This window comes from Panthera uncia, chromosome C2, assembly GCF_023721935.1.
Source record: "Panthera uncia isolate 11264 chromosome C2, Puncia_PCG_1.0, whole genome shotgun sequence".
NCBI lineage: Eukaryota > Metazoa > Chordata > Mammalia > Carnivora > Felidae > Panthera > Panthera uncia.
The window spans coordinates 145,852,441-145,924,529 of record NC_064810.1 but is presented as its reverse complement, the minus strand read 5'-3'; the positions used below and the strand labels follow the sequence as shown (position 1 = coordinate 145,924,529).

General features: G+C 44.3%; 1 protein-coding gene and 1 long non-coding RNA gene across 4 annotated transcripts; both read right to left on the bottom strand.

Moving 5' to 3' along the window:
• Positions 1-1,444: 1,444 nt before the first annotated feature.
• Positions 1,445-16,086, bottom strand: LOC125921398 (uncharacterized). The gene is made up of 3 exons (XR_007457411.1): positions 16,034-16,086; positions 6,625-6,746; positions 1,445-2,604 (listed from the first exon to the last, which is right to left on the bottom strand). It is a non-coding gene; the product is annotated as an uncharacterized LOC125921398 (long non-coding RNA).
• An 11,948-nt stretch (positions 16,087-28,034) lies between these two features.
• LYZL4 (lysozyme like 4) lies at positions 28,035-43,483 on the bottom strand. Of its 3 annotated transcripts, none has more exons than XM_049628944.1 (5): positions 43,270-43,483; positions 38,917-39,108; positions 38,647-38,796; positions 35,025-35,103; positions 28,035-28,293 (listed from the first exon to the last, which is right to left on the bottom strand). In XM_049628944.1, exons 2-5 carry the CDS (start codon positions 39,053-39,055, stop codon positions 28,224-28,226), a joined length of 438 nt encoding a protein of 145 aa, XP_049484901.1. In that variant the 5' UTR covers positions 39,056-39,108; positions 43,270-43,483; the 3' UTR covers positions 28,035-28,223. The 3 variants fall into 3 exon arrangements, with proteins under 3 accessions (XP_049484901.1, XP_049484904.1, XP_049484903.1); XM_049628947.1 differs by having other exon boundaries at positions 38,917-39,015; XM_049628946.1 differs by having other exon boundaries at positions 43,370-43,480.
• Positions 43,484-72,089: the final 28,606 nt, after the last annotated feature.

Here is a 72,089-nt window from a genome sequence, read left to right as displayed (position 1 = left end):
CACAGGACTTGCTCTGGCCAAGGGAATATTATTCAGCATTACTGAAAAGGAGCAGAGACCTTGAATGTTCTTCTGTGGTTTGGCTTGCTCTTCCACCCTCTGCTGCAGAAGGACAAGCCTCAGGTAGCCACTGGCCCAAGGAGAATGAGGAGACATGTGTTGCACACCCGAATTTATCTATAGCCTGAAAGGGAGCCAACCCAGCCGATCCTCAGACCCATGAACAAGAAAAATAAAAGGTTTGCGGTTGTCAGTCACTGAGCTTTGAGGACTATTTGTTAAGCAGCTTTACTGCAGCAAAACCTGACTATTATGCTGTTTATTATTCCCTATCACTATTTCCTTCTAGATTTCCTGGTTCCTGTATTTTCTGAGGTCTGGTTGGTCAGCTTTCCCTTCAATTCTACGAGCTTTAGCATATCCTTCTAATAAAGTCTTCTCTTTGCTAACATTAGTTGGAATTGATTTCTGTGGCTTGGAATTCAGAACCCTGACTGCTAGGGCTCATCTACCGATTCCCTGCTGAATTGCATGCTCCTTGGTCTGAATTCAGAAGCTTTCTCATATGATCTGAACAGTCTATTCCAGTCTTTCTTCCTATATCCTTTTCTTTTCAGATAACCTCTGCTGCATCCAACTGAAACAACTTGTGCCCTGGGCAATGTCTGGGGGACTTTGCATACATTTGCCTTGCCTAGAATATTCTCTTCCCATCTCCAGCCGCTGAAGTCCTGTGCTCCTTTCAAGGCTCCACTCAAATATCATCTCCTCTATGAAGCTTTCCCTGGTTCTCCTGGGAGAGTCTCTCCCCTCTGCAATACTGCAAGCAATGACCTCTCCTCGGATGGAGCTTACCTTCTTTGACAGAGCTGCTATGCTTTATTCCCCACCAGAGGCGGACTCACTGAGGCCATCTCTCAGGATAAGCAGAGAGAGTCCAGGTTCTTTTCCTTCACACTCATTCCTGCTAGTCGCTTTCCATGGTGTTTCCTGACACTTGGGGTTATGGCCTTGTATTATCTATTTTTGTACCCATGACGCCAAGTTCAGGGCCTAGGACAAAGGTATGCTTGAAAGTACTGTTGATTGTTTGAATGCAGATATGAACCAATGCTCATCTTTTCTAGAATCTCACACCAGAGTAAGCACAAAATAGCAATATATTTTTGGCCAATGATGTGTTTCCTTTGATCCCACGATGGGACCTGACTATCATCTTATTTACCTTATCTGAAGATGAAGTTGTATCTGGAGTGAGCCACAGGCCAAACATTATGGGAAAACATCCAAATGGAGCACCCAACACTTAAAATTCACTCAGCCTGCTACAGTTGGTGGGACCATCATAGATTTAGTACATGTAACCCATGAAACTGAGGTCCAGTGCAAGGAAGTAAGAAACCAAACTTTACACAGACTATAAAGGGAAGCTTGAGAATTGGAAGCCAGATCCCCAGGTTGTTAGTCCTCTACTTTGTACTAGGAGTAGTAGACCAGAGAGGGTCCAAGCTGGGTTTTTCCATTTTTCATAGGTCTTCCTACACAGTCTGTTGATGGGGAGGGCATCACCATCACTGTACCAACCTCCACAGACACAAAGGCTGCTCTTCTGTGCCCGGAAGGATTCTTAAAATAATAGTGCTGCCTGCCTCTGTGGGCTGAAGCCAGCTGTCTTGGTACACTCAGTTCCTGAATTACAATTTCCTGTTCTTTACATGTGGCGATAATTGGTGTCACAGTAAGTGGTCAGCCATTCCTCCTTCTGTCTTTGTGGCCAAGGCTTGATTGCAGGAAAGAGATCCAGGATGGAAGGAGCCAGGTGAGTGTCATATGATAGGGCAGGCAGAACTTTTGGAGCCAGAAAGATCTGAGTTCAAATCCTGTCTCTGCCACTGGCTGGCTCTGTGGCCTCCATTTTCTCATTTGTAAAGTGGGGGTTAAAACAGCACCCATCTCAGGGATCTAATGTGAAATAAATATTGTGTCTGACATAATAATGTGGTTAGTGAGTAGTATTTTACTCTGTAGGATAAGAAAGAAGGCTGTCTTAGGCTAGACTGCCCCAAAGCATATCCTGAGTCAAGTTTATTTGGGAGGTTATCCTGGAAAACGTCAGTATGAGAGCAGGAATGTGTCAGAAAAGGGATGGTAGTGACAGTGGGTGCTTTGATGGGTCAGTGACCCCTGTGAGCAATTGGAGTTCAGCCCCACCAGGGACCTCTGGGACATGGGGTGGAACACGCTTCAGAGTTGTCTCTCCTTCAGAGAATGAGGAAGTTGGAGTTTTATTCACCCCAATTCCCATCCATCATTAGTGGAGGGCTGCTGGAGGGTGAGGCTTAACCCCCTGGCATAGCTTGCTCCGGGAACCAGCTCAGTGGGCTTAAGTAGCTAGAGAAAGCCTTCTTCAGGCAGCAAGTTGCAGCTACGGGAAACTGGACATCATGGGGTCCACGAGCAAGGGAATGGTCAAGGTGAGGCCTCCACAGCATCTGCGACAAGGGCCCAAAGCTCATCAGGAGAAGCCACATCTGTCACATCAGGTCTGAGCTTGGGCTAGAACGAGGGTGGCAAACCTAAAGTCAGGAGCTGGTGCAGGTAGCCCTGGGGGGTGGGGAGTGAATCAGAAATGACGTTAGGAGTTCTAGACTTTTGCCATCAACTGTTCTGGAGGCCCAAACCCTGCATTCCTGGGTGCTGGTTACACTGTGAGACTGTGAGGCAAGTCAGATTTCTCTCTGTTAGCATGGGCAACTAGGGACTACATTGAGAGACTTTCTCACTCTTTTCAAAACATAAGGGCCCCTGTTTCCCACATTTACCCTCCTCCACTCCCACAGTAGGACTGAAGCTTAAGACTTCGTACTGAGTGCTGGATAAGAGTGTGTGTGTGCGTGCGCGTGAGTGCAAGTCCTGAAAGGGCTATCTAGAAGATGGCCACTTGGCTCATCAAATGCAGTGGTTTCAACCTGGGCTGAGCTGAATAGCACAACAAGAGACAGGCAGCATGGAAGGGGTGGAAAACAGAATGAAGGAGCCCTGTGCATGAGAAACGAGCTGAATTCTGTGTGAATCCTCCCAAGGCACAGCCTGCTTTAAAAGCCACTGGATAGAAGTATCTGGAGATGCCTTATGCTGTTAGTCAAGTGCCAGAAATTCCCACCAGGTTTGGGTTTGAATGGATTATTTGAGTTCCCTGAATGCTTTTCTGATAGAATTACAAAAAGGCACTAGGGTTTGTGATTTCCAGTGTAACTATGTTGAAATGAGAAGGAAGCATCAAAGCGCCTTGCCAACGTTGTGGAAAAATCGCCCATGAACAAAACTTTCAGCAGCCAATTTCCATTGTAGCTTTCTCTGGAGTTTATAAATGTATGTACCGATAACAATTGTCATGATTATCGATGGTATTGATCACCACTGCTGTTTTAGTGAGAGCCTTCTATCTGCCGTCTATCTAGATTTTCATATCTTATTGCATTGAACCTCACAAGAATTCAGATAGAAGGAAATAGAGGCACCAAAAGGTTGATGGATCTGCTCAAGGTTGCACAGCAGGTAAGTGGTAGGGCTGGGATTCAGCACCAGATTTCTCCGGTTTCAAAGCCTCCTCTTTCAAGTCTTCACTCCATGTATGAGGTGAGGTATTTGGAAACTGATTTCCTTCTGGTGATAAAATGTTATTCTTGTGTAAGCACTGAGATCATTTCTTGACGTCTTCATCTATTCTTCGTCATAATCTGAATTTGCAGACCTCCCCACAGCCGCATGGCCTCCATGGTTTTGACTCAGCTTCCAGGTTTGGTGATGTCTCCATGCCAGCTGTCAAGGCTGCAAATTTACAGACCAGATCCAGCATCCAGATTTGTTTAGACTGGCCTACACGGTGTTGCAAAGGAATCTGAAGTTACGCTTACAACTTGGGAGATTTGATATCAAAATCAGGACTTCCAGCTCTTTTGGGAAAATCAAAATATCTATAAGAGTGATGGCAGCTCCCTCTTCAGTTCACTACCATCCCCATCTGTCCCTACTGCCTCCCTGTCACGGGTGTCAAGTGATAGGGCCACACTGCACCACACTTAGCACTGTTTTGTGGGCTTATTTAGAGAAAATTAGATTTTTCTAATTCCTTTACCCTGCCGATTGTTTTCTCACTTTCCTGGACTCTAAAGGCATTTGCATTTTTGACACTTGAAAATCAACTTCCCCGAATACAGTTCTTTGGAGACCCTGGGAAATCCATCCTGGGTTTTATCCCGTCTTCTCTTCTGTGCTCCTATCCAGCTGAATGGCACAAAGACACCAACTCACCTTCAAACAAGCCTTTTCAAATTATGGCTCTAACCTTTGGTATTGCTTCTCCAGCCTCCGCTTCCTTGTCTGGAAAATGACTCCAGGTCACTTCATCTGGATAGTCAACCAAAAGCCAAGCCAAATGGCTAGTCCACCCAAAACCCTGGGAGCCAGCCCACCAAATGAGTAATTCACTACATCATTTGATCCTTTGTAGTCTGTTTTCATTGGCCAGTTCATCTTGTCTCCATAACAGGATTTTATGGAATATTTAAATATTGTCTCCCCCAGCTCTCTGCTGCTGCAGCTGGAGACTGAGGTGCCAAGATGGAGTAGGGAGGGGGAGGTTGACAGGGAGAGAGGCCACAAAAGAAAGTCAGGCTGGAGGAGGTGGGGGCATAAGGAGAATACATTCATGAGACTGTGTTCTTTACTATAAAGACTCATAAATACATTCTCTTTATGAATAAGAAAACATAAATGAAGAATATGCTCATAAAAATTCTCCTTATTAAAGAATATATTACACTTTCCTCTCCCTCCACTTCCCCTCTCTCCACCCTTAAGCTCCAGCAGCAGCAGAGGAAATGGAAGCAAGGACACATTGAATGTTCTATGTAAATGCTGTTACAAGGACAAAATGAAAACTGGTCAATTAAAACTAAATAATTCAACAAAAACAAGTAAATCTATCAAAGCTGCCATTCAGCCAATTGGGAAATAGACTAGTACTTTTCTTGTAGGTACTTGGGAAGATTAAATGAGCTAATGATGCTGTTGCCTGTAGCACAGCACCCAACAAACAGCAGCTATCATCATGCTGATCCAGATGGTTGCCACCACTCAGCCTGTCACCCAGATGTACCACCTGAGTCAACTTTAACTTCCCCTCCTGCCCACCTTCAAATCCAGTCAAAACCCAGATTCCATCTTGCATGGTGACTAACCGAGCCCCGGGTGTGGAAGGGAAGGAATTAAGGATGTCTTGAGAGTTAAACCAGGAACTGGTTCGTGATGGAGTGAACAGGAGTGTAGAGGCCCGAGAACAAGCTCCAGGCCCAAAAAGGGATCAACCCCTCGAGGGAGAAAGGGTCCCTCGATGAAGGTTGATGAACCAGGGAAGCCTGAACAAGGAGGCGTAGAGGTTGTATACTGGCAGGGCCTGCCCATCCTCTGCCCAGGAAAGGCTGAAGCCAGTAGAAGGTCACGTTCTGGAGGGGCGTGTGGGTGGCTCAGTCGGTGAAGCATCCGACTCTTGGTTTCGGCTCAGGTCATGATCTTACAGTTTGTGGGTTCAAGCCCCACGTTGGGCTCCACACTGACAGTGCAGGGCCTGCTTGGGATTCTCTCTCTCTCTCTCTCTCTCTCTCTCTCTCTCTCCCCCCCCCCCACTGTTTCTCTCTCTCCCTCTGTTTCTCTCTCTCTCTGCTCCCCCTGTGTGCTCTCACTCTCTCTCTCAAAATTAAATGAATAAACTTAAAAAAAAGAAGGTCACATTCTGGTTTCCTGTTCACCCAGCCACCATCAGGTAACTTGGCTTCCTGAGGAGCGATGCCCCTAGGGACAGAATGTGCTCGTCCTGCTGGTGCGAACCTTCAGTCTGCTTGAAAGTAGCAAATTCTCTTTCTGGTTTGTTCTCATCTCTCGTTCCTCGTTGGCAATGTTTATTCAGGCGTCTAATAACTTCTGGACTTCAAAGATTGAATTTCTGAGCTTACATGACTGAGGCAGTGATTCATTCTCCAAGATCAATGTCCCCTGGTGGGGGGCCTTTCTGCGAGGCCAGTGCCCAGACCCCACGGTAGCTGGGGGCTCTTCTCACGGGCAGCCTCAACCACCTCACCAAGACAGCAGCCTGGAGCAGAAGGGAAGATGCGGACTGCTGCGGAAGAGAGTCAGGTTTGAGTGTCCTCATGAGGCGGCAGCAAATTTTGTTCTTGAGCAGGACTTATAGCCTTTCCTAATATTGCTGGAGAGGAAGGGGGAAAGTTCCTCCCCACATTAGCCTGAAAATCTAATTGAGGAGAATTCCGTTGCCTAGACAATGGCATATTAAATTGTTCAGCAAAAGCAAGAATTTATAAAAAATTGTCCCTGATCTATAGAACTAGGGAACATAATAAATCTCCCAGGAATTTTAGCCACGCTTAGGATAGATCATCCTCGGAAATTGCATTAGCATGCAGATGAGATGGGCAGAGGGCTGCAGGCTCCTGAAGCAAGAGAACAGTACTCCAGAGCAGGCTGGCCTTTTGTGGTAATGAGCATGTGTCCAAAGTACATTCAAGAGAAGGAAACAGGTGAAGGGAGAGGGTACTGATGACCTACTTTGTGCAGGCACAGGGCTGGTAACCTTCACTATGTATCATCTGTTTGAACCATCGCCGCGTGCCCACAGAGCAGAGCATTTGCTGTTTTTCTGTTTTTTAAATCTCCATTCTGATGAGTGTCTTAGGGTGGCAAACGAGAGAGAAGCTTAATTAAAAAGCAGTCGCTACTAGGTAAATACTGCCGGATCCCACAGAACAAAAAAAAAAAAAAAAAAAGGAAAAGCTAACCCAAGGCTGGAGGAAAGGCAGAAGCCAACAGCAGGTCTGTGGACTCGGCAGCAGGTTTGCTGACCGTCCCTCTGCATTACCATGACTCAGCAACCTAAGGTCTAGGCCCTTCAGTTCAAGGACAGAGAATGTGCTGGATGGAGCAAGATTGGGTTCTCCCCTGGACCTGTCAGAGCTAGCCAAGGGGTCAGGGACACGCAGTATAGACAAAACCAATGAGGACTCATCCATGTTCCTAGAGGTGCAGTGTTGGCAAAATGCCCAATGTCCCAGCAGAAGGTGCTAGGGTATGTGCAAAATCAGCATCCCTGCCTTCCTAGGCTTCTCCCAGGCATCTCTCATCCAGGAGCCTGCATATTCATCAGGGCACTCATTTGGGGGCAGCAGAGAACTTAGCCTCTGAGATGTAGAAGGGCATGACTATTTGATCCCCAGTGGCCTCAGGGCGTCAGCAACAAGTGTCTCTGTTCTGTTGTCACTCTGCTTTCAGGTGGTCAGTCCGGCTTGTCTGGAGCTTATCTCTTCCTGGAGTCATTTACTAAAGTCTGTAGAGGATCTCCAACTTCTGAAATACTCTGATATTTTGCTGGTCTGCCCCTAAGTGCTTCGCCACTGGCCACATGATCTGGCCCCAAGTGGACAGGGAGAGGTATTTTAATGGACTATATTTGCCCCCGAGTGTAAAAGCCCTGCCAGTATCCCCTGCTGGGATCAGGGGGTCCTCGCTTCTTCCCATGCCACCTCAATTCAGCTGCTTCCACATGGGAAGCTCTGGTATGTTGCAGCCCATTCCCAAACCCCACTTCTGTATGAATCAGAATGAGAGAAGCCAGATTCAGAAATACACTAAATACTTTACATACGTAATCTCACTTAATTCTCAGAACAACCTGGTGAGAGGGGACTATTTTCTATTCCTCTCCTCATTTGACAAGTGAGAAAATTTAAGTGCAGAGAGATGTCACAACCAGCCCAAAAGTCACACCTAGCAAATGGCAAAGGCAGGACTTGGATCCAGACAACTGGAGTCCAGATCTAAGTGCTTCATCTCTGTGCTCCTGCTTCTGGTTGTAAGGAACAGAAAAGAAAGTAAAAAAAAAAAAAAAAAAAAGCCAAGTAGAGCTGTAGCTGGTTATTCCACTCATCTATTGCTGCTTAGGTAGCCATTCCAAACGGAATGGCTTACACTAATGGCGGTCATTTATTTTTCTCACAAATCTGCAATTCGGGTTCAGCAGGGACGGCTTGTCTCTGCTGCTCATGGAATCAACTGGGACAGCTGGGCTGAGGCAGGAAGCTCTGCTTCCCATGTGGTTCAGTCATGTTGCAAGTAGGATGGCTCTCGTTGGTGGTTTCTCTCCACATGGGCCTTTCTATGGGCAGCTTGGGCTTCCCCTCAACATGGGGGCTTGGTTACAAAAGCAAGCGCCTCTTGAGAAAGAGTGTAAGCTGCCAGTTTCTTAAGGTCTGAGGATGGAAAATGGCATAATGTAACTTCCACTTATGTTAATAGTCACGCGATAACTAATTAACAGACACCCCCTCCCCACCTCTTAAGAAGAAGGTCAAAGAATTTGGGGGCCATATTTTAAATCTACCGTATTTGCTTAAGCAGCGGGTGAAGTGTATTGGAAGTAGTCATGGCATCTCACGGATTCCAGAAGAAGGGCAGGAACCAACAAAAAACCCAGATGCGTCAGCACTAAGAGCAATTTCCATAGATGTTTCCAGAACTGTGCCATCAAAGTGACTCAGTCTACCTGTCCTCTAGCTTCTGTGCTTCTCACTGCAAAATCCCAAACTCTTCAAAAAGTAATCAGAGTATCACACTGGGGTCAGGTGCCGACCCTGGATTCATCACTTGTGGCCAAAGGCCTAAGCCTGCACTTCAGACATACTTTTCCAAAGGAGGGAAATGTTTAATGCCCTGTTTTACAGGTGGGTAAACTGGAGTTCAATGAGTGTAAGTCATTTACCTGTGAGTTGTAGTGAAGTCCCACTGAGCCCTGCTAAGCTTAAATTGGGTGGGCCCTATGACTTGCAGACATAAGAGAGAAAAATAAATACCTACTGTTAGAGTCCACTGACATCTGGATAGTTTGTTATATGGCATTATGGTGGCAAGAGATTACGACCAATGTTGGATCTTTCCAGCTCTTTAAACTATCCCTTGACCATCTTTATAAATGCCTACTTCAAGACCTAGACAAAATCTTGAGTTTGTCTTTCTCAGATTTCAGTACTTCAATCCACATGAACTCACTTAAAGAAAGTTTTTTTTAATGAGTTAACTAAACCAAGAGATTATTTAAGAATTTCAGAATAATGAGAAAGGGATGAGGTGGGCCATTTTCTTTGCTGGCGGTATAGAACAATCAAAGCCAACTGGCTTAAAATTGGCGTATGATTCTGAACTTTAAAAGAAGCTGGAAAAAATGAAAGCCAACATTGAAGAAAGAATGCATCTGGAAGAAGCCAGAATTTATTGCTGGGATAATAAATTAGAAATTTCTGGAAGGAAAATCTATCTGAAATGACAAAAAGTGACCCCAAATCACAAGTATTTTAAATTCCAGAGCTCACAGGAAAGCTTCAGCGATTTACTGACTTTTTTTGCCAGTTCCCATTTCATTGGGCAGAGATCACTGTAGTAGATAAAATTCTACAGAAATAAACCTGCCTTTGCCAAAAGAAATAGTTATATGAACTGTTATTTACATTTGCCCTTCAAAATACCTCCTGAAGGCTGAGTTCTGGTCACAGGCTTTCATTAGAATCCAAATGGATTACACTCAGATTTGTGCTTCTTATTCTAAGGCACATAAAGCTAACATTTGGGGCTTTCTTCCAGGGAAAAGAAACATCCTCCAGATCACAGTGTATTCTAACAAGCACTTTAAAAGTTTTAAAAATGTCAATTGTTGCAAACAGGGCTAGCCAATTACATTCCGACAAGCAGAAGGAATAGGAAAACAGATCAAACTCAGAGAATACATCTCGGTCACCTACTCTGTGCCAGGAATGGTGCTCAATGTTGCACTTACAAAGCCTTTTACTAATAGCAATAACCAATACTTTTTGACTGTGCAACATCCCAATGGCCGATCCATGTTCTTATTTCCTTGCTCAACAAGTTTTAGAAAAGTATTCCTTCATCACTGAATGTACTAAATTTGCCCACAGCAGACAGCATACAAATTGTGTGTGTGTGTGTGTGTGTGTGTGTGCGTGTGTGTGTGTGTGTGTGTGTGTGTGTGTAATCTTTGTAGACAGTTTTAGTGACAGGGAAGAGATAGCCTTGGACAAATCATCATTTACCAGGCTTTTACTCTACTCACAATTATATGTCATGCAGATATTTCATTATCAAGAAAATTATTATTGCTATAATTGAGATAATACTAGCTAGAACTTCTTGACTGTCTAATGTGTACTGTGTCCTGTGTACCTCTCATATAATCCTCATATAACCCCAATTATTACATTAGTTTTCCAATTTCCCTAAAATTGTTCCAGTATTTTTTTTAGATCAGGAAACTGAGCCTCAGAAAAGTGACCACCTTTCAGGAGTTTCCATGACTAGTAAGTCATGGGGCTGGAATTAGAGCCCAAATCTACTGAACCCAAGGTCCCTGCTCTAAACCACCTCCCTAAACTGCCCCAATTTTAGCTTAAAGGAATTTTTTAAATATACAAACTTTCCAAGCAGAAGAGATAACTTGAAAGCATGTTAAAAGTGAGACAGCAGATGGGTCTATGGCAACTGACTGAGAGTGCTCCCAGAAAGCGAAACTTCCACCAGCAGCAGAGCAAATGCAGCCTGGCTTGCCCCTCAGAGGGAGGCCAGGAATGACCGCCACTGGTTACTCTGGGGGTCTGGGGAAAGAGAGGGCTACATGGCCCACAGGCTGCTTAAGAATCGGTTAAAGTCCACCTCTCCTTTCCCACTCCATGCAGCCGGTGCTTGCCCGTCCCACCTCCCAGAAAACTGTCATTCTGTTATCTGGGGAGGGCAAGGCAGGGTTTTTGGATTGAGGACATCAGACACAGTTCAGAGTGGGAGTACCATACCACAAACAGGGCGTTTCAATAAACAATTATATACTGGCCAACTGAGCCCCAGCCCAGTCCTCAACTTTCCTCCCAAACTAGCCCTAAGAATGGGTAGCCAGGCCCATCCACTCTAGGTAGGAGGCTCCACAGCCTTCTCTGGGGACGACGACCAGCCTAAGAAGGCAGATTTGAAGACCTGACTTCAGTGATGCCCACAAGGAAACAGCCCAGGCAGACCACCCTGTTGTGAAGCCCATCGTCTCCAAGAACAGTCCACCCATGGCCTTCAAGCTTCCAATCAGCTTCTTGCTGTCCCACTCTTAACAGGAACCAGTGAGCAGGGATCAATAGACATTTGAGAAAAGACTTTAAATGAAATAAGTAAGTAAGTAAGTAAGTAAATAAATAAATAAATAAATAAATTTTTATGGAGGAGATACTCTACTACCAAAGAAACTAACAACAAAATCCACCATAGAAAAATACATAATGCATATTCAAAACAAGAACAGCGTATTAGAAGAAAAGGAAGGAAGGAAGGAAGGAAGGAAGGAAGGAAGAAAAGAAAGAAAAAGTGAAAGGAAAGGAGGAAAAGAGAGGGAGAGCGGAAGGAAGGGAGAGAGAGAGAGAAAAGGAACATTTAGAGAACAAATAAAGTCCTTGAAAGTTAAAAAGCATGACAATATAAATGAAAAAATCAACAGAAGTTCTGGAAGAAAGAAGGTGAGAAATATTCTAGAAAGTAGAGGAAAAAATCAAAGAGAAAAAAATGGGAAAAAATATTAAATGAATGAATGACAAATACAAGATGCACAGCATCCATATAACAGGAAGGCCAGGAAGAGAAAGCAAGGAAATCAGAAAACAAGAGATGCTCTACAAAATAATCTAAGACAATTGCCCAGAACCGAAGAACATAGATTTCCAGATTGAAAGGTTCTGTTATATTGGATCTTTAGGTACTTGAGGCATGTCATCATGAAACTTCAGAATACTGAGACTATCCTACAACCTTCCAGAAAGAAAATACAGGTCACATACAAAGAACCAGAATCAGAAGGGCTTCAGAGTAACCAAAAGCAATGTAATCAATATTATAAAGGAAAATTGTTTTTGATCTAGAACTCTACACCCAACCATAATATCAACCAGTGTCAGGGTGGAACAAAAACATTTTCAGACACACAAAGTCTCAAAAAATTTCAAAAAAAGTCCCATGCACTCTTTCTAAGAAAGCTTATGGAGGATGTGCTCCAATAAAACAAGCGAATAAACCAAGAAAGAGGAAGGAATGGGCTTTAGGAAACAAAGGATCTAACCCAGGAGCGAGGCAAAAGTGATGGTGGTAAAGGGAAATTTCAGAACAGTAAGTGTGCAGGAGACAAAATACCATATTGACTAGAGCAGTCAGAAGGCACCAGGGGAGAGATTTCCTTAAGAGAAACTGAAAGAAAATCTAGTGGATCTGCCCATTCTGAGAGGAGAATTGGACAACTGGGGGAATGATAGGGGCTGAACGAGTGAAATACACAGGAAACTAAGCAAACAAAGAAGCAAACACAGACAACAATTCACTAAAGAGGAGAGTACTTTGTTCAGGAAGGAGAAGTAATCATAGTATATTCCATGGCTCAGCTATGAAAAGCATTTTCATAGCCATGATGGAGACCAAATGTTGAAAGAACCCAAATTATAATTGGATCATATTGGTAGGATGGGGGTCATGGGGACTCTGTGTGTGGTGGGGATAAAGGAGCAAAAGAGAATCAAACCTCAATCTCCCTAGTGCCAGGAAACCCCCAATTTCACACAAACCAAGAAGCAAGATAATAGCATCTTCTTCAGAGAATGGGCCGTAGATACAAAACCATCAGCTGAAAGAATTAAACCTGTTGCTATTGTTGTTTTTCCTGAGGAAGGTGAGAAACACGAGGGCTGATTTTCACAGCCAGACCTATTTTGCTCTTTAAATCAGGAACTTATATAACACGATGTAAAAATGAATAATTAAAAAAAACAATTAAACTTCATTCACTTAAATGTTTTTCACTGCAATGAGTACTTAACAAATTAGCCTAATTAAGTCAGATCTCTCAGGATCTGTACAGCCCTTTTCGTCTCTCTCCAAGTAAATGAATGTCTCACGCAAGAAGAGATAGTTTAACAAGCAGTACACCCACTTCTGCGTTCTCCCCTGGGTTGCAGGAGCGAGGGGGCTGAGAGGTGGGATGCAGGTGCAACGTGGGCTTCGCCACTCAGCTACATTCACAGAGATTTCAAAGGCAGAAAGGAGGTAACAGACTCTCCTTCATCTGGAATGGTGCATGTGGGGACTCATCAGGCCAGAGTTGCTGCCGCAGCCTACATCGTCCCCTTCCAGTAGCCTCACTCAAGGCTGCATTGCTACTGGGAAGTTGGCTGAAAGTTGCAGACGTGTTAGTGGAAGGCAGCAAATTTCTGCCTCCTGGAACCCCAACTGCAGTGGCGGACCAGGAGGTGGCTGACTTGGGTCCATTAGCTCTTCCAGCAACTAATTCCATGAAACCTCGGGAGAGCCTTGAGAGAGTCACAGCTTAGTGCCCTAGGGCTTCGAAGCAAAGCTGTGCTCTATTCCAGAAGTAACGGCTTTCCTTTTGAGAAGCAGCTTGTCCATTGCTACCAGGGCTGACTGTAGGGGACCAAGTGACCATGTAATCTGAACTGCTCATTGTGAACCAGATGCTGTCTGACTGTCCAAGCCGCAAAGGTGGCTTTGTGTGTGCAGCAGCGTATCGTCACCGAGTAAAAGCGACAGACCTGATATTGGGCTCGCTCAGGTCCTGAAAGCATAAGAAAGCTGCTTCAGCAGGTGCTCAGTCTCAGATTCCTATGGTCCCTCCACTCCCTCCAGCCTCACCTATGGCTTTGTGGGGAGTCCTTGATGACCAGGTGATTGAGGAAGAAAAACCCGGGAGCTAGACTGGGAGTTATGGATGGGTCTACACAGGGTGCTGCACCTACTAGATGTAGACTACTATAGCATCGTACAGAGGGAAATCTCCCTGAGGGCAGAATTTTAAGCAATACGGTGAGTTGGTCCCTGGAAAGAAAGATGGATGGTCAGAGGTAGAACTCTATGGTGATTCAGGAAGTACTAAGGGTTTGGCTGGATGATCAGAGATTCAGGAGAACAAAAATGGAAGACTGGTAACAAAGAGACCCAAGAAAGAGATGTGCAGACAGACCTCTTGGAATGGGTACAGAGTGCAAGGATATCTCTGTCCTGGGTGAATGCTCATCACAGAGCACCCGCGGGAGAGGAGACTTTCAATAATCTGGTTAACAAAAAGAGATGCGGATGTCAGCAGCCTCTTTACCAGTCACACCTGATGGGCAAGCACAGTGGCTATGGTATCAGGGATGGAGTTCATGCAGGTCCTCAACAACATGGGTTTGTTTCTCTTTCCCAAAATTGACCTTCACAACCTACCAATAGCAGAGACCACTACTGATGCCCCTGATATAACACCACTGCCCAGAAGAACCAGCTGGGCCATTGGGGAAGGTGGATTACCCTGGACCTCTCCCCGCATGGCAGGAGCAGCTGGAATATTTTCCTGTCCTACCTGCAATGTTTCTGTCAGCTCCACCATCTGTAGGCTTAAAAAGGCCTTATTCATTGTCATGGTATTTGCATGCACAGGTTAATACTAAATGATCTAGATCGCATGCCTATCTCCAGACAAATGACCCTTGCCCAGTGGTATAGAATGTACTAACTAAAGACAAGTGATTCACTTTGGAACAGGATGAATCAACCTGTCAGCATTAGTTAGTAAAATAATTAGATTGGTGGTTTGTACCTACTTCTGATAGCAGGGCAGGTTTGAATGGTTAAGGCTGGTCACATAGCTAAAGCCTGCTTATATGACCAGCTTACTAGAAGATACCCTACCAGAAGCAGGCTTCCTGGTATTTGAGGTGCTTCATACTCCTGGAGACTTGTGCGTCCTATGCGGCCCAGAAATTTGAGGACAAAGAGGTCTGTGCCTGAGACCTCTGGGTTCCTTTGTATTCATATTTATTTTCTACTGCTGCTGTGATGTATGTACAGATGTCTATTTTATAGTCAAACGGAGATGTAGAATAGGGAATTTGAAGTCTTGAGGTGAAATATTGGGAAGGAATATGCATATTTGGAAGCCATAAGCATACTGATGAATATTGATGTTATTTAACATGGGAGTAGATAAAAACAGAGAAGAGGCCTGAAGATTGAGCCTGGGTCCCACCAACACTGACCAGAGGAGAGATACCAATAAAGGAGGAAAAGAAGGAGTCACCTATGAGATGGGAGAAGCACCAACAATTTATGGTGGCCCAATGACAGTGAATTTAGTGTTTTAAGAAGGAAAGAGTGATCAACAGTGTCACACACTGCTGAGAGCAAGATGTGGTTTGAGAATCGATCATAGGATCTGGCAATATGGAGATCCTCTATAACCACAACAGATGTGTTTCCAAGGAGTTGGATTAAGGAAAGAATAGACATTAAGGCAGAGAAGATAGGAAACTTACACAATTCTTTTGAGGACCGTTTGAAGAAATGGCAGGAAATGAGAGGTCACAAGAGGGATCTTTTTTTAATGGGAGAGATTACAATATGTTTTTATGGGGATGAAAGCAATCAAGTAGGGAAGACAAAATGTGATAGCGCAGTATTACTTGTCTCTTGTACAGTCTGAGAGTAAGTGAGAGGGGGTGGTATCCAGGACCCAAATGGAGAGGTTGGCCTTAGCGGGGAGCATCAGCAGTTCATCCATGAGCACAGAAGGGAGGGAGGAGCGTGTGGGGGCAGGTGTGATGGGAGCCTGCAGATGGTCTTATCTGAAGGCTTCTATTTCCTCCGTGAAATAGGAAGCAACATCATCCGTTAAGAGGGTGGATTAGGGAGGAGATGTTGGAGGTTTAACGAGAGAGGAGAAAGTGTGAAATAGATTGGAAATGCAAAGGCCCACTTGATAACGGTTGGCAAGAGTTTAAAATGACACCAGTCAACATGGTGTTGTGGGGGTTTTTACCCCTCTTCCCTAAATATGTAGAACTACTTGGGCACAAATATAGAGCAGGTGAAGACTCTAATTTACCTGAGGTTGAGTAGCCAGGTGAGTATATCAGGGAGAGGAAAGATGAGCAAGGGAGATGAGGATTCATGCTGACATCACAATGGCGGCCCTGAAATCTAAGCAAGAGCAAGAGACAAGTGAGGACATGGGGAAGGTGAGGGGCAGAGCAAGGCTGAGAGGGTCAATCCTTCGATATCCCAGTAGAGTCAAAAAATTGTCAGAGTTAGAGACCTGCTGGAGGGAACGCCATGGAAAGATATGAGGTAGTGTTCCACGAGTATGGTGTTAAGATAAAGGCTCTGAAGATGGCAAAGCTACTAGTCATTACAAGGCCGAGGCATGGCCACGGGGGTCATGAAGTGAGGTCAAGACCAAGATCTTTGCAAGCAATGCCCTTGAGGAGCTGACATGTTGGGGTGCTGGCGGCTTATCTACAAAAACACTAAGGCCACTGAGAATGACGGTCTTAGCTGTGGTGGGAAACAGTGAGGCAGGAGCCAAAACCTTCAGTGAATGACGGGCAGGGACAAGAAAATGGAGCAGTAGACTTGCTTCAAAAGAGCTAAAGAAGTCTTCCTCCCTAGGAAGGAGGAAGCAGCAATGAGGAACAGGGGCTGCCTGGCTCACTGCTAACCCCAGACATAGGTAGGCTTCAGATTCAAAAAGAAAACCAACCACCACTTAAGGGGAATTCTGGAAAGCAGTGTCCTGAGGGTGAGCAAGATACAATCTTCTCAACTCCAGTAACTGACGTGGCCAAGCTGTGCTGCGGGACAAATATGGCACCAGACAATGAGGGGACACACACACATACATGCACACACATACACACACACCATCCCAGACCCTCCTGATGGCAGATCTTCAGAGCATCATTGCTCCTTAATATTAAGGAGCCTACATCCCAACATGGCACTGGGAAGTGGGAAAAGGGCCCAGGAATCAGAAGACCCATCACTTCACAGCTGTCCCTCAACGTCACCACTGTGGGGCTAGCCCAGCCGTGTTCACTCACTTCAGTCTACAGGTTGGAAAAATGAGGCTCAGAGAGTGAAGTGACTCAAAAGTCAGGGCAGAGCCAGGAATGACCCTATATCTTCTGAATCTTCCCAACCCCTGCTCTTGCCACTAACCAGTCTCTCCCATTTCCCAAAGATCAGATATACCTAGAGACTTAAAAAAAAATACACATTCGTGGGCCCCATACCTGGAGATAGGGCTCAGTGGATATGGGGCTTGGACCAGGAATGAGCATTTTAACAGCCACCGTAGGTCATTTTTATCATGACAGAAGTTTGGAAACACAGCAGGCCCCCACACTGCCTTCCCTATTGACTTATCTTGTATAACTGAGACTGTTACTTCATTTCTCAGGACTTCAATTGCCCAGCCTTTGAACTGTGCACCGCAACATGATTCACTGTTCTGTGCTAGTTGCCTGAAACCTCTTCAGTACAAAGTCTTAATTGGAAAGCTGGAGACTGGGGCTTGGTCAGTTAAGCGTCCAACTCTTGGTTTCATCTCAAGTCTGGATCCCATGGTTAGTGAGTTCCAGCCCCACATTGGGCTTGCTGCTGTCAGTGCAGAGCTCACTTTGGATCCTCTGTCCACTCTTCTCTTCCCATCCCCTGCTCATGCTCTCTCTCAAAAATAAATAAACATTAAAAAAAAAAAAAAGAAAGAAAGAAAGAAGATGGCGGAACAGCATGGAAGCTTTTTGGTGTCCTTCATCCCCGAAATACAGCCAGATCAATACTAAACCATCCTGCACACCCAGAAAATTGATTTGGGGATTAACACAACAATCTGCACAACCTGAACCACAGAACCCAGCAGGTGTGTGGCGTGGAGAAGTGAACTGGGGGAGAAAGAAGCCACGGAGGGCAGGGAGCTGTTTTTGCTTATGGAGAGAGGACCGAGACGGGGGAGGGGTGGGGGGTACAGGAAAACCACCCTGCCAAAAGCAGTTGCAGAGAAAGTGGAAAAGTGGAAACAGCCGCAGGGACGGAACTAAAAAGGGAGAAAGGAGAGGGTTTAAATTCCACTAAGACTCTATAAACAGGGGGAGCGCAGATGAAACTCCGCAGCTTGATACCTGGCAGTGCTCTGGTGGGAAGGGCGAATCCCCAGGAACAGAGTCGAGTCCAGGGGTCTTCGGGCCACATGGGGAGCGGCAGTTCCCTTGCTGGCAGAATTCCCCACAGGCAAAGGCCACAGTGGACCCAAGAGAACAACCACATTCACTGGTGCTGGAACAAGATCGTTGGGGGTGAAGCCTGGTGCCAAATGTGTGCCGTCATTTTCCATAATCCCCGAAACGGTGCTGCTGCACCATCGCGTGAACTTTTTCTGGAGCGGGCTGGCACCCAGCCGCAGTCTCTGGACATCGGCAGCAGCAAGGTCCGTGAACGTTCCTGGGTGTCACCGGCACCCGGCCATTGCTCGGTGAGAGCCCCCTGCAGAGGGCAGAATGGGTCAAAGCCGTGGTCCCTCAGAAGTAAGGGGTTGGGAAAAACAGCCGCATCTGAGATAAAATTCAGGAGGGAGGTGCTGCCTGGGGCTTGGTCACGGACAGCGTAAAAGCGGGGAGTGGACGAAAGCTGAACAGAGGACGGTGCGCCATTGCTGATCCGGGAGAACAGAATAGCTGGCTGGGTGGCGCCATTTTAACCGCACCTGCGCATGTGCATAGGCACCTACGAGCGCTGCAACACTCCGCCCCGGTAGGCTAGCAGCGCCATCTAGTGGAGAGCGGAGCCGTTACACTAAGCCCCGCCCAACTGGGTCAACCTTGTTCTTCAAGAACACAAGTCTCACCGCCTGCTTAGTTTATGGACTATAAAGTGCTTCATAGTTTGACCTCTAGGGCAAAACATAGTAATTGCAATCATATTTCAGTCTGTTCACTGGTCCATCTATTCAATTTTTTTTCATTTCTTTTCTTGAATACAGAAAGAAAAGTTTTTTTTATTTTCAATTGTTCTTTAAGAACAATAGTTTAAGAAAATATTTTTCTTTAAATTTTTTCCTACTATATTTTTGTGTAAATTTTTTCACATTCTATTTTACTTCAATCATTTCATTTTATTCTATTTCAATGTATTCATTTCTTCAAATTTTCAAATAATTTCCTTTTTTTTTCCTTTTTTTTCTTTCCCCTTTTTTCTCTAATCTATCAAGCCCCTTTCAAAACCCAGACCAAAACACACCTAGGTCCTAGCATCATTTATTTGATTTGTGTGTGTGTGTGGGTGTGTGGGTGTTGTTTTTAATTTGTTAATTTTAATTTTTTTTAATTTTAATTTTTTTAATTTTAATTTTTTTCCTCATGCTTCGTTTTCTCCCTTCAAAATGATGAAGCGAAAGAATTCACCCCAAAAGAAGGAGCAGGAAGAAATGACAGCCACAGACTTAACCAACACAGATACAAGGAAGATGTCTGAACCAGAATTTAGAATCATGATAATAAGAATACTAGCTGGAGCCAAAAATAGATTAGAATCCCTTTCTGCGGAGATTTTCTTTCTTTTTTTTTTTTAACATTTTTTTTAATGTTTATTTATTTTTGAGACAGACAGAGCATGAATGGGGGAGGGTCAGAGAGAGGGAAACACAGAATCTGAAGCAGGCTCCAGGCTCTGAGCTGTCAGCACAGAGCCCGATGCGGGGCTCGAACTCATGGACCGTGAGATCATGACCTGAGCCGAAGTCAGACGCTTGACCAACTGAGCCACCCAGGCGCCCCTCTGCGGAGATTTTCAAAAGAAGTAAAAGCTAGTCAGAATGAAATTTTTAAAAAATGCTATAACTGGGTTGCAATTTCTATTGGATGCCATGGCGGCAAGGATGTATGAGGCAGAGCAGAGAATCAGCGATATAGAGGACAAACTTATGGAGATTAATGAAGCAGAAAAAAAAGAGGGAGACTGAGGCAAAAGAGCATGATTTAAGAACTAGAGAAATCAGTGACTCATTAAAAAAAGAACATCAGAATCATAGGGGTCCCAGGAGATAAAGAGAGAGAAAAAGGGGTAGAAAGGTTATGTGAGCAAATCATAGCAGGAAACTTTCTTAACCTGGGAAGAGACACAGACATCAAAATCCAGGAAGCACAGACGACTCCATTAGATTCAACAAAAACTGATCATCAACAAGGCATATCATAGTCAAATTCACAAAATACTCAGGCAACAAAAGAATCAAGAAACAGCAAGGGGAAAAAAGTCCTTAACCTACAAGGGAAGACAGATCAGGTTTGCAGGAGATCTATCCACAGGCCAGAAAGGCCTGGATATATTCAGGATATATGAATGGCAGGATATATTCAATGTGCTGAATCAGAAAAATATGCAGCCAAGAATTCTTGATCCAGCAAGGCTGTCATTCAAAATAGGAGAGATTAAGTTTCCCAGACAAACAAAAAATAAAGGAGTTCATGACCACTAAAGCAGACCTGCAAGTAATTTTAAGGGGGACTCTCTGAGGGGAGAAAAGATGAAAAAAAATAAACAAATAAATAAAGACCAAAAACAACGAAGACTAGAAAGGACCAGACAACACCACCAAAAACTCCAACTCTACAAGCAACATAATGGCAATATCTATCTTTCAGTTACTCACTCTAAACATCAGTGGACTAAATGCTCCAATCAAAAGACATGGGGTAACAGAATGGATAAGAAAACAAGACCCATCTATATGCTGTTTACAAGAGACCTACTTTAGATCTAAAGACACCTTCAAATTGAAAGTAAGGGGATGGAAATCCATCTGTCATGCTAATGGTCGACAAAAGAAAGCTGGAGTAGCCATACTTTTATCAGGCAATCTAGACTTTAAAATAAAGACTGTAACAAGAGATGAAGAAGGGCATTATATCATAATTAAGGGGTCTATCCACCAAGAAGACCTAACAATTGTAAACATTTACACTCCAAATGTGAAAGCACCCAAATATATAAATCAATTAATCACAAACATAAAGAATTGGTAATAATTGGTAATAATACCATAATAGTAGGGGGCTTCAACACCCCACTTACAACAATGGAGAGATCATCTAAACAGAAAATCAATAAGGAAACATTGGCTTTGAATGACACACTGGATCAGATGGACTTAACAGATATATTCAGAACATTTCATCCTAAAGCAGTGGAATACACATTCTTCTCCAGTGCACATGGAACATTCTCCAGAATAGACCACATACTGGGACATACATCAGCCCTAAGTACAAAAAGATCGAGATCATACCGTGCATATTTTCAGACCACAACGCTATGAAACTCGAAATCAACCACAAGAAAAAATTTGGAAAGGTAACAAATACTTGGAGACTAAAGAACATCCTACTAAAGAATGAATGGGCTAACCAAGAAGTTAAAGAGGAAATTAAAAAGTATATGGAAGCCAATGAAAATGATACCACCACAGCCCAAACCTCTGGGATGCAGCAAAGGCGGTCATAAGAGGGAAGTATATAGCAATCCAGGCCTTCCCAAAGAAGGAAGAAAGGTCTCAGATACACAACCTAACCTTACATCTTGAAGAACTGGAAAAAGAACAGCAAATAAAACCCAAAACCAGCAGAAGACAAGAAATAATAAAGATTAGAGCAGATATTAATGCTATCAAGACCAAAAAACAGAACAATGAAACCAGAAGCTGTTTCTTTGAAAGAATTAACAAAATTGATAAACCCCTAGACAGTTTGATCAAAAAGAAAAAGGAAAGGACCCAAATAAACAAAATCAAGAATGAAAGAGGAGAGATCACAACCAACACAACAGAAATAAAAACAATAATAAGACAATATTATGAGCAATTATACACCAATAAAATGGGCAATCTGAAAGAAATGGACAAATTCCTAGAAACATATACACTACCAAAACTGAAACAGGAAGAAATAGAAAATTTGAACAGATCCATAACCATAAGGAAATCTAATTAGTAATAAAAAATCTGCCAAAAAACAAGAGTCCAGGGCCAGATGGCTTTCCTGGGGAATTCTACCAAACATTTAAGGAAGCATTGACACCTATTCTCTTGAAACTGTTCCAAAAAATAGAAATGGAAGGAAAACTTCCAAACTCTTTCTATGAAGCCAACACTACCTTGATTCCAAAACCAGGCAGAGACCCCACTAAAAAGGAGAACTATAGACCAATTTCCCTGATGAACATGGACGCAAAAATCCTCAACAAGATATTAGCCAACCAGACCCAACAATACATTAAAAAAATTATTCACCACGACTAAGTGGGATTTATACCTGGGATGCAGGGCTGGTTCAATATCTGAAAACAATTAATGTGATTCATCACATCAATAAAAGAAAGGACAAGAACCACATGATCCTCTCAATAGATGCAGAGAAAGCATTTGACAAAATACAGCGATTAAAAACCCTCAAGAAATTAGGGATAGAAGGATCATACCTCGAGATCATGAAAGCCATATATGAACGACCCAATGCTAATATCATCCTCAATGGAGAAAAACTGATAGTCTTCCCCCTAAGATCAGGAACAAGACAGGGATGTCCACTCTCACCACTGTTATTCAACATAGTATTGGAAGTCTTAGCCTCAGCAATCAGCACAAAGAAATAAAAGGCATCCAAATCGGCCAGGAGGAGGTCAAACTTTCACTCTTCGCAGATGACATGATACTCTATATGGAAAACCCAAAGATTCCACGAAAAAAACTGCTAAAACTGTTTCATGAATTCAGCAAAGTCGCAGGATATAAAATCAATGCACAGAAATCAGTTGCATTCCTATACACCATGAAGCAATAGAAAGAGAAGTCAAGGAATCAATCCCATTTACAATTGCACCAAAACCTATAAAATACCTAGAAATAAATCTAACCAAAGAGGTGAAAAATCTATACACTGACAACTATAGAAAGTTTACAAAAGAAATTGAAAAAGACACCAAAAAATGGAAAAAGATTCCATGCTCCTGGATAGGAAGAACAAATATTGTTAAAATGTCAATACTACCCAAAACAACCTACATATTCAATGCAATCCCTATCAAAATAACACCAGCATTGTTTACAGAGCTAGAACAAACAATCCTAAAATTTGTATAGAACCAGAAACAACCCCGAATAGCCAAAGCAATCTTGGAAATGAAAACCAAAGTTGGAGGCATCACAATCTCGAACTCCAAGCTGTATTACAAAGCTGCAATCATCAAGGCAGTATGGTACTGGCACAAAAACAGACACTCAGATCAATGGAACAGAATAGAGAACCCAGAAATGGACCCACAAATGTATGGCCAACTAATCTTTGACAAAGCAGGAAAGAATACCCAGTGGAATAAAGACAGTCTCTTCAGCAAGTGGTGCTGGGAAAACTGGACAGCGACATGCAGAAGAATGAACCTGGACCACTTTCTTACACCATACACAAAAATAAATTAAAAATGGATGAAAGACCTGAATGTAAGACAGGAAGCCAACAAAATCGTTGAGGAGAAAGCCGGCAAAAACCTCTTTGATCTTGGCCGCAGCAAGTTCCTACTCAAACACGTCTCCAGAGGCAAGGGAAACAAAAGCAAAAATGAACTACTGGGACCTCATCAAAATAAAAATCTTCTGCAAAGTGAAGGAAACAATCAGCAAAACTAAACGGCAACCGACAAAATGGGAGAAGATATTTGCAAAATATCAGATAAAGGGTTAGTATCCAAAATTTATAAAGAACTTATCAGACTCAACACCCAAAAAAACAAATAATCCAGTGAAGAAATGGGCAAAAGACATGAATAGACACTTCTTCAAAGAAGACATCCAGATGGTCAACAGACACATGAAAAAATGCTCAACATCGCTCATTCTCAGGGAACTACAAATCAAAACCACAATGAGATACCACCTCACACCTGTCAGAATGGCTAACATGAACAACTCAGGCAACAGCAGATGTTGGCGAGGATGCAGAGAAAGAGGATCTCTTTTGCACTGCTGGTGGGAATGCAAGCTGGTGCAGCCACTCTGGAAAACGTATGGAAGTTCCTCAAAAAATTAAAAATATAACTACCCTATGAACGAGCAATTGCACTACTAGGTATTTATCCAAGGAATACAGGTATGTTGTTTTGAAATGGTGCATGCGGCCCAATGTTTATAGCAGCACTATCAACAGTAGCCAAGGTATGGAAAGAGCCCAAATGTCCATCGATGGATGAATGGGTAAAGAAGATGTGGTACACACACACACACACACACACACACACACACACACAATGGAGTATTACTCGGCAATCAAAAAGAATGAAATCTTGCCATTTGCAACTACATGGATGGAACTAGATGGAATTATGCTAAGCAAAATTTGTCAATCATAGAAAGACAAATATATGAATTCATTCATATGAGGACTTTAAGACACAGAACAGATGAACACAAGGGAAGGGAAGCAAAAATAATATAAGAACAGGGAGGGGAACAAAACAGAAGAGACTGTTAAATATAAAGAACAGACAGAGTGTTGCTGGAGGGGTTGTGGGGGGGGGGATGGGCTAAATGGGTAAGGAACTTAAGGAATCTACTCCTGAAATCATTGTTGCACCATGTGCTAACAAACTTGGATGTAAATTATAAAAAAATAAAAATAAATTTTTTAAAAGCCACTATTAACCTTAAAAAAAATATCTGGAGACCAATTTTCTAGCTAATGGATGGAGAGAAAAACTAACACCAATACAGAACTAGGGTGTGGAGTAGGTTGTGTGGGGGAGCTATGGCTTTTGGGGAGATACTCATTCCATCTCCATCACTTACAAGGCTGGAGTAAAGTCGTTTAGCCCCTCCAAGCCTCAGTTTTTCCCCCTGGGACAAGATTATAATTCATCCCTACCTTGTAAGGTTTTGCAAGTTTTGGAAAATCGTATGTAAATGCCTACGTATAATATTTGTAAAGTTGGGTCCATATGGTAGCTGCTGGTGCTAGAGGTGATAGTAATGGGGGTCGTCATTGAGATTTTTATTTTTTTTTAATTTTTTAACGTTTGTTTTATTTATTTTTTTAATATATGAAATTTATTGTCAAATTGGTTTCCATACAACACCCAGTGCTCATCCCAAAAGATGCCCTCTTCAATACCCATGTCATTGAGATTTTTAAATGAAGCTTTCATCATTCCCTAAACCAGACAAGGGAGATCTGGCCCCAGAACAAGTGCTCTTTGTAATGCCCACTCTCAGTGGCTTTGAGAGCGCCAAGCCAGGAGCTGACTTTGGGAAACCCCAGAGAGACTGTTCCAATCGATACAGTAACATTTGCTTTGTCCTCAAGTCTCACGCCCATGTTGACACAGTGTCCATTAGAGGCCCATGATGAGCCGTGGCAGGGTAATGGGCTGGAAGGAGGCGGCAGCACGCTGGATTTGGCACTTGAGGAGATAGTGTTTTAATCAATTGCAGGTTGTCGTGAATGTCTGGGTGAAGGCTGGGTTGAGGTCAGATGCATTATCATGCTTGCGCCCCCCCTCACAAACAGCATGGGCCTCCCAGCTCAATAAGGAAGCGGCTCTCAGGGTCTCATTAGCTTCTCAGTGCCTCAACCCCAAGTGTGGCCACCAGCAGGAATTTTACTCTGTGGTTGGGAACTATGGAATATCCTTCTCTCTAGACCGGGATAAACCACGCAAAGCCAACCGATTAAGCTGTTCAATCATTACTGAACTTGAGTCAAAGTTCTGCCCCTGGAATTCAAACTTATAGGTATTTCTCCTTCCCCTCGGAAAGCAAACAAGATGCAAACAAAAAAGAAGGGTTGATTTGCTTTCAGTTCTGCCTGCCTCATGGTGACCTTGATTCCCTTAGGTCATTTACTTTGTGTCTGGATGGAACACAGTAACAATAGAAGGTTATGTATGTTACAGTCTGTCCACATACAGGAATGCTGTGAGATTGTTAAAAACAATGCTAGGCTTCCTATCATAAACCTGGAAATCTCAGGCCACAAAATATTACAAACTGTATAGACAGTGGTAGCCCATGTTTGTAAGGAAACAAATATGTGCACGTGCTCACACTGAAATAGTGAAGGGTGCACACACACAAAAAAAAGACTGATACCATCCCTATGTTGGGACTCTCAATTGTGACTGTGTAGCAATGAGGCAAATTTCTGCTTCCAGTGGGGAATGATGGGTATTTTTTTTAATTTTTTTTTTAACATTTATTTATTTTTGAGACAGAGAGAGACAGAGCATGAACAGGGGAGGATCAGAGAGAGAGGGAGACACAGAATCTGAAACAGGCTCCAGGCTCTGAGCTGTCAGCACAGAGCCCGACGCGGGGCTCGAACTCACGGACCATGAGATCATGACCTGAGCCGAAGTTGGACGCTTAACCGACCAAGCCACCCAAGCGCCCCAATGATAGGTATTTTGAATGTCCTTCGTTATGACTATCTGTCCTCTCCACACGGTCTTCATTAAGTACATGTGGCTTGCGTAATTTTTAAAAAGGGTAAGTAATGAAGAGAGGGGCAACCACAAACAGGCACTACAGAATTCTTTGTAATGGTTAAAAAAATGACGAGATCTAAAAATCTAACAGCTGGGGGAAAGTTAGATCAAATACGGTGCATTCATACAGTGGAATATTAACCAGCACTAAGATTTCATTTTGGAGAATCTCTGACACGCGTGGGGAAGCTGGTGATGCCAGTGGCCTCCCCTGATGTCACTCTAGTCTTTTCCCTCCTATGTGAGGGCTGCAAGTTTAGGGACCATGCTCTCCAAGTCTGGGCTCCAGCAAGTGACCTGGCTTCCGATGAACACATACTTCTGCTCGCATGGCTGGGGCAGGGGCAGCCGGTAAGCCCCAGCAGTCACCTGCTGATCCATCCTGGGCAATGATTCTGTAAAGCTTGAAGTTTCAGAAATAAATCCCTTTCTGTTTAAAATTGCAATGCACATAGGGAGAAAGGTTTACTGCCATGTTCTTTCTTTCTAAAACATGAGGTACAAAACTCTATAACATTATTTTTGTTTTTTTTTTTAAAAACCAAAAGCATTGGTTTTTTTTTAAAGTTTTTATTGATTTATTTTGGGAAAGAGAGCAAACAAGGCAGAGAGAGAGAGAGAGAGAGAGAGAGAGAGAGAGAGAGAGAGAATCCCAAGCAGATTCTCTAGGGACATGGGGCTAAATCCCACAAATCGTGAATTCACGACCTGAGCGGAAATCAAGAGTTGGACAATTAAGTGACTGAACCGTCCAGGTGCCCCACAGCATTGTTGATAAAGAAGAAAAATCCCTAAACGGAAAAAAAAAAAAAAAAGTTGCAACCAAAGCATGACAGCAATTGCCTTTGGGAGCTAAGATCACAGGAGAACATACATATATATGTATGTATATATATATATTTTTTTTCTGTATTTTTTTCCAGTTTCTCTAATGAGAGTATGAGTTCTGATAATTTTTTCTAAAACTTAACTTTTTAGGGGCACCTGGGTGGCCCATTGGTTAAGCGTCCGACTTCAGCTCAGGTCATGATCTCAGAGTTTGTGGGTTCCAACCCTGCGTCAGGCTCTGTGGTGACAGCCTGGAGCCTGCTTCTGATTCTGTGTCTCCCTCTCTCTGCCCCTCCCCCACTCACCCTCTGTCTCTCTCTGTCTCAAAAATAAATAAGCATTAAAAAAATTAAAATTTAAAAAAACACTTGAACTTTATAAGAAAGAACACCTGTCACTTGATTCTCTCCATAGAAGTACAAGGAGGATTTTGTAGTGTCACTTCCACCTGGGGTCCCAATGTGGACACGGGTTGGGATTGGTGGCCCTGCTCGCCCTTGACCCCTCTTTTCTTCTCCTGTATCTTTTCTTCCCTTCCCTATTTAATATTGACATTCATGGACACACCTTGTTTTCCAGATAGTTTCCTTCCTCTAAGTCCTCCATCTAAGATTAAATAATAATAAAGCATGATGACGGTAAATAATGGTTATCCGAGTAGCAATCACAGGATAATAATACAAGTGGAGACCTTTGGTCCAGGTTGAGTAAGCAGCTGGTTTATTCTACATCCCGCATCCCTGGAGGAAGCAAACTTTCGTCCTTTTCCATCTGATGGAGCTGTCAAGCTGAGAGATAATCAACAGGATTGCGTGAAGGCAGCAAACAGAAAAGCGTCTTCATTTGGGAGGTACCACCAGAGAATGGCGTCAGGGCCGCCCCTGCGGCTACAGCCTGCATCCATCCAACCACCGTTCCAGAGTGTCTGAGTACTGGCAGTTCAGGGACCAGGAGGGCCTGCAGAAAGGAAAGCATGGAGTGTACAGGCGGGGGCTCCCCAGTGTCCCAGCTCAGGATCTGCAGGTCCAACAACCCCCTGCTGGCCCACTTACAGCCCAGCCTGGCCTCTGCAGGCACATTTCCTAGGCTGTTGTGCCTCTCGAGTATGACCCTCTTGCTAACCCCAGTGCATCCTGGCACAAATGCTCGTGCCGCCTGCGCCCACAGCATACTCACGCTGCCCTCCACTTCTTTCCGTAAGTCCCACACCATGAACGGGAAGCCCCTCCCCTAGCCTACAAGAGAAGTATCCTTGACTTCTCTGAAGTGAGCATCAGAGGAGTTCTGTGACTTGCCCAGGGTCAGAGGGCGAGTCCTTGATCTGAAATGGGAACCCTTGACCTTGAGCCAGGGCCTCTTTCACCTTTCCGTGCACGTGTTTCCCCCCTCACCTTTCAAACTCCCTTTCAGCTCCTCAACCCTCAACCCAGCTCCTCAAACTCCCTTCTAGCTGGTCCTAGGCCAGCTAGACTGAGTTTTTCAAAACTTTTCTCCTGAAAAGTGATCCCTCTATTCCCAGCCCCCATGCCAGTACCCAGACCCCAGGTCCTCTGCTCCCAACCTGGAAGCTGTGGGGATCTCCAGACCAGATGCAGACCATTAGAAACCCTGTTTTGTTAGGCCATCCCTCAGCCAGGCAGGCCCCCATGAATTTTCCAGGGTAGGGGTTCCACAGTTAAAGAAAGGGCTGTGAGCCCCTGCCCCCCACAACTATAAAGCCTCGGGGGGAACACACACATACGTATTTTCAGAAATTGCAAGGCTCTACATAGCCCAGGGCAGGCACTGCAGAAGGGAATCCCATGGGCATGCAGGCCCTCGGTCTTCTCCCTTCCTGTCTGCCTCAACCCTGCAAAGCTGCTTGATCTGAGCTTTGAAAAGACATGGCTGCTTATTACTTTAATAAGAGCTCACTTTGCTGGAGTCCTGAGCAAGTGGGAAGGCCTTACTCAGCCTGGCCCAGCATATCTCTACTAAGTGCTATACAATAATGATGACTTTAGCTCATTAGTGCTTGCCCTAGAGGGCCAGCCATGCTTCTAATTAACTGGGAGAATAAAGACGGTATGAAAGATGCTTTAAACACTTGGAAGACACATTAAGGGGACTCCCACTTGAAAATACAGTCTATTAAATTAGTGAGGAAAAGGGATTAATGAATAAGTAGTATAGAGAACACTGACTAACCATTTGAAAAATATAAAGCTGGATCCCTACCTCACTAAAATAAATTCCAAGAAGACCAAAAATTAAGTATAAAAACATAAAACCATGAAAATTTTATTTTCTAATATTAATAAAAACTTGGGGCGCCTGGGTGGCTCAGTCGGTTGGGCGGCCGACTTCGGCTCAGGTCATGATCTCGCGGTCCGTGAGTTCGAGCCCCGCATCGGGCTCTGTGCTGACAGCTCAGAGCCTGGAGCCTGTTTCGGATTCTGTGTCTCCCTCTCTCTGACCCTCCCCCATTCATGCTCTGTCTCTCTCTATCTCAAAAATAAATAAACGTTAAAAAAAAATTAAAAAAAAAAACAAACCTTAATATAGGGCTTATTTTGCACCAGGCACTGTTCTATATATCATTTTATTTTTAACGTTTTTTTTTAAATTATTTATTTTTGAGAGAGAGGGAAAGTGGGGGAGAGGCAGAGAGAGTCAGGGACAAAGATATGAAGCAGGCTCCAGGCTCTGTGTTGAAAACAGAGAGCCCAATGCGGGGCTCAAACCAACGAACCATGAGATCATGACCTGAGCTGAAGTCAGACGCTTAACTGACTGAGCCACCCAGGCGCCCAGCACTGTTCTAATATAGAAGAAAACATGGCTTGATTTCTTTACAAACCTGGAGTACAGTTTCGTATAAATTCAGGAGCCACAAAACAAAATATTGAGGGATTTGGTTCTGTGAAAATGTAAAACTCCTATATGATGGATACACCATAAATGAAGTCAAAATACAAATCACAAACCTGAAACAAATAGTTCACATAGATATCATGAACGAAGTTCTAATAACCCTAATTTATAAAAGACACGTATAAAATCAATAAAAACGAAAGAAAACATTATCATCTCAAAAGAAAAACAAGCTAAGAATATGAGTAATCAGTTCAGAGAAAAATGGCCAACAAATACATGAAAAGATATTCAGCTTCTTTGTTTAAAAATGCCAGGCAAAATAGAATGGCATCATTTTATAAGTGTCAATTTCCAAAAACTACACAAATTTTATTGCTCTAGGTCAATGAGCTGAGGGAACAGGCCTTCTCACGCAGCGTATCTGGGGGTGCTCCCTCTCTGAATGCCAATTTAGCAATCTCTCTACCAACGTTTATTTCTTTTGAAGTTTATTTATTTATTTTGAGAGAGAGAGACAGAAAGAGATAGAGAGAGAGAGAGCTGAAGGGGCAAAGAGAGAAGGAGAGGGAGAGAATCCCATGCAGGCTCCATGCACTGTCAGCACAGAGCCCAATGTGGGGCTCAAACTCATGAACCACAAGATCATGACCCTCTGAGCCAAAATGAAAAGTCAGATGCTTAACTGACTGAGCCACCCAGGCTCCCCTCTCTACCAACATTTAAATGCACTTAGTGGTGCTAGCAAATGGAAACAATCTACCTGTTCATCAGTAAGGGACTGGCAGATAATTACCTGCAGCATCCAGAGGGCAGATACCTCTAGGTATCACTATGCCAAGATTTGCAAGCTCTTTAATAAGTGAAAAAAAAGTTAGGTGCAGGTCAGTGTGCATGTTGGGATTTCATGTGTGTTTTAAGATATTTTTCTTATTCTCAATATTTACACATTTTTCTCTGATTTACAAGACATATGAACAGCGGTGACCCTCAGGAGGCTGCTGATAAGAGCAAGATGTTTATTTTTTGATTTTCATTTTTAAACACATATGTCTTATTTTTATTTTGAGAAATGATAAATAATAAATTTCTAAAAATTTTAATGGCTTCTAGGTAACAGCCCAAATGTGGACTTGATCTTCCAACAAACATTTAGGGAAGACTTATAATATGCCAGGCACAGAGCCAGATGCTGGAGGCAAGTAAAACAGACAAAAATCTCTGACTGAAGTTAGCACCAAAAGGCACAGAAAATGACAAAAAAGCAACAATGAAAAGCTGACCTCTGAGACTGACACACATTCTGTTGCCAGATTCTGAACAAGGTCTCACTGCCTATAGGGCCCTGAGGTCACTATAAGAAACACTACTCAAGACTTCCGCTGGTAAGATGGGTCCACCTGCAGTTCTGCCCCTCCTCACTCACTGACTGTTCAAAACCCTGCCCCCACAGAAGAACCATGCAGAGAGAGTCCTTTGATTGCCTTCCACATGACCAGAGCACAGATTTCCTGGGCCAACCATCTACTCTTTGAGCAGACTGGTAAAAGCTGAAGCTTGGAATTGCACAGATCTAGAATTAGTTCCACCACTGTGGCCATGGGTAACTTGTACCTCTCAGTGCCCCCGTTTCCTCATTTCACAAGGAATAAGAATACTCACTGCACAAGGATTGTGATGTTCATATAGACATGCAAAGCCTACATACCGGCAAAGGAAAGAAATTGTAGCTATCATTAAAGGATTTCCTCTATTGTAAGATATGTTAATGATTTATTAACAACTTTTGTTAAAATTTGGGAGGACACATCAATTACAAGATAAACCCTAATAGCAAAAAATATTAAGATGCACAATCTGACACTGAAAAAATATTTACATTGTTTCTAGATCTAATGGGTGACTATAATGCCCCAAATCAATCAGGACATCAATTATGAAATACGGGACAGAGAGAAGGTGGAAAAGGCAAAAGAAGGTGGAAATTGGTGGTGAGACAGTGTGTAGTGGATAGCATAGGCCCTCCATGATAAATGGTATCGGTGGAGGTGGTGGAGGTGCATGCTGGGAATGGAGGGTTTTTATGTACTCCACTGACTCAGACTAGGAGAGAGAATTAGACACACATATCAGGAAAATCTCCAGGTTGGAAATTGGGCCAGGAGACTTACACACTGTTCTATAACCATTAGCCAAGTAACAGTGAGCAGAAACAAGAAAAAGCCACATGACCTGTCTATGTGGCAAATACTGAATAAGAGGGAAAATCTGTCCTTATTCAAAGAAAAAAAAAAAGAAAGTAACATGGTACTTATGGGAAAATAGTAGTAGAAGAAAAGGGAGCTCATCATGAAATTCAGAGGAACATTCCTCTGAGAATAATATACTACAGAATCCAGAAGTAAATTTTATATAACTGATGTCTTCAATAAGATGTCACCAGGCACAAGCTCTGGAGAAAGCCATGGAAGAGAAAGAAAAGAGATTAAAAAGGCAAGAGCTTAAAAAAAAAAAAAAAAGATGGATAGGCTAACACAGAACTTCAAAGATACTAGAAGTGTAATAAACAAAATTCAACACCCATTCATGATTTTAAAAACCTTTAACAAACTAGAAATGGAAAAGATGGAAAAGAACACTCAATCTGATTAAGACTATCTCAGAAATTTTAAAGAAAATAAAACAGTTAATGATAAAATATCCAATGTCTTACCTGTGAGATTGGGAATGAGACAAGGATGTCACTATCATCACTTCTACTCAACATTTACTGGAGTTTCTAGCCAATGCAATAAAGCAAGAAAAAGAAAGCAAAATGTATTGAGAGTCAAATGTGAAAGATTAAATAAAGTTTTTTAGAAAAAAAATTAAGAAGACTATCCTCATGACCTAGGAATAGGCAAATATTCCTCTAAAAAAACACAAAAATAACCATAAAAGAAAATTAATAATAAATTTTTTTAACGTTTTATTTATTTTTGAGAGAGAGAGAGACAGAGCATGAACAGGGGAGGGTCAGCGAGAGGGAGACACAGAATCTGAACAGGCTCCAGGCTCCGAGCCATCAGCACAGAGCCCGATGCGGGGCTCGAACTCACAGACCGCGAGATCATGACCTGAGCCGAAGTCGGCCACTCAACCGACTGAGCCACCCAGGCGCCCCAAGAAAATTAATAATAAATCAGACTGCATTAAGACTAAGAATTTCATTTTATCAAGACTTTTTTAAGAAAGTGAAAAGGTAACCGACAAAATGAAAGATGTTTGCAATACTTGTATCCAACAGAAAATTTTACCCAGGGCATACAAATAATTCCCAATGAATTAATAAGAAAAAAGACAAATGTAATAGGAAAACTGACAAAACTATTGAACAGGCACTTCACATAAAAGGATATCTAAATGGCCAATAAAATTTAAAAAAGTGCTCAATCTCATTAGTTGACAAGGAAACACAAGGTAAAACCCAATGCAATACTACTACACAGCCACAAGAAAAACCTAAAAAATATCAAGCACTGATAATAACTTGGAGCCACCAAAACCTACAACAGCTGGTGACAGCGTAAATTGAATCCCTCTAGAAAACTGTTTGGCAGAATATACCAAATCTGAAAACATGCATATCTATGACTAACAATTTTATTCCTTGGTATAATCAATGGAAATCCATTTATACATTCACCAAAAGAAAAGTATAGACTGTTCATGGCAGCACTAAAAAAATGAAAACTATTCAAATGCCCACCAATGGAATAATGGATACATAAACCGATACATCCATCCATATAATGGAATACTATATAGCAACGAAAACAAACAAATTAGAACTATACACAACAATATGAACAAATATTGAGTGAAAGAAGTCAAATACAGGCCCAACCACTTGTAAATTTTGGAAGTCTTTACTAAGCAAATACATGGTTATAGAAGAAATCAGAGTTGCAGTGATTTTTGGTAACAAATATATAACTATCCGTTAATACATCTAATACAACACCTAATATATAAAGAGTTATTTCAAACAAATATGATCTGAATTTTAAAAATAAGCAAAGGAGAGGGGCAGGGGAAAAATCACAAAAGAATATAAATATGTAACAAACATAATGGGAAAACACCCCTAATGGGATATCATAAAATGCAAAAGAAGATAAAATTATTATATACCTTTCAAATGGCAAAGATTTTATACTTGATCAGAGTTCACTAAATAGGCATCTTACTAAGCTCTTAATACTGATATTGGTACAAACTTGCTGGAGAGTCATTTTACAACATTAAGAACCTTACAAGAATTTAGATGAAAGAAATAATCAGAGATATAAACAGAGATTTATTTCAAGGATGCTCACCCTAGCCTCCTGTATAACTCTAAACAAGATTTGAGAAAGAAAAAATACATTCCACTTAAGGCAATTTGTCTGATAATTATGTCCTTCCTCCTGAGAGCTCGGGGTTGCAGAACTCAGTGGTGTTCTACCGCTTATCTTGGGGAGTAGGATCCCACTAGTTTGAGACTACAGATATGCAGAGACCAAGATTAGGCCAAGATTAGGATTAAATATAATTGGTGGGGGCGCCTGGGTGGCTCAGTGGCTTGAGCATCCAACTCTTGGTTTCAACTTAGGTCATGGTCTCATGGTTTCATGGATTCAAGCCTCGCGTTGGGCTCCATGCTGTCAGCATGGAGCCTGCTTGGGATTCTCTGCCTCTTCTCTCTCTCTGCTCCTCTCAAATAAATAAATAAATAAACTTAACAAAAATTTTTTAATAAAAAATATAATGGGTGATGGTCATTAATACAGACTATTAGAAAATGTACCACTTACCATGCTCCCAACCCTTCCTTATCTTTTACGATTTTCTTAACACATTCAATTGTCTTCTTCAAATCTGGATTCAGTAAAGCTGTGGAAAAAACACAGTGGAAAAATACGACTCCACAACTTGGCAGCTAAGTCAGAGTGATGTCAGGGAAGCTACAGGGTACTCATGTTTAGAGAGGTTTCCATATGATTCCAAGGATAAATCTATCCCTAGATTTTTCTCAAGACAACCCTAGGAGGTAGTAGCATGTGGTCCTCTTTTACTAAATCTATTGATTTTTTTCTTGTAATTCTTATCATAATATTTTCATTAAAAATATTTATGTATAGTGAATATACTGTGCTAAGCAATCTAAGAAGCAGTGGACACAAAAATGGCGAACACAATAAATCTGTCCCTGTCCTCCTAGAGCCTGCAGTCTGATAGAGAGAGATAAAGATCAGAGATAAGTATAATACCAAAGATACCTGGCATGATGGGGGAATGCAGCTTGACATGGGAGCTGATGAGTGGGGGCACCCCATTCAGACTTTCAGGGTCAGGGAGGGGTTATTGGACCACGTGACATCTAAAAGAGTAGGTAAGGAAAAGGGGTGGAAGGATCACAGAAGGAAAACTGGTCCAGGCAGAAGAAACAGCATGTGAGATGGCCTAGAGGTGCCTCTGGGGAACCAACATGACTAGGCATTCATCACCCCATTCTCTCCTTTGAATGTGGAAGCCAAGACCTCCCACCTGGGTTACTGCAATACCTTCCTTCTTGACTACACTTTGCCTCCTCCTTTCCCTAATCCAGTCTGATGGCTTGTCCTTAAAACAGTACTTCGGTGCCCCCTGGTTGCCTGTAAAACAAAACTCCACGTCCTTGGCAGAGTCCAACTTTGCCCCAACGTACCTTTCCACTTCCACCACCTTACCCTTCCATTGCCTTCCTCCATGGCCCCACCATTAGAGACCTACCAAGGGGCAGGAGACAAAGCTAGTGCCCACCCTGAAAGTGGGTGCTCTACCCCTGATACCCACAGCTAGGTAATCATACACAGTTTCTCTTCCTGGACTTTATTCATGCTCATCTCCCAATCTGGATCAGCTCAACCAAACAGGACGGTCCTTAAAAGTCTGCCACTGACCACCAACCAAGCTCACTGCGCCCTCTTCCCTCTTCTGAATAAAATGCCACTTTGATGCAGCACTTACCTGTTAAATCCATACATGTGTGTATACATACCTACGTGCATACATAGGTACACATGTGCATGCATGCTTACACACGCACGTGTGTGTGCGTGTGTGCGTCCTAAACCCCAGCTGCTTTGTAAATTCTTTGAATTAAGTTGTATTCGTCACACACACCAGGCAGTATACCAGACGCCGTGCTCAGCTCTTAATGTACACTATAGCACATTAAAAACTCAACAAAAGCCCTGGGAGGTAGGTCCTCTTATTACCACTTTACAGATAAGATAACTAAGGCTCAGCTCACACAAGTAGTAAGAGGTGGAGCCAAGATTATCTCTGCTCCTCACCCTGCTGGACAAGGACAGGATACAATTCCCTGAACTGCTCCCAGGACTTAGCACAGGGCCTAGTAGCTCTTGATGGTGCCTTGCTTCCTTGTGGCTCAGGGAAGACCTGCTGGCTTGTGGTTACAAATTCCCAAGGAGACTGTTTCCCCGTCTTTTTAGAATGTCGTTGCTTTCAGGATATTCTAGCTCATCTCTTCCAGCTGACAGTGCTGCTCTCAATGTGTCTCCAACGTACCTCCTTGCTTTGCTCAGGCCCCATCTACACGATGACCTCAAACCTTTGCCTTAGGCCACAGGGAATCAGCTGATGCCCCCTGGGTCACCATCAGCTTCAATCTTCATTTATCTGTCTGGATTCTTGCTCCTCACTTTAGCCTTTAGGGATTTTCCTTTCTTGCCAGGCCAGCCAGGTACTATAGAAGATATTTCTTTTTTAAGTAGGTTCCATGCCCAATAAGGAGCTTGAACTCACGACCCTGAGATCAAGAGTCACATGCTCTATCAACTGAGTCAGCCAGGCATTCCAGATTTAATTTTTTACATTTTATCTAGTGGGAGGGTTTTTCAAAGATATCGACTCCACCATATTTTCATCACAGCACTCAGTACCATGTCTATTATAGATAATTAGTTGTTTCTCTGGTCAGATTATGGCAACCAATCAGTCAATCTTCTTATGAGATATAAATCATGGGCCTATTGGGTTTCTCTTCTTGTCTTGGCTACCAGGAAGCTTAGGATGACACTGAATGACCTATCACAGTAATTATGTTCTTAATGTGTAGATTTCCCCTAGACTTTGATCACTGTGATTTTGGGCCCTGCACAGTGTTTTCCATACATTATCCCACTGAATGTTCACAGCAACCTTAAGAAGTAGTTAATGTTATCCCCACTTCACAGATGAGGAAGCTCTAGGAAGTGAATTGCACAAGCTCATGTAAGTCACTTTGTAATGGGAGTGGCTGGGAATCCCACTGGGTTCCTGTGTGTTTCCTGCACCTTTCCCTCCTACTTTGCAATTCTGTGTCGTCTTGAATCTGGGAACTGTCTTACTTCTCTTTGGAGTCCCAAGGCCAAGCATGGGGCCCAACACCAAGCAGGTTTCTCCTGGCCCATATAAGAAGCTTTACCATGACCTCCCCACTCTGTCTCCTAAAGACCCAGCTCAGCAGCTATAGGTTCTAGAACGTTTCTCATTCATCATGGGGGAAGGAGGTTTGCTCATTAGGGAGACCCTAAGAATGCTGGGCTCTTAGACCCTCCTAAGGCAGAATAACAGCCTCAAGTTTCAGAGAGAGCTCTGGCCTGGTGCTGCACCCTATTGGTTTAGTCCTGACTCAGGAGTCACACTGCTTGGGTTTGCCTCTCAAGATACCACCTACCAGCTGTGTGGCTTTGGGCCACTAACCCTCTCTGGTCCTCAGTTTCCCCATTTATAGAAGGGGGATAATAATGATGCCCATGTCATGGGTGCCTTTGAGAATATTAGACGAATTCATATCCATGAAGAGCTTACTGGAGTACCTGGCGGTTTGCCAGCATTAGAATGGCAACTCCAGGAGACCTGGCACTTAGTGGGTCCTCAGTAAGTGCTAGGATGATGGAACCCTGGGCAAGTGCAACCTCTTGACTACAGGTACTTGGAACCCCTGAGAGCGGCAGCAAAACTCCCTTTGTAAGAGCCTACTCCTGTATCCTCCCAGCGACCACTTCTGCCTGTCCAAGCGGCAGCAACCATTCCCCTTGAAGTAGAGTGTTGTGCCCAGGTGTGGGCAAAATGAAGCCCCCACAGAGCCCTCTGCTCCAACCCTTCAGGCCCAGAGGCTCTGATGCTCGCAGCCTCTCCCCCGCCTCCTCTCAACATTCTGACACCTTCTCTGCCTATCCGGATGGGCATCTGCATTCCTCTTTGGACAGCCCAGCCTCCCCTCTCCGCAGCCCTTTCACCGCACTCAGCCTCCCAGGCCCCGCCCCTACCAGCCCCGCCTCCTCCCTGCTCCAAGCCTGCAAACTCTGGCCACCCTGAAGGCAGGCCTCGGGAGCTCTGTGCTGCAGCCCCCGGTGCCCCGGTGTGGAATGGAGGGAGGTGACCTACCAGAGCAGGACATGTGACAGCGGTTCTTGCCCGTGTCGCACCAGTCACGGTTGGGGATCTGAAAGAGGCCGTAGCCAGTGTAGTCACGTTGGAGGTTCTCGTAGACCGCCGTGGGGTTGAACTTGCTCTCAAAATAAGCCAGGCACACCCCTAAGATGGAACAGGAGGTGGGTGGCCAGGGGGAAGGCGAATTGGGGATGCCTAGATGCCTAGGCAGAGGCCAGAGGAAAAGGAGGTGAGGAGAGAAGGGGCTTAGAGGGACCTACTCACAGTTTGCAAGGCTGTAGCCCTCGAAATGATCCAGGCCTCCATCTTTGAGCTTCTTAGCCACCACGCAGCGCCCCATGATAGCAGCGCCACTTGGAACCACTAGGTAGCCAAGGAGGGAAAGAACCAAGGATGCCTTCATTTCTCAGGTTCCTGGCAGTTCAGGGCAATAGTGGCCAGGTGAGCCTGGTTTCTCTAAAGGAAAAGAAGGGTGGGGGTCTGCGATTCAGTGTGTTCAGATAAAGGGGAGTCTCCCCTGGCTTAACCATGATACTTCTTCCCACCCTAATCCTCTGCTTTGTGTCACTGCAAATCCGGGACGCCCGAAACCCTGCCTCTCCTCCTCTGCTTGACGCCCTATTTCCTAAGGAAATTGGTCTTGTGAAGGTCACACCCTCACATTCTTTCCCTTCAGCAAAACCCAAAGACATCAAATCCTCTCTTCCCCTTTATTATGCAGGTAGAACTTGTTCATTAGGTACAAGTTGGAAAACAGGAAGAGAAGGAAAAACTTCAATGTGGTCCCACTACTCAAGCATTATTATTACGTTGAATTATTTCCACCACTGCATTTTATCCTAGAATATATTCAGAGTTCTGGTCTCACCCTTTCCACAGTTTGTCCCCAGACTGTCTACAAATCAAACTCTGCTGAGCTTTCCTCCAGCTGTCCACACAAGGAGACAAACCCCAGTCCAGCCGAGACCTGCCACATAGCAGGGGTGTCATCACTGACAAAAGCAGGCAAGTCCCTGAGCCTCACAATGCCTGTGCTTTCTCATCTGTGAGAATGGGGGTCATGCGTGGGGTGCTGAGAGAATTGACTCCTGAGTTTCTCCTTCTCCATTTCTGTTGTCACCACCTAAACCCCCTCATCACCATCCCCTCAACCACCCTCATCACCGAACCTTAACCACCACCCCCCCAACCGATCACCATTCCCTGAACCTCCTTCTGTACCTTCACCTAAACCCCCCTCATCACTGCAAGCTGAATGGTAACCCAGCCTCTTGGTCTCCACTCCTCCCAACTCTTCTAGATGGTGTTCTTTCCCTAAATTTATTTATTTATTTTGAGAGAGAGAGAGAAAAGCAGAGAGATTAAATCTCAAGCAGGCTCTGCATTGTCATCAGGAAGCCCAACCAGGGGCTCGAACCCACAAACTGAGAGATCGTGATCTGAGCCAAACTCAAGAGTCGGAGGCCGCTCAGCTGGCAGTCACCCAAGCACCCCAAGGTGGTGGTTTCTAACATGAGTGACGAATGTCCCCAAAGCATATACAAAATGTTACTCTTGGAATGCTTCTAGTTCCCTAGTCCTTATCAGAGCAAACCCACCCTTGGCTTTCTAAGTCCTCCATAATCTGGCCTTACCCTGCCCTGCCTCCATCAGGAGGAATCCTCAGTCAACTCTGAATTCCCATGTTGCTCCTTCTCTGTTCTCTGCACCTCCCTACCCCACTCCCCACTGCCCATGCCCCTTTCCTTAGCGTCTCCATACATGGCTCTTCCCAATCCACAGGGCCCTACCATGCCCTTCCCCACCCAAACATTTCTCCATCTTCAGGTGTCCACTACAGGTGCCACCTCCTTGAAGCCTGATGCAATCCTGCATAAACGTTCCCCCTCTAAGCCCCTACTGCCTTCAGAATCACCTCCAGAACCTAGCAGGTGATTGTCCTGTTCTGTGCTATGTCCTATCGCTCAGACTAGAATGTGCAATTGGAAATTACAACATAACTTCTACCTGGCATGCCCTACAGCCCCAACACTGTGTAAATATGTTAATTAGGCAACTAATTGCATCCACCTGTCTGTTATCATTCACAGGTGTGTGCCTGTTCTGCAGCCTACATTTACTTGCATAAGGGGTTCTTGACCTTGGCACTTGGGCTGGAAAATCATTTTTCCTGGGGGCTGGTCTATGCATTGGAGTTTATTTGGGAGCACACCTGTCTCCAGGTGCCAGAAGCTCCTCCCCTTCGGTTGTGACAAACAAAAAATGTCTGCACACACTGCCAAACGTCTCCTGGTGGACAAAACTGTCCTCTGTCGAGAACTAATGATGCAAATGTCTAACTTGGGAAAAAGTTAGAAATATACGAGTATAGTCCTGAATTAGAAGAATTTCACTTTTAAACATTTGTTTAAACTCTCAACTCATATGATTAGTTACAGACATCACTATTATACGGCATACCCTATTGAGGAGGGCCTGGCATTTAAAGTGCTCAGACTTGGGAATCAGATTGCCTGGGTTCATATTCTGACTTTACCCTGTAATAGCTGGGATTTTAGGAATCCCAGGAATAATGGAAGACAGTTACTCAGCCTCTCTGTACCTCATCTAAATAATGATAAAAAAATAATGCTTACCTAATTGTGTTGATTTAAAAGGTGAAAGAGTTAAATATGCAAAGTATTCAATCCGCAGAAGACACCTGTCTTTCTGAACTGTGGTCATACTCCTTGCCCTTAGCTTAATAACCAAATTCCAATGCATATTGGAAGAGAAGTCTATGTTTACATTTTCCAGCAGAGCAAAGGATATTTTCAGCAAAGGATATCCGTCTCCCAGACAGACATAAAAGGCATACTTAGTCCTCCCTCCTTCCTTCTTCCCTTGCAGTGAATTCACTGGGAGTCCCATCTCCTGTTCTACCAAAGCCTATCCACCTCTCGCCATCTCCTCTGCCTCATGGCAGTTCAGAAATCTCCATCAACTCTGACTTCTGTAGAGGTTCCTAGGTATACTCTGAAACCCTACAATCTTCTCCTGTTCCCCTATCCCTATTATCCACACAACAGCTAGAAAGTCCTCTTTAAAAACATATATCCAGGGGCACCTGGGTGGCTCAGTTGGTTAAGGGTCTGGCTTCAGCTCAGGTTATGATCTCACGGTTCATGAGTTCAAGCCCCACGTCGGGCTCTGTGCTGACAGCCCAGAGCCTGAATTCTGCAACGAATTCTGTGTCTCCCTCTCCTCTGCCTTTCCCCCATTCATACTCTCTCTCTCAAAACTGAATAAACATTAAAAAAAATTTTTTTAAACATATATCCAGTCACATCACTCACCTCCTGTGGGTTCCCCTGGCACTTTAAATGAAATCCCAACTCCTCAACCCAGCCAACAAGACCCTTCCTGCTCTAGCCCCTGAGTACCTCTCTAGTCTGATTTCACACCTCTCTCCCCACCACACTCACCTTGCATATCTCTTTTCCTTAAACATGCCAATCTTATTCCCACCATGGGTTCTTTGCATCTGCTGTTTTTTTTTTTTTTTAAGTTTATTTATTTTAAGAGAGCAGGAGAAGGGCAGAGAGAGAGAGAGAGGGAGAGAGAGAGAGAATTCCAAGCAGGCAAGCACAGAGCCCACTGCAGGTCCCAATCCCACAAACCACGAGATCATGGCCGGAGCCAAAATCAAGAGTCAGACGCTTAACCAACTGAGCCACCCAGTCACCCCTTCGTCTGCTGTTTCTTCTGGCTGGAACAGGACTCCCCCAACCACCACAGAGCCTGCTCTTTGTGGTCATGGTCTCAGCTCAAAAATGATCTCAATATCTCCTCTGATCACTGCTCCATCACAGAAAATCATTTCTATTTTCTTCATAATATAAGTCAATTTCAGAAATTACCTTGTTCATTTATTTGTTCCTCTATCTCTCACACCAGAGAGTAAGCACCAGGAATGCAGAAACCTGGTCTGTTTTGTTCTCTGCTTTATCCCCAGAGGGGCGGGGGGTGGGGGTGGGGGGAACTTAGAGAGGGAGGGAACCAAACCATAAGAGACTCTTAAAAACTGAGAGTAGGGGCGCCTGGCTGGCTCAGTTGGTTGAGCGTCCGACTTCGGCTCAGGTCATGATCTCACGGTCCGTGAGTTCGAGCCCCATGTCGGGCTCTGTGCTGACAGCTTAGAGCCTGGAGCCTGCTTCGAGTCTGTGTCTCCCTCTCTCTGACCCTCCCCCATTCATGCACTGTCTCTCTCTGTCTCAAAAATAAATAAAACATTAAAAAATTAAAAAAAAAACTGAGAGTAAACTGACAGTTGATGGGGGGTGGAAGGGAGGGGAAAGTAGGTGATGGGCATTGAGGAGGGCACCTGTTGGGATGAGCACTAGGTGTTGTATGGAAACCAATTTGACAATAAATTTCACATATTAAAAAAAAGAACTTAGAACAGAGCCTAGTATATAGTAGGTGCTCTGAATCTCTGTTGAATGAATGAATGAATGAATGCCAACCCTTCCCAACAGAATTGTCGTCATATAAGCAATAAGTGGATTTTCTGAGTGTCTCTTGCACCTGGGTATCATCGTAACTGTCCTGGTTCCTGCCCATCCTATACCAGCTTACCAGTTCACCAGTCCTTCTGCAGGCCTTGGTGCCTCCTCACGGGAGGGGAGAAGCAGCCACTGTGGCAGCTTTGACCTTTATTGCAGAAAAGTTGCTCTACCTGCACTCGGTTCCCTGGGCTTTTCAGATTCCACTTCCTTGATAACCCGATTACCTCCACCCAAGAGCTTCTAAACCCAAGTGCTTCTCCATAGTGTGCTCTTCTAGAATCTTTTCTATGACATCAGTAGCTATGCGCCAGAATATTCTGAAGCAGGGAGGGGTCTGTCACCAACACGGTGTATTAGTTTTCTATTGTTGCTGTACCAAGCTACGTCAAACTTAGCAGCTTAAGCTATACAAATTTATTATCTTAAAGTTCTATAGAGGAGAACCCATTCCATTGCTCATTCAGGTTGTCGGCAGAATAAAGATCCTTGTAGCTGTAGGACCAAGACCCCGTTTCCTTGCTGGCTGTCAGCTGAGGGCCATTCCCAGCTTCTAGGGGCCATCTGCATGACTTGACTTTACCTCCCTCCCCTATCTTCAAAACCAGCAATGATGGGTCAAAACCCTCTCATGCTTTGACTCCTTCCTTCCTCTTCTTATGTTGTTATATCTCTGACTCACATTTCTTTTAATTTTTTTAATGTTTATTTATTTTTGAAAGAGAGAGAGAACAAGAGGGCAAGCAGGGAAGGGGCGGGGCGGGGACAGAGAATCTGAAGCAGGTTCCAGGCTCTGAGCTGTCAGCATAGAGCCCGATGCAGGGCTCAAACCCTTGAACCACAAGATCATGACCTGAGCCAAAGTCTGATGCTTAACCAACTGAACCACCCAGCTGTCCCTCTGACTCACCTTTCTGCCTCTTCTCTTACTTATAAAGACTCATGTGATTAGACTGGCTCACCCAGACATCCAAGATAACCTACACATCTCAGGGTTCTTTACCTTAATCACATCTGTAAAGTCCTTGCCATGTGATTAACATGTTCAGAGGTTTCAGGTGTAAGGGAGTGGATATCTTTAGAGGACCATTATTCTGCCTATCATAGCATTCTTCCAGGCCTCCACAAAACTGCCTTCTAGTAGGGAGCAGTGGGAGAAGCCATTATTTTGCTCATCTACTCACTATGGGGTCATGGTCAAGGACATCCTCTCTGGAAGCTGGGCAACCTCATTTGTGAGATAAGGGCACCAGATTGGGTTATCTTAAAAATCCCTTCTAGCTCCAAAGAGTCAAAACATGCTGAAATGATTGAGGATAATGCTAGCCTTTTGAAAACACTGAAGTTCTTATGGCTGACTCAGTTATGACTGGTAATTAGTTGATTAATTAAAAGTGATAAAATAGAGAATCATAAAAGAAATAGGCCATAAACACCAAGACTTAAACTCATAAATCCACATTGGCTCAATAATCTTTAGTGATGGCCATTTCTTAGATATGAGTTATGGACTGGAGCACTGCTTAAGATTTTTGTGTAAATCATACTGTACCATATTCCATTTCTAACTTCTATAACTTTAAAGTAAATCAAAAGCTTGAAAACATAAAAGCAAAGAAAGAATTTAAAGACATAAAGCAAAGCAATGTCACCTGGATTTCCCTTCTAGATTTTCAAGATTTTTCCTAAACTTTCTTAGTTATATTACCCAAAATTATCCTTTTAGTAGAATGATTTGCCTTTCTCAAGTCTTTCAAAGCACTCATCTTGAAGTTTAGATAATTAACTTAAGCTGGAATGACCAATTTGTCCTGGATTGGTTGGACACAGCCTTATACTCACATAATTGACAGATCAGTACTAATGGCATATCTCTATTTCCTTTTAACTCTTCAACTTAATTTGCAAAAGCCACCACTACTACTCATCAGTAGAGTATTTTGCAACTTTATGTACTTTTCAGCAGTTTTTCAAACGTAATCTTGAATTCTTATGCTTTCCAGAAAACCTGTAGTCAAGAGAGATTATGTCTCTTCTCCCAGAGTTGGGAGAGGGGAGCAGAGGTCTTTTAGAGCGAGACTAGTAATAGCCCTCCTCTCCCTCCTCCACGCTTTCACTGCTGTTTGACCAGAGCTCCATTCCTGTGCAAGACTTTAGTGCATTTACTAGAGTGCCTTGGAAGACATAAAGCATCTTCCATTATTATTATTGGGGTTAGTGCAAAGATTTCATGGAACAGTTTAGGGCAGGGCCTGGCAAACTACAACTCACAGACCAAACCTGGCCAGCAGACTATTCTCATAGATAGTTTTGTTGGAAAACAGCCACCCCCAATCATTCATGTATTTGGTTAAAATGAGGAACTATTGGAAACAACTTATATTTTCATCAATAGAGGTGGATTACACAAGTTACGAAGTGATTTCATTCAGTGGAATTCTTTGCAGCCTTGGAATCAAGCAGGCAACTCTCCACATACTAATATGGGAAGATACTTATGAAATAATGTTAAATGAGAAGGAGTCTCAAATCAGTATCTCAGAGTGCAAAACGAAGTAATATTAATGTATATTTGCTTGTTCTATATATGGAAAGATATGCAAGAAATTTATTACATTTGACCACTATTTCTTTTAAATTTTTTTAAATGTTTATTTATTTTTGAGACAGAGAGAGACAGAGCATGAATGGGGGAGGGTCAGAGAGAGAGGGAGACACAGAATCTGAAGCAGGCTCCAGGCTCTGAGCTGTCAGCACAGAGCCCGACGCGGGGCTCGAACTGACCTGAGCCGAAGTCGGACGCTTAACCGACTGAGCCACCCAGGTTGCCCTATTTGACCACTATTTCCAAACAAGTCAATAAATTACCTATTAAAAATAAACAAAATATTTAAAAGGTTTTAAAGGCAGAGAAGAAAGTAGACTGAATAAATGCTCTCATGCAGGGAGCTTCACACACTCATACACACACACAAACATGCCCTACCAAACATGTTTTGAGCAACTTGGTCACATGAATGGAATTAGAACTTTCTAGAACTGATTTGTTTTAAAAATGAGGAGAAAGGGCTTACACCTGTGCAACTAACAAATTGACCTGCCAAGTTAGACAACGACTATAGCCAGACACTGTTCCCCTACCCTATCAGACCAAAGCATCCTACTCCCCAGTCTTTCCTTATTCATTCAATCGTTAGAAGAGCAGTTATTAAGCACAGACTATGTACTGGGTCTAGGGTAGGCTCAGTGAGGAACCAGACACATTCTCTGCTCTTAAACTTGAAGGAACTGCCAGGATAGTGGGAGGACATACATGAAAATTAAAATGTAGTGAGCTGAGAAGTGAGAGCTTAGTGCACACAGAAGATGGACTGAACCAGCTTCAAGGCAGCCCAAACTGTAATATTAAGGGATGAGATTCTGCCACTTGTTTTGGGATAAACTTACATCTCTTGGCGACAAGTCTGCCTCTGTCATTCCCAAGAGTGCTCCCAACCTCTGTAAGGTGGATTCATACTTTGCCTCCAAAGTGTGAACACACTCAATTTTCTACCTGGACACACCCATCCCTCACTCACCCATCATCTGCAGATGGCTGCATCCATGGCTCCAGAGTGGGGCACATGACCAGGCCTAAGCCATTCAGCATATCACATTCTTTTGGGCATAGCGATTGGTTCAGGAATGATTAAGTGACCTAAGCTGCACCAATCATAGAGAAGATTAAGATTTTGATTTAAAACCTCTAGAAAAGAGGTGTACCCCAGTGTCTGTGAATCTTCCAGGGGAAGAGGGGAACTTCTGAAATGATTGCATCACCATAAGGGTTGATCTGGCCACCATAAGGAGCCAGAGAATGAAGCCAACTCCACAGCCAGCAGAGCCAAGAGACAAAGATAAACTAAGTCCTGGTGACATTGTTTGAATTCTGGATCAGCCTGTACCTGAATCCAGTCCACCTCAGGACTTTTCCATTCCTCTTGGTTTCATCCAATTTGAGTTGTGTGTTGAGTAGCCCTGACCCACTCATTCTTTGAGAAAAGCTCAGGGCTCTCCAGCTTGGCAGGTTGCAGAGCCCATCAGAACTATCCCTTCCTTCCTGAATTCTCTCATGAGAGACAAGGACTTTCTCTGTGTTTATCTTTATGTAAAAATTCATTGTTCTGTGTGTCAGTAATTGGATTTCATTCCTCTTTCAGCTGACATTTAGGGAATTCACAATACCCTTGGTTGCCTTTTTAAAAAACAACTTTAGGGGCGCCTGGGTGGCTCAGTTGGTTGACTGTCCGACTTTGACTCAGGTCATGATCTCACGGTTTGTGGGTTTGAGCCCCACATTGGGCTCTGTGCTGACAGCTCAGGGCCTGGAGCCTGCTTCAGATTCTGTGTTTCTCTCTCTCTCTGCTCCTCCCCTGCTCACACTCTGTCTCCCTCTCAAAAATAAAGATTTAAAAAAAACAACTTTATTGGGGCACCTGGATGGTGTAATCACTTGGGCCTCCCACCCTTGGTCTCGGCTCAGGTCATGATCTCCCAGTTGGTGAGTTTTAGCCCCACATGGGGCTCTGTGCCGATGGTGCAAAGCCTGCTTGGGATTCTGTCTTTCTTTCTCTCTGCCCCTCCCCAACTTGTGTGCATGCTCTCTCTCTCTCTCAAAATAAATAAACTTAAAAAAATAAAATAAAAAATAACTTTACTGAAATATAATTTAATCCATACAACTAACCTATTCAGAATATATATTTGGATGGTTTAAGAATATTATGCTATTTTTTTAAGTTGTGGTAAAATACATGCAACATAAATTTTGTTATATTAACCATTTACTAGTGTAAATTCAGTAGCATTAATTACACCCACAATGTTATGCAACCATCACTGCCATTTCCAAAAATTCTTCATCACCCAATCAGAAACTCTGCACCCATTAAGCAATAACTCTCCATTGCTGCCTCCCTCCTGCCCCTTTCATCTCTCTGTCTCTGTGAATTTGCTTACTGTAGGTATTTCATATAAGTGGAAGCATACAATATTTACCCTTTGTTTTTGGCCTTTTTCACCTTGTTTGGCTTCTTACCTTATTCTAAAAATAGAAAGTAATTGGATCACTATTGATTTACCTGATGCTCCTCACACGCAGAATTCATCTCAAGGCCCGACTGACATTTACGTCCTTCGGAATTATCCAAACAAGCCTCTGTCAGTGCACCAGTTCATTTTTATTATGGAACACCCACATTCCTGGTGTTCTCTGGTTTTCCAGGGGAGTGGCCTTGGTACGTTCCTGTGATCCCCAGAAGCTCTGATGTCATCTGCCCTCTCCCAGGAATGGGAGGCATGCATTCCTCAATGGCCATGATGTAACCCGAATTTGCATGAGGAGAGAAAGTTGTGGCCTTGGGAATAGACATTATATGGTTCTTGGATCAGAAGGGAATGTGCTTCTACTAGGAATCTATCCAAAGGATACAGGAGTGCTGATTCATAGGGGCACATGTACCCCAATGTTTATAGCAGTGCTATCAACAATAGCCAAATTATGGAAAGAGCCTAAATGTCCATCCACTGATGAATGGATAAAGAAGATGTGGTTTATATACACAATGGAATACTACTTGGCAATGAGAAAGAATGAAATTCTGCTATTTGCAGCAACATGGATGGAACTGGGTACAATGGGTAAGTGAGGGTATTATGCTAAGTGAAATAAGTCAGAGAAAGACCAATATCAAATGTTTTCCCTCATATGTGGAACTCGGGAAACTTAACAGAAGACCAGGGGGGAAGGGAAGGGGTAAAAATAGTTACAAACAGAGAGGGAGGGAGGCAAACCATAAGAGACTCTTAAATACAGAGAACAAACTAAGGGTTGATGGGGAGGGGCGGGAGAGAGGGGAAAATGGGTGATGAGAGGGAGAGAGAGGGGAAAAGTGCACTTGTTGGGATGAGCACTGGGTGTTGTATGTAAGTGATGAATCATGGGAACCTACCCCAAAAGCCAAGAGAACACTGTATACACTGTGTGTTTGCCAACTTGACAATAAATTATATTTAAAAAAGAAGAAGGGAATGTGCTTGTTCTGAAGAATGTGCACTGCTGAGAGATATTCTCTCCTGCAGTCCTAGAATCATGTCCCGTTTTTAGGCTCTCCAGCCTGCCAGGCTCCTCTCCCTTAAGCTGGTCCTTGAGAGAGAGCACTAAACACCACTTTTTGTCTTTTCAGCTTTCTGGGCAGCCAGAAAAGGTGCTACTGTGGCTCCAGCCTGCCTCTCGCACCTATGCAGCCATCAGTCAATAGCTGACGTGATGAGGGGCATCTCCTTGGCTTTTTGTGAAAGAGTCCTTTCCTTTCCTTTTTCAGGAGTCTGTGAGAGCCTGGGCTGGGGCTCATTTCTGACAAGATCCAGCACCTTTTGCCTTGGAGACCTTTCAGAGAACTCAGATATAGGTGAAATACAAGATGAGGGGCCACTCAAAGATTGCTCCAGGGCCTGGAGACTGGTTGACCAAGGACCAAAATGCGTTTCACAAATATAGGTTAATCAATAAATATCCCATCTGCAAAAACAACTACCTCTGAAAATGCATATTATCAGAAAAGAAACGTCCCCCTCATCCACTGTAGTAGAATGTTTGCCAAAAGAGAAAGGCCACAATTCCACTCTTCTCTGTATCCATGCCTCTTTGTTATGTCAGTTGGCCTGTGTCTTGCTTTGACCAACAGAATGCAGTGGACGTGATGCAGTGCCAGCATTGATCCCAGGCCTGAAGAAGCTTTGCAGCTTCTGCTCACTCTGAATCCTACCACCACCATGTAAACAAGCCTGGCCTCATCTTTTGAGAGATGAATGGCACCCGTCACCCCTGTTGTCCCAGTAGACAGCCAATTAGTTAGCTAAGAATGTGAATAAGATCACCTAGACTAGCCAGCCTCTAGCAGCCCAAAGATGCTTGGACGATGATGGCCCAAACCAACCAAGTCCTGTCAAGATAGGCAGAACTGTCCTGTTGACCCATAGATGAATGACTCTAGTTCTAAGCCACTAAGTTTGTGTTTGGGGAGGGGAGAGGTTGTTACACAGCAGTAGAGAACTGACACATCCCAACTCTGTGCTCTTGCCCTGGCTCAAGGCTCTAGGCAACCATCTATCTGGCCCTTTAACATATTGGCCACCTGCTCTGGCTCCCTATTAACAAGTCACCCTACTGATTGTACAGGATCAGTGGGTCAGGCTGATACTGCAATCACACAACCTCCAACAGAGGCATAATTTCCACAGGGAAGAGGATTTCCTTTTCTTCTTTATCTGACCACGTTTACCCTTGCCAGAAAAATTGACCAAGAACCTGCCCTGACAAAAGGCTACTTCTGGCACAGACACCAGGGTTTGCTGCCCCACCATTTGCCCTTCGTGAATCATGAGTGCAACTGGATGAAATGGGTTTTATGTTGCCAATGGGATTTAATACACTGGGTAAACTGGGGCGGGGTGGGGGGATCTTCTCTTTCTTAGACCAACAGCTTATGGCTCTGAGCAATGTTTATTCACCTAAAATATTTATGAGATCCCAATATGTGATAGAAACTGTGCCAAGTGCTGCAGATGCCAAGAAGAGCTCACAGCATGGTGGGGTACCTTAAGCAGGTTAAAAAAATTATAGCAGCATTTTAATAAATGCCATAATAGAAGTCCATTCACGCTTCTGTGTGAGAGCCCTGACCTGCCTGGGGTAGGGTAGGATGGGGACAAGGAAGGCTGCACTGAGGAAGAGATGTGGAAACTGAGTCTCAGACGATGTGCCAGAAGGTCACCAGCAAGATGAAAGTGGAGTGTGCTTGAGCTATGCTTCTGATCCTCTTTCATTGTCTCCAACCCCTACCCACCGACACCATCTTGCTCAAGTGCCTTCGGAAAGATAGAAACCACCCCCCTCCTCGAAAAGAGCAGCTGGCCTTTCTTGAGTCCTGCTCATATGTTAGGCACTTGGCTGAGGATAATATTAATTCGAGCATTTAGATCATTTAATCATTGCAACCTTCCCAACAGTTAATATTATTGTGGTTATTATGCCCATTTTATGAGGAAAAAGCCACTGCTTAGGGATGACCTGTCCAAGGCCACCAGCAGGTAAGTGGGTGGGTAAGCGCTCCATTCCAGAGCCATGCCCTCAGCATGCTGCTGTCCTGCCACCCAGGGAAGTACTCTGCACATTCTGCTTCTCTCTCTCTGTCTTTTGGGTTCACTCCATTGTGTCCAAATGTAGATTTATTCTAATTTGTTTATCCCACTTAAAATCTGTTGAGCCCCCTGAACCTGTTGATAATGAATAAATTTCATTATTCCCAAAAAGTTTTCAGGCATTATCACTTGGTCCCACCTTTAATGTTTCTTCATCTCTCCTTCTTCCATGTCTGTACCTCTGGGGCTGCATTTTGGGTAACTTCTTCAGGTCTATTTTCTAGCTCACTAAATCTCCCTTCAGGTATGTTGAATATGCTGTTAAATCCAAGAATTGAGTTTTTCATTTCACTAATTCAACATTCCATGTGTAGAAGTTCTATTTGATTTTGTTTTCAAATCTGTGTGTTTTTTTTCTTTAGTCATGTTTTTAACCTCACCTTTGTTTTCTTGAAACCATATTAAGCACACTTATTTTACATCCTGTAAAACCCTGGGACTTATTATTCCAAAGAGATCTGGGAAGGTATGATCCTATTATCTTTACTTTCCAGCTGACTAGTGGTAAAGATTTCTCAGAGAAAGTAGAAGCTCTTTCTACCCACTTCACTCCATGCCCAGCTTTAAGACAAGCAATTTTCCTTGCAGTCTCCAGGTCAGAATGACTAGTTCACTGCATTGGGTGTGGAGCTCTTTGGAGCCCCAGCCTTATAAGGGGCTCTTCTCTGAGACCCCACCTCTCCTCCCCACCAAAGCCCCCCAAGGCTGTGCCCTCAAGGCAAAAGCTGGCTACAGTATTCCACTTACCTATCTGGATCTCACCCCCACTGAATTTTATTTTATTTTATTTTATTTTTTTATTTTTTTTGATATTTAAGGGAATACAATGCCCTTTTTTTTATTTTTTATTTTTTAATATATGAAATTTACTGTCAAATTGGTTTCCATACAACACCCAGTGCTCATCCCAAAAGGTGCCCTCCTCAATACTCACCCCCACTGAATTTTAAACAGGAGTATTTTTGTGTGTATGCTGTTTTGGTTTGGCTTCTCATGGATGTATTTAATTAATTTTTTATTCAGTATTTTTAGTTTTGTTTAGCAGAAGTTTCAATCTGCTTACCCAGCTCACCATACTCCCCAAGAGGTAGCATCTTACTATCCTGTACAAAATAAACAGCAGACAAAAAATGATAACCAGCATCTACTGAACACTTACTGTATGCTAGACTTTAGGATGAGCCTTTTATATACTTTATCTTATTTAATATTCACAGCAACCTTCTCAGGAGAGAGCTGAGACTCACAGGTTATTAGGTGCCCAGTCTTCAGGTAAGGAAACTGGGACCCAGGGAGATGCCATGGCTTGCCTGAGGTCACAGAGCTCCAAGAAACCAGAGGTTGTATATCCAACCACTCTGCTGCCTTGCTTGATTAATGCTTTGCATATAATGCTTTGCAGAAAAGTTGTCTCTCTTAGACCATTGGAAATATTTGAAATAATTGGAGTGAGGGAGTTCTGGGAACACACTGATGACAAGATTGTGCCCTGGCTGTCAGTATGGAATGAGTGTCTCACGGGCCTGAAACACCTTTACATTTTTTATGTTTACAGAGTGTCCATGATATCTTTGGGTGCTTACAACAGAGGACCTGAATAAAAGCACAACACATGCCTCTTCTCCTTTTATAGATGAGGAAACATGGCACATACAGAGGCCACAGGGCCATGTACCTGGGGAGTCAGGCCTAGAACCTCCCAGCCCCAACCCTGCCTTCCGCAGTTATGGGGTCCATCTCCTCTGTCATGGAGCCCACCACCTTTGCACTCCCCTTGCTTCCACCTCACACACATACACCCCACCGGGCCTGGTGCCCTAAGCTCCAGGTCAGCGGGTGTCTGTGCCAGCACTGCTCATGGCAAGGATGTCTCAGGGGCAGGGGTCTCCCTGGGGCTCTTCATGTCAAGAAGTCAAGCCACATAGGCAACTGTCTTTATTGATACTCCTACCTTCTCTAAGATGAGGCACAAAGAAGACAGAAAAATGGGCTGCCGATGCTAACTCTGGATCCAAGGGTGGGAGGTGATGCAGGCCTAGCCAGTCAGTGACTGAAGTGGGAGAAGGCTCCAGCCAAGCCAGTGAGGCTCAGCTCAGGGCCTCTGGCTGGAACCATTTGTGAAGGGGGATCTCTCTCCCGGGCATGGCTAACTACAAAGGTTTGTGAGCCTGCAGCTGCAACCACTTTTGCCATCCTGGGAAAAGCCAAACAAGGAAAACAGAGCAAGAGATGGAAGAAGGAGACTGACCGCTGATGACATGACCCCAGCAAACCTGAAGCAAGAAAACTCTGGACTTACTACTCATTGGAGACAATAAACTCCTGTGACACGTTTAAGCCAATGTGAACTGCTTTTCTGTCACTTACAAGCAAAAACTCCAGACTGACATTTTCCTTCCCTCCCTGGCCTTCGTTAGCTACAGAGGAGGAAATGTGCTTAATGGAGAGAAATCTGGAGGACACCATTCTAACCAAAGTGTCAGGCTTGGTGCTGACAGTAGTGGGATGGCCTGACATTATGTGCTCCTGTTGTCACGCAAGGGAAGCCACACAAGATTACCTTGGGGGCGGGGGGGGGGGGGCAGGTCTTACCAGAAACAATTTGACATAAAAGATGATGAAGAAACAGACAAATCCCTGAACATGGATGTTCTGAAGACTAATGAAGGAATCAGGCTATTGCACTTCACTGGGGGAGACTAAAGTTTCATTATCACTGAAGGCAGGCTATAAACCTTGACTGCATTCTGGATTGAGGGGGAAAAAATAGGTATAGAGGTCATCTGTGGGACCTCGGAGGCCATTCAAGCATGGAGACAGCACTGGATGGTGTCATCGAAATAAGGTTGATTTCCTTAGAGGTGGTAATGCTTTTGAGGGCAGGAAGCAGCTGCCCTCATTCTTGGGAGACTCAAGCTGAAATACTTAGGGGGTAAAATGCCATTATGTCTGCAGTCAACTTCCAGATGCTTTGACACACACACACACACACACACACACACACACACAAAAGAGTGTGTATAGTCTGAGAGACACGTGACTAGGAGTGGCAGGATGTTCATAGCCAGAAAGCCCGGCAGGGGGCATACTGGTGCTCATCATACTTATAAATAGAAAAATAAGGCTAGTTTATTAAGAGCCTTAAAAAAAAAAAAAAAAGAACTGGGATTCTAAAGTCAGATAGTCCTGGCCCTGCCACCTCCTACCTTTGTGACCTTGAACACGTAATTTATTTTCTTTTGCTTCAGTTCTTTGCCTGTAAAACAAAGGTAATATAAAATCCAGCTCATAGCCTTGTTGGGGGATTAATGAAATAAATATATGTAAAATGCTTAACACAGTACCTGGCACATAGTAGTGACCAACAAGTAGTCTCTTTAACATTAACATGAGAAGAAACAGGAGAATGGGAAGAGTAGAGGAGGAAGAAAACAAGGAGAAAGAGGAGGAGGAGGAAGGACAGGAGGAAATGAAGGGAGGGAAGGAGAAGGAGGAAAAGGGGAAGGGAACAGATTGCTTTCCTTGTCCTTCACCGATCATTGGTGTTCCAACACAGCAAATCCATGGGACATAATTTGACCAGGAAGGAACAAAAGGAGAGGAGCATGCTCACCACCCAGAGAGGGGGGCAGAGTTTCCCCTAGGCAGGACAATCTAGATTTGGGGAAAGGTTTTGCCTACGGCTCTCAGGATAAGTTGACTGATATCCTATGTTATAAACAAAGCCATAAATAATGAATGCCGTTTAATTACCACCACACTGACTGCCCAACTCCAAGCTTTTCTTTAAAAATATCAGAGAGAGGGGCGCCTGGGTGGCTCAGTTGGTTGGGCGTCCAACTTCAGCTCAGGTCATGATCTCGTGGTCCGTGAGTTCGAGCCCCGCATTGGGCTCTGTGCTGACAGCTGGGAGCCTGGAGCCTGCTTCAGATTCTGTGTCTCCCTCTCTCTCTACCCCTCCCCCACTCATGCTCTGTCTCTCTCCATCTCTCAAAAATGAATAAACGTTAAAAAAAATTTTTTTTTAAATATCAGAGACAGACTAGTGTCAGCTGTAGAGCCACTGGCTACTCATCTTCCATCCCCCAGGCCTGGTGCCCCAGGGAAAGACACCAGTCATTAACCTCCTTGGTCTCAAGTCTTCCAGCAAAGCTGCTGGGATCTCTCCTTCCACAAGTGGAGAACACCTGAACATACATGCACCCTGCCTTTAGCTCCAAAATGCAGAGACGTGTGAGCATCAGGAGGACCCTGCCAGGTGTTCTGCTATGGCTTTGGTTTTTCAAAGGATGGTTTGTCAACTATAATCCAATAATGAGATCAATTTGTCTGCTTCAAGCCCCACATCCCTTATAGGGAGCCCTGAATTGGGGCCTGGCTCAGCCACTTCTCACTCAGAGATGGGGGGCCAGCCCCGGATCCCTGAGTCTCGCTTACTCTCTTGGGGCTGAGGCCCCTCCATTTGCCCTGGCTGGACTTCAGAGCCTTCCCCAACAGATGGGTCTCCATCTGCTCTGCAGACACCAGCAGATAACACAATCTATAATTATATTTGTATCTGTCAATATCTGCATCTATATCTGTAGTGTCCACAAAAAAAAAAAAAAAAAAAAATGCCTGTAGACAAGATGCTGGCCAGCCAGTCCTGCAGACACTCAGAAACATCGAGGAAGAAGTTCCTTTTGAAATGATCTAGTTTATCTGTTTTCAAGATTGTTTCTTGCCATGGAGCCACTGGTAAAGTGTTAGCTGGCCTTCCCTGCCTTCTTTGCAAGCGGCACATAGGGGCTCTATCAGGGCTTGAGGAAGGTGCATCCGGTTCACCATATTATTCACATCCAAGCAAGATGGAAACAGAATGGTGGCCAGAGCCCAGGGCTTCAGAGACCCAAGAGAGAAGGCTGAGGATACATTTTTGGTCATCTAGCCAAAGCCACCCATCCCTAAAAGAACCCCAATAGTGTTTCATGCATTGGGCAGAGCCCCCTGAACCGCAAAGAAGATGGAACCTGCTCCTGGCCAATGGGTGGATGTATGACCCAGGCTGGCCAGTAGGATGTGAGGGGAAGTGTGCCAGGGAGAGGGGGCCTGGGGAGAGGAGCTTCTGGGAATTACTTCCCCCAAGGAGAGAGAGGCAGGAAAGGAGAGAGTCCCTGTTCGTGGCCACCCTACTTCCTCTTTTTCTTAATTTAATTTTTTGAGAGAGAGACAGAGAGCATGTCTGCACATGCATCCGTGCGAGCGGTGGAGGGGCCGAGGGAGAGGGAGAGACGGAAACCCAGCAGGCTCCACAGCCAGCTCGGAGCCTGATGCAGGGCTCAGTCTCACGACGGTGAGATCGTGACCTGAGCTGAAATCAAGCTGAGGCTTAACCGACTGAGCCACCCAGATGCCTCCACTCCACTTCCTCTTTGAGCTCAGCTGCCACGGCATGATGTTTGGAGTTGCTGCTGCCACTTTTTGACATGAGGGGACCAAGACAATGGCATTGGTACCAAATCGGAACCTGACATCACTGATCCCTAAATCAATATCAGCAACTGCCCACCTCCAGACTTCTTCTCACACGGGAAAATCAAGCTCTGCTGCGTGAGCCCCCTTTAATCACGTAGTGGACTTGCTGCTGAAACCCTCTCGGATTCAAGGGATTGGTGTAAATCTGCCACACGTTTATTTTCAAATCCAAGCATTTTTAGCCGTGGTGTTGCTTGCTTTAGTTTAAAAATATTCAGCTTCATCTGAAATGGCATTAGAAAGAAAACAGCCCCAATTTCGTGTACTCATTGAGCTCTTGCCTGAGCAAAGAGTGCTCACAGCCCTGAGAAAGGAGGGAGGTGGAGGTTTTTGCTTTTATAAACACTCCGCTCGTGACCGTGTCAAGACAAAGACTCCCTGCCTACCCACAATGCCCTGAAATGGAAGGAGAAAGACGCCAGGCTGTGCAGGGAGAAATGCTAAGCAGGGAGCAGGCAGGGAACCTATCACGACCACAAGTCCAGGCATGTTGGGAGTCAGCAACACTGGTCCAGACTCCAGGGCTTGTGGGCCCACATCACAAAAGGGATTAGAGAAGCCAGCAGGAAGCACCTCACACCAAAGAGCCCTCTCTGAAGAAAAGACTGAAGGGCACACGTTGTCAGGTGTGGGAAAGGCAAGGACATGGCCCCAGACCCGTATGGTTGTGGTGGGGTGAACTGTCATCCCCGTTTGCCCGGGGCTGAAGGGTTTCCAGGAAAGTGGGACTTTCAGTGTTAAAACTGGGAAAGTCCTGGGGCACTTGGGTGGCTCAGCTGGTTAAGCTTTCGACTCTCGGTTTCAGCTCAGGTCATGATCTCTTGGTTTGTGAGTTTGAGTCCCGCCTCTGGCTCTGCGCTGACAGCAGAGGGATTCTGTCTCTCCTTCTCTCTGCCTCTCTCTCTCTCTCTCTCTCTCTCTCTCTCTCTCTCAAAATAAATATAAATAAACTTAAAAAAAAAAAACTCCTTGGTATGGAGCCTGTTAAAAGCAGTTTCTTGAATGCAGGACATTCACATGAGATTGAGCCCCCACCTCCTCGACCAGCCCTCCTGCACCACGGGGGACAGAGCAGCAGAGCCAGCCCGGTTTGGGTGATTCAGGATGAGATGTGTTCAGTCACTCCATAGGGTCTGAGTGAACAGAAGGCAATGAATGAATGGCTGGCTGGCTGAATGAACGAATGAATGAATGACCCCATCAGGGTATGATTATTTATACTTATCTGACAGTTTCTGTTTCAATGATTATCTTCCGTTGACCAACATATAAATTCCACCAAGTGACAAACACTGGTAAATCTGTCGTCTCCCACCATTAGGCCCCATGGGGCAAAGGACACCCATTTGAGGTCATGAATCAAAAAGACCACATTCACACATTTGACGCTTGTACTTTTTCTGTCTCGAAGGAACTTACTTTCTATTCGAAGAGTCGGTGTGAGAACAGAAGAGTTATAGTCCAGGAGCCTGTGCCCAGTGCCAAAGAAGAGGGGCTCACAGCAAGTGCTGTGGAGATGGCATGTGGCATTTCCTGTGGCCCAGGCTTTAGGGGCATAACTTATAAGAGACACCTCCAAGGCACCTGGGTGGCTCAGTCTGTTAAGCATCCGATTCTCGGTTTTGGCTCAAATCTCACGATCTCATGGTTTTGTGAGTTCAAGCCCTGCATCGGGCTCTGCATTGACAGTGCAGAGCCTGCTTGGGATTCTCTCTTTCCTCCTCTCTCTGTCCCTCCCTCCCTCAAAATAAATAAATAAAGTTAAAAAAAAAAAAAAGAGTCATCTCCATTTCTGTTGCTCACAGTCCTGAGAAGTGGGTGTTCTTATCACCCCCATTTCGGAGTGGGGACCTGCCACTGGCAGGATGTAGGCAACCTGCCTAAGGTCACACTGATATTAAGTGGTGGGTCCTATGTCTTTCTGGCTCCAGAGACCATCCCCCTAACCCACACTCTGCTACTTTTGTGCCCCAGAGACAGAAGACCTGAGTGGGTCCTGCCACTGCTGAATTGCTGTGTCACCTGGGACAAGACACCTCACTCTCCACACCTCAGTTTCTCTGCCTGCAAAATGGGGATAGAAGCAGTGTTGACCTCATCAGGTTGTGTGGAAAGTTCTAGTCCACCATAAGCTTTTTGGGAATGCCAAGGACAAGGGAGGGAAGTGCCCAGGAGCACAGTGAGAGGTGGTGTGAGAGGCCAGACTGGTGCTGAGGAGGAGCTAACAGACAGAGGCTGAAGGTTGGGGGCTCAGCCAGCGGTGGTCAACCAACCCCGGCTGCACATCAGAATCACCTGGAGAGTCGCACGCAAGCCAGGTAAATCCGAACATCTGAGAGGAGGACCAGGCATGAGAATTTCAACAGCTGCCCCGGTGACCCCAATGTGTGGTCAGGGTTGAAAGCCATTGGCCTAGCCCTTTGCTCTTAGATGTGTGGACCTTGAAGGGGCATGGGCATCACTGGACGCCTGTTAGGAATGCAGACTCTCAGGCCCCCACCCCAGATCTGCTAATGGGACTCTGCCTTTGAACAAGATCCCTGGTGATTCGTGTGCACATTAAAGTCTAAGCATCCCGGGACTAGCCTGGAAGTCGTACGGATGAGGAAAATAAGCCAAGTGCAAGGCAGGTTTTTGAATCTGATTAAAATCCAAAGTGCAAGTTGGAGGGGGAAATGAGGGGTGGCTATTTACAACAATCACCCACGGATAACCTCATCTCCTGGCAAACGCAAAGGGCAAGGGTGATAGGTCTCTGTGTGTTTAAACGTCAATGAATTCGCGATTGTGGACGCTCAGGAAGTCGGGGATTCTGCCAGCCGCCCGATGTTTGCTCATCCGCCTCTGGTATCAGCCAGAGAACTAACATTATCTGGTGTCAACAATGCACGTGCTGGGCGCTGGTCTGGGATTAGCAGAAAAATATCATCCTGCATGAGGCCTTGGAATCATTACCGGGAAATAATTCCCAAAGAGCTTTTCCTCACCCAGAATGAACAGGCCTCCATCCCTGGGCGGACCAGCCTGAGGAGGGCAGGTGGTGGCTGGGGCTTACCCTCTGTGACAGAGCTTGGGGCCACTCTGCTGTGGGTCCAGACATAGGGTTTTCTTGGGAGGGAAAAGGGGTCATAACATCTAGAACCTAAAGAAATGATAGAGACTAAATTCTGATCAGTATTTACTCTCTCTGGTAATCCCAACAGGCTCACCATCACTTGATAAAGGGCAGCTAAAAAGTGGAGTGTACACCTTATATTGAAAACATTCAAAAAGACAGTACAGATATGAAGTCTCAGTTGTAAAACAAACAAACAAAAGCAGTTCAGTCTGGTTCAATATCTAACGTTATCTCAGAAGAGCCAACTCTTTGGGTTGGCCTTTGATAATCTAATCAAAGCTGTGGACCATCTCCCTGAAAAATGGGCATAAACATGAACTTTACCCACAACTTTACCTACAACCTACCCCATTTTCCTGACTACAGTGATTGATTCAGGGATAGACACACAGACCCGTCTAGGACCAGTGAGACTCAATGAAAATTATATTCTGGATTAGACCCTGCCCCTAGATGAAGCCCGGATTCCCCTCACTGTGCTGTATTCCAAGCCGATATTTTCCCTTTCTTAAGTCAATTTGAGCAAGGTATTTCTGTTATTTGTAATAGGAAGTATCCTATGATTATACATTCATTTTAATGTCTTAGATAAATTCAGTTTTTCAATTCTATGGAAATGATAAATGGGAGAGTTAAAAAAAAAAAAAAAAGACTCAGTGAAAATTAAAGGAAGGCCCTCTCCTCTTTCCTACTGATGTGCAACAAAGAAGGCTGTACCACAAGAGCAAGAAACTGACAGTTGCCATCTTGGGACCACAGGGGAGAGTCTCTGTGAGAATGGCCTCAGCACAAAGGAAGCAGAACCCAGAAATGAAGAAAAACCTGGTCCTGGCATCTGAGCCCTGAAGTCCTGTCAGATCTATCCCTGGATGGTTCAGCAAATACTGTAAGCTCATGCTTAACCCACTTTACACCCCATGCAACTGAAAGTCCTCTGATGGATAATCTTCATTAATTCGTTGGTTATTTTGACGATTCTTCACATAGCTACCAATTAAACATTAAATAATGTCACGATACAAATGCTTTTTATGACCTAATGTTGCCCTTCAGTTTCAGTAAATCTCTTTATTCCTACAGTTAATCCTCAGCTTTTCCCAGACTCTTTTATAAATAAACCCCTTCTAATACAAGGTTTCTTCACTTTCACGCACCAATGATGTTATCATGTACTACAGAATTGCAAATCATGATATCACATAAATATATAAATCTGATTTTTAAAAAAATTTTAATTTTTTTAAATTTATTTTTGAGAGAGAGAGAGAGAGAGAGCACACAAGCAGAGGAGGGGCAGAGAGAAGGAGACAGAATCTGAAGCAGGCTCCAGGCTCTGAGCTGTCAGCACAGGGCCTAGTGCAGGGCTTGAACTCATGAACCACGAGTGGCTGATGCTCAAGTGAGAGCCACCCAGGCACCCCAATATATAAATGTGATGAAAGCAGCCTAGCCTGGGATCCAACTTTTGGGAAACTACTTAACAATGCAAGTATTCTGAAATCAAACAATTCAATGTTGTAACTATCAGTAAATACAACTTTAAGGAAGATTATGCTTAGGTCTCAAGGATACACATGTCATTTTTCAGACTAGAATTAATAAAGAGGAAGAATCAAGCATGTGTCAGGCTTCTTCTGCACACCCTATAACTCAGAGAAACCAAACAGTTTAGCAGGAATTTTCCTTTATAGAAGAGTTTTAGCTAATAAATGAAGAAGGAATGATGGAATTAGAACATCAACAGTTTACAACCCTCAATGACCTAATGGATGTGGATTTGGGCATCAATGACTGCTCATGCCTCGAAAACAGAAAGCACCATATACTATATGCTTCCTGAAAGAAAAATCACTACCTGTGAAGTGGTCTCACCAAAAACATAGCACCCAAAGCCAGTCAAGCCTCTATCAAACTACCAAATTTTAAGAAATACAGGCGACAGGGGTGCCTGGGTGGCTCAGTTGTTTAAGCGTCCAACTTAGGCTCAGGTCATGAGCTCATGGTTCATATGGTCAAGCCCCGTGTTGGGCTCTGCACTGACAGCTCAGACCTTAGAGCCTGCTTCAGATTCTGTGTCTCCCTCTATCTCTGTCCCTCCCTGGCTTATATTCTCTCTTTCTCTCCAAGATAAATACATAAACATTAAAAAAAAGAAAAAAGAAAAACAGGGGACAGAGGAACCTGTTATATTTCACCATGGAGAAGCAAACAACAAAATCTGGACCATGAGAAGGTCTATAGGTGAACAACCTAGTCTCTTCAATAAATGAGCTGCAAAAAAGAATAGAGAAATTGAAGAGGAACCTACAATTAAAAGACATATATCAACTAATTGGAACACATGGACCTCATTTGGATCTTGACTGAAATGAACCAACTCTAAAATCAATTACAGGCAATTGAAAAATCTGAATGCTAATTGTAGGTAACAAGGAATTGTTAACATACTGGGGTTGCGTTTTTATTTATTTTTTATTTTTTTAATTTTGTTAACATTTATTTTATTTTTGAGAGTCAGAGCACAAGCAGGGGAGGGGCACAGAGAGAAGGAGACACAGAATCTGAAGCAGGCTCCAGGCTCTGAGTAAACTGTTAGCACGGAGCCCAATGCGGGGCTTGAACCCACAAACGGTGCGATCACGACCTGAGCCAAAGTTGGACACTCAACCAACTGAGTCACCCAGGTGCCCTGGCATTACGTTTTTAAAAAGAAATCTTTAAATAAACATTAAAAAAATGTTTTAAGGGGTGCCTGGGGGCTCAGTTGGTTGAGCGTCTGACTTTGGCTCAGGTCATGATCTCGCGGTTCTTGGGTTCAAGCCCCGCATCAGGCTCTGAGCTGTCAGCACAGAGCCTGGAGCATGCTTGCTTCAGATTCTGTGTCTCCCTCTCTCTCTGCCCCTCCCCTGTTCATGCTCTGTTTCTCTCTCTCTCTCAAAAATAAATAAACATTAAAAAAAAATTTTTTAATAAAAAAAATCTTTACCACTTTTAGATGAACTGCGAAATGTTATGGGTAAGAACTTTAAATCTGTGGGATTTACTCCCCAAAAATATCTGGGATGGGGGTGGGGAGTATTGATATTGACCATTGTTGAACGTAGTCAACATGTGGTACTTGTGGGTTCATAATATGTACTCTTCCGATTCTGTACATATTTGAAACATCCTATAATTAAAAGTTGAAAAATCTCCCAAGCATGGGTGAGTAATACAGATTTTATTTAAGATTTAGAAACAGAATGGAGAGTTGGGTTGCGATAGCAAAACTTACTCAGATGTTCCCACTAGGCACCTAGCCTCACTCACATCTCTGCGTTGCTTTGGCCACACCTGTCCTCCCTTTACTGCCTCCCCAAACCCACCTCCTCACCTCCCTCTGTGCTGCAGGGTACCTCTCTCTTCATCATGGCTTCTCCACCCCACTCAGCAAAGCCAGAGCCTTTCACGCAGCCCAGCAGCGACCACCAGTATTTCTCCCACCGGCTCTGGGGGCCTCCGTTCACCCTGCCACCATATTAAAGCGCTGGTCCACAGCAAATGGTGGCTATTTTTGCTAGGGTCTAGTCCTGCAGCTCCTCAATCATCTGGAAGTGTTTAAAAATAAAGCCCCACGGCGCATACTGTCTGTCTGTCTGTCCCTCTCTCTCTCTCTCTCTCTCTCCTCCCCTCCCCTCTTCCTCCATCTGGGACACAAGCACCCACACCAATGGCTGGACCCCAGAGTGCCAAGTGGTGATACCCACTGCTCTCGAGAACGAGAGGGCAGGACATTACATGCATTGTATTGTTAATGATCAGCATAAATAACAGGGAATGTTTCTCTTCCAAAACATTTTTAAACCATTAAAAATACAAAACAGACTCTATGTTAGACTCTGAGGTAAGATACTGCCCCAGAATTTCCCTATTCTTAATTTAAAGCATTTGATGAACAGTATTTAGAGACTGTGTTGATGCTCAGCTTTTTCCTCACTTGTAAAATGGTCAAAATAATAGCACCTACTTCTTAGGCCTCCCTCACTCCTTGTTCCTCAATCCCTATCTTTATCTCCCACCCCCCCCCTTACCTTCCTCCATAGCACTTACCACTACCTATTATGTATTTTTCTTATGCTTGCCTATGATCTCCCTCAGAGCCCCCACCAGAATATAGTCTCCAGAAGGCAGTGATGTTTCTCTGTGCTGCTCACTGTCTTATGGTACAGTGCTTAATACATGGTAGAAATTGTCATTGCTGAGGCTTTGAATGCTTACCAACTTGGATGGCTGGGAGGATAAAATGACTTACCAGGATGCTTAGAAAAGTGCCGGGCACCAGAGAAGCATTCAGTAAAGATTTGCTATTATTAATATTCTGAACAATTAGCTTTCAGAGACTGGTCATGCCATACACCAATTTTCAGGGACTTTGTTTTCAATCCCCCCTCACCTATTTTTCCCTGAAATGAACTCCCGCTGGTCCTTAATGAAGATTTAAACAGTTCTCCATTAAAGCGGCTTGTGTGTTTATTCCATAGCCAAACGGGCACTTTACCCCCCAGACATTGGTCACTCATACTGCACAAGGGTTTGGCCTCCTAAAGTTTCTCATCGAGATACTCCCAAGGCCTTGGGGTCCTATGTGGACCTCCCCTGTTGACTAATTTTCCTGTTCTCATCAGCTCAATCCTTTATTCCCTTCCCCAATGCCTCCCCTCCCCCTTTCCCTTCTGCCATTCTTCCTTAGAGGAATATTTGGTTCCCAGACCCCATCCTCCAGCCCTGAGCTTGAAACCACAAACAGCAAGCCCAGAATGGAGAGCGCTCTGGCCAATGGCTTCTCTTCAATCTGCAGACTGGGGACAAGGGCAGGGTTCACTGCACTGTTCCTCGCTTGCTGTGAGAACAGTAGTAATCGACTGCCCTCACCGGGCCCCTACAGCCTGGTTGACAACCACCCCATCCCCACCCAGGGGATACTGTAATCATTTGTGAGCTTCTGGGATCCAGACTGTGGTTCAACTCTCTTTGCAGCCCAAGAGGGAGGTCAAGATTGCATGTCGAATAAATCAATGGACACTTCCTAAGCAGGCGGGATGGTACTTAATGTCTTACCCAAAGCCCATACCGAGTGGCTCTGCATTGCACACTTCGGGGTGCTCAGCTGGCACCATCAGCAATTTTTCCTGTTCCCACATCCCAGCTTGGGTAGCAAAAAGCCTTGCCACTTTGCTAATGGAGGGATCCTAGAGAAATGAGACCTGGTCATGGGCCACTCTTCAAAGATACATGGCAGCCTCAAGGACAACACAAGAGAGCAATACTGCTGAGCATCATGGGAAGTGTTAGTACCTCAGGTTCAATAGCTCTTACAGATAAATGACAGGAACGTGAGGAAAATAAAAATGGAGAGGGAGACAACCACAAAGCCCCAAGAGAAAGAACAAAATCTAGAAAAGCTTGTTGAAAACAACAAATGTATCAAATGTACCAAAGGTATCAGATGTAGTGGGGAAGTCGGAGAGGTAATGACAAAGCACGGTAAGTTCTAATTTTCTCAAGAAAAATGTGATGCAGCAATTGAAACAAGTAGGAATGAGTTGAAACAACCGTCTTGACAGCTAGAGCTAAAGTAGAAAGTGGGGATGGGGTGGGAAACAGAAAAGAAATTATCTGAGACCCACAAGATAAGTCTTTTGGGCATCTAGAACGCCCAGGAACGGAGGGAGATCATCCCCGAGGATTCTGATCACAGCCCGCGGTCCTGCTGAGCACGTCCAGTGTGTCTGCTGCTACCTTCAGGCAGCCCTCCCAGAGGCTGTCCTCAAAATCCCCACAGGGCCTAGTCTCATGCTGGCCCCTTCACAGAACGCTCCCGCTCACCCTGTGGTAAACCTCACAACCACCCTTCGGGGAAACTCGGCCAGTTGTTCACTCTGAATGAAGCCTGGGATCTTGCTGTATTTTCCAATGCTCTATTCACTCTCTCAATATTGAATCACAGGATGATCGAATGGGAGGCCGGGGGTGGGGAATGTCCTTTAAAGAGAATCTTTAGTGGACACAAAACCCCCCAGGGCAATCTTGCCAAAATGCAGATTCTGGGTCACATGTCTGGAGTTGGACCTGAAAATCCGCACCTTGTCTCAAACTCCGAGGGGATGCCGGGGCTGCTGCTCACCAGACCACACTTCCAGAGCAAGACTTTGCACCTCACCGTGCAACACAGTAGCCACCAGCCAAATCAAATATAATTCAAAATTCACTTTCTCAGTCACACCAGCCACATTTCAATATCCACCATATTGCACAGAGCAGAACAAAACATTGTCACCACCACAGAAAGCTCTGTGGAGAAGCACTGAGAGATCAGTGACCTCCTCAGGAAGAAATTCCTTTTCTTCCTTGCTGCACACAGATCTCCAGTGTCTCTGCCCGTGGGATCCAGGAATTTTCATTCCAACCATATGTTACGGGCTGGATTCAACTGATCTGACCCTCACACCCAGCTTATTTTCCATCTTGGCTGCCCACAGCCAGTCTCCCCCATTTTGAAGATGTAAAACGGCCCAAGACACAGCATATCATTTCGTTCTAAACAGCCACCAGCATCAGATAAACATCTCACGTCTCAGAAAAAGGTGGCAGAGGGCTCACTTCCTGCCAAAGACAGTTGTCAAAGACTCCAGCCCTGCTCTGTCTGATTTGTGGCTCTTAGAAAACCAAGAAATAAGGAGTTCTTGTTTTAAGGGCCTCTAGAGCCTTCCAGTGGGCAACACAAAATAAGAACAGACCCTGGTTTGCACGTGACATTGGCAGTGTTCAGGCAAACAGCTCCGTGGGTCCTGGTTTTATGTTCTTGTCTGTGGGGAAAGAAGATGAGGGGCCTTCACTCTTTCTAAAAGGCACATAGAAGACCATCTGTCTTGGGGCGCCCAGGTGGCTCGGTCAGTTAAGCGTCTGACTCTTGGTTCCAGCTCAGGTCATGATCTTGACGTTCGTGGATTTGAGCCCCGTGTCGGCCTCTGTGCTGACAGTGTGGAGCCTGCTTGGGATTCTCTCTCTCTGCCCCACTCCTGTTCATGCTCTCTCTCTCTCTTTCGCTTTCTCTCTCTCTCAAAATAAATAAACAAAAAAAAGTTAAAAAAAAAAAAAAGACCATCTGTCTTATATCAGAGTAACACATCGTACATATGCTATGCCCTTGTTCTTAAAATCATGGAATAACACAAATTCAAGTGTTAAGCAGTGTAATTTTCTTTATCACTTTATAAATCATGATCATTTCTATGATAAATCCCATGATGGAAGCTGGGATGTGCCTTCCAGATCTCCCTTCAGGAATGAAGAAAGCATTTTTTTCCAGCTGTTGGCCTTTGGGGACTGGCCTGGCTGAAGGGAGCCGTCTCCTCCAAGATTACCCTCCTTTTCCCTGTGGCTGCATCCAATGCCTGATCAGCGCAGGGGCGTACTGGTCCAGCCCCCTTGCCCCAACCCAGGATAACTCTAAAGGCCTATCCCAACTCCAGAGCTGCCCAGGCAGTTGGCTGAGCTCTCCAGTGGGATTGCATTGCAACCCAGCTCCTCCCTTTCTTTGCCCAGCCCTGCTTCCAGCCCCTCCCTCCACAGGAGGTGATCCTGAGAGCACACCCTAGTAAACATCCTGCAGGCTAGTCTCCATCCCAGGATCTTCTGCCCGGGGAACCCAACCTATGGAGGGCCCTGTTTGTCCATCTTCAGGCTATTTCTGATTCCAGGGGTCATCATAAACTCAAGGCATCAGGTGAGGGTAGGGGAAATGATGATACAGTCTTTCATTATCATCTGCCTACACCGCGTCACTGAGATGCCCAACATCCCATCTGGTCCTCGGATGTCTTTTCACACGACTCCCTGCCAAGTCAACCCCCAGTGGTCTCTACCAGCCTTTTGGGGCCAACTCTTTTTATGGGTGTCCCTCCATGCTCCAGGACATGAAGGAATCCACTCCTGTGCTCCCACATCACGCTGGGACCCAGGGGACTCTCTCTAAAGCCCCATCTTTATGTGCACATCACACAGCCATCTCTTTTTGAGGTCTTGCTATTCCCCCAGGCTCACCCCCAGAAGTGATACCAATCTGTTCTCAGAGCTACAAACCTATTTAGAAATTTCTGTGTCATTCCTCCTCCCTGGGCTTGGCCTGGGGGAGGGAGCAGGACATAGAGCCCCTCTATGGTAGATTTCAGATGGCTACCAATTCTTTGACATTCTCCCCTTAAAAAATAAGATATATGTCCCCGACTCTCAAATGTGGGTGTGCTTTGTGACTGCCTCCAACAATATATCACAGCAAAAGTAACACTGTGACTTTACCCATTGCTGGGCCCAGACGTTAAGAATCTAGCAGTTTCCTACCTCTTGAAGCACTCTTTCTGGAAGCCCTGGGCCACCATGTAAGAAGCACGACCACCCTGAGACCCCTATACTGGAGAGGCCATATGGAGGTACACCAGTCATCAGTCCTGCTGAGCCCAGCTTGCCAGCTGCACCACTATGTGAGTGAAGCCATCTGGGACCCTCAGGACCAGTCAGCCCCAGCTGAATAGTACTGAGTGACCCCAGTTAACATCACATGGAACAAAAGAATCGCCCAGCTGAGCCCTGCCTGAATTCCTAGCCCACGAAACTGAGATATAATAAAATAATTGTTGTGTCGAGCTACTGCTACCCTGTCTCAGCAATACCACGGACTTCTTCATTCTTCTCCATCTCTATTCATACCCCCGTTAGTGAATCTGTACTGGTTGAGAGGCGAAACCATACAGAGCTGGGAACTAGAATCTCTACTTCTACATGTGGTGCAGTCTTTCAGATTACTCAGGCCTGAGCATGTCCCTCTCCCTGCCAAAGGTTTGGCTTTTAGAACTCAAAAGCCAGACTTTCTTGTCTACTTTCTGCTGTGCCTTCCCTTCCCCGAAGGCAAGGAATGATGAAGGACCTTGCTGCCAAAGTGACATGGTGGTGGGAGATTGTGGGAGGAAATACAGAGAGAAACATGAGAAAACATTTAAATATTATACTTCCACCCACAGAATTCTAGTGACTTTGGAGATCCAGGTCTCAACCACTTCTGTTCAAAGAAAAACAAAGACACAGGAAAATAGGTGATCAGCATAATACACAGGGCTGTGTGGCAGGGTGAGAACTGACCCCGGGACTCTGACTTCAGCCCTGTGGTCATTTGGCAAGTCTTCCAAAATATAAATGTCCAGCCATGTTTATTTGAAGTTGAATCATTCATCTTTTCTAAATGTCTATTTATTTATTTATTTATGAGAGAGAGAGAGAGAGAGAGAGAGAGAGGGAGCTCACACACAAGCGGGGGAGGGGCAGAGAGAGAAGGAATCTGAAGAATCTGATTCAGGCTCCAGGCCCAGAGCTGTCAGCACAGAGCTCCATGCAGGGCTCAAACCTACAAACTGTGAGATCGTGACCTGAGCTGAAGCCAGACACTCAACCGACTGAGCCACCTAGGTACCTCTGAATTATTTATCTTCAAAATATAATTCACTCTCATACAACGCTGGTGGAAATGCAAACTGGTATAATGACTTCAGACTGCTACTCCAAAGTTAGGCACACACCAAAAAGGTATGTGCGCACCTCCAGAAAACATGTACAGAAATGCTCATAGCATATTTATTCACAACAGCCCAAAACTGGAAACAACCCAAATGTTCTTCAGCAAAAGAATGGATAAGCAGACTGTGGTATGCTCATATAATGGAATACTACTCAGCAATAAAAAAGAAAGGATGCAACAAGGTAATTGAACCTCACAAGCATTGTGTTGAGCAAAAGAAACAAGACACAAAAGAGCATATATTATATTATTCTATTTCTATGAAGTTCAAGAGCAGGCAAAAGTCATCTGTGGGGTAGAGGGGCTCTCTGGACTGGGAAAACTGGCTAGAAAAAGGCAATGAGAGAAAATTCTCATGTGATGGAAATGTTCTGTGTTTTGGTATATGCATATGTAAGAGTTCATCAAACTCAAGATTTTTCAATTTTACTGTGTGTAACTTATACCGCAGTTAAAAAAAAAAAATACTCATGGGGCGCCTGGGTGGCTCAGTCGGTTGACTGTCCAACTCTTGATTTTGGCTCAGGTCATGATCCCAGGGTTGTGAGATTGAGCCCTGCGTTGGACTCTGCTCTGAACATGGAAACTGCCTAAGATTCTGTCTCTCTCTCCCTCTACCCCTCTCTCCCACTTGCACTCTAAAATTAAAGAAAAAACCCCTCATACATATGTATATAGATGTGTATATGACATGTATATAAAGAAACTGTACACTCCCTCTAAATACACATATATACCATATGTGTGTGCATTATATGTATATAATATATATGCACATCTGTACGTCTTTTGTATCTGTATATTATGTATTACATACATATTACTGCTTCCAAATCTAATTGAAGAAGTTATTCTTCTGGCTACTTTTCTTTTACCACCAGGCATGGTTTTGATTCTCATTTTCTTCAAGATCAGTCTCCTTCTCTTCTCTTTAAATTTTGATTTTACCCCTATGATTATATCATTGGCAAAAATGCATTTTAAGCTGTTAATATTTTCTAAATGGCTGACTCATCAGGTCATATAGTTTTGCCCTCAAAAACACCAGGGAACAAGCCCCTTCTGCCTGAACGCACCACACAAACTTTCTTCTTCCAAGATCTTACTGCCTCCCCAGGATCCTCCAGAAGTGGAAAAGATCTTTTTGGCTCTCAGACCTCCACGATGGTTCTGGCCTACATGCCTTCACACATGCTGTTCCCTATGCCTGGAAAACCCTTCTGTATTTGCCCGACTTCTATACATCTTTCAAAACCCAACATCCTTGGTATCCTCCCCTTATCCTTCATCTGCTTTTCATGGCCTCTGCATCAGCTTTCTTCCCACCAGACTCCAATTGTCTGTTTCACCTCTGTGAATTTCCCCAGCTCATGTCAAGGGGCAAGTCTGCATGGGCTTTGCACCCCCTTCTTGGCACAGCAAACATGAGGGATGCAATCTGTCTGGAGGTGACTCCAAAATGGGCGGATAAATCCTCAGTTTCCACTGCAGCACAGCTGTTTCACAGGGTTTTCATGAACAAAAATTTCCAGCATTGCAAAAATTCATCTGGAGACTGGGAGAAATGAAATGTTCACAAAAATAAAAGTGCTGTGAGTGCAACTGTGTAAATGGGAAGCCTCTCCTTTCTATGGAGACTAATTGCCCCCAACGGGCTAACGGCAAATAATGAGGAATGAAGGATGCCAGAATTATTTATAAAGCTTCGACTCCTGTGGCTTTGATAAATTTATCATGAAATGCCCTGCTGAACCTTCACCCCAGGGGGAGCACATTGCTTCTGTGATCACAACTTGAGATGTGTTTAAGGCTCTGCCTCAGGCCGGGTTTAGAAACATCAAATACCTGAGTGTGTGTGTGTTGGGGTGGGGGGGGGGGTGGATAAAAGCTTTGAAAAACTGACTATTTGGACATACATGTTATCAGAGACTGCAGGCCTTTGACACATCTGTTGATTCGTGCCTGGTATTGTCACTGGGGGTGTGAAGAAGGACCCTGGAGAGATGGAAACCCTGATGGATGGAGAAGCATCCTGATGAGGGTTGTGACCATCTCCTGTCCACTCTCTGAAATAACCCAAAAAATGTGAAACTAGAGGAAGCCTGCCAGGTGCCAACCAGAGGTCAGAAATGTGGAGCAGCGTGTGCAATAAACATGCAGAGGAAACCAAACTGAAGAAGGCCACAGGGTGGGCCTGTAGCCAATCTGCTCGGAAAGTACGAGTCTCATGAGAAGAATGTCTGGGAGACCTGGGGTTGCATGAGCCTCTCATCCTTCACTTCTAGAAACAGAAGGGCTAGAAGCAGAACAGACTATGAGCACACGGGAGATCCTGGGGTCCCTTTGAAGATTCTCAAAGTTTAGAAGCACAAGAATCACCTGGGTAGCTCTTTAAAATGCTGCTTCCCTCGGG

Coding starts and splice junctions, on each gene's coding strand:
- LYZL4 (XM_049628944.1), bottom strand. CDS start 39,055: ATGAAGGCATCCTTGGTTCTTTCCCTCCTTGGCTACCTAGTGGTTCCA. Junction 38,797..38,916: donor GGGCTACAGCCTTGCAAACT/GTGAGTAGGTCC, acceptor GTTCCATCTTAG/GGGTGTGCCTGGCTTATTTT. Junction 35,104..38,646: donor CTGTCACATGTCCTGCTCTG/GTAGGTCACCTC, acceptor TTTTTTCCACAG/CTTTACTGAATCCAGATTTG.